The sequence below is a fragment of the Melanerpes formicivorus genome, unplaced genomic scaffold (assembly GCF_026170545.1).
Source record: "Melanerpes formicivorus ecotype bairdi unplaced genomic scaffold, bMelFor1.0.p_v2 SCAF_36, whole genome shotgun sequence".
NCBI classification, from domain to species: Eukaryota; Metazoa; Chordata; class Aves; order Piciformes; family Picidae; genus Melanerpes; species Melanerpes formicivorus.
This window is the reverse complement of record NW_027142388.1, coordinates 5,336,135-5,408,223: the sequence shown is the minus strand read 5'-3', so window position 1 is coordinate 5,408,223 and position 72,089 is coordinate 5,336,135. Positions and strand designations below refer to the sequence as shown.

Here is a 72,089-nt window from a genome sequence, read left to right as displayed (position 1 = left end):
CATCTTCAATTGTGATTTTAAAATTTACAGTCCTAGAAGGACACAGGAGATAAGCCCCCACTGCTGAGCTACAGCATGGCAATATAAGTAGATTATTATATTACAAAACAGGCAAGTGAGAAGGAGAGTGGAGATAGATATCACCTAATCAACAGCAGATGAAGGTATAAATCCAACTGACCAAATCCAAATGTGTGAGCTACAAGGAACAAATAGGGCTTTTGTGGTGGAAAAGGCCTCCAGCTATGGAGATCATAACATTTAATCACTGACCTCATCTTCCTATTTCTGTTCAGCTATTCCATGAATAACTCTTCATGGAATAACTATTCATGGAATAGCCAAGGAAATCATTCAAGTGGTTAGAGTTCTTTTTGACTCCAAGAAATTTAGTTATGCTACGCTTAAATATGACGTTCTTCCTTCTGCTGTTGAAAATCACCCAGCACTATGAAGCCACAGGGTAGGAAGAGAGGAAATTTCCTGTACACAAACAAAGTTACAAAAGTCAATGCTACAAAACTTAGATGAAAAAAAAAACTTTATACCACTTTTCTGGTTCTTTTTCACTTGAATACTGTATATGGATGTGTTCAGTTCAGCCGATAATTACTGTGTGCAATACAGGTAACTGAAAGTAGAAAAGATCTACCACTGACCCTGGGGGAGCTGCGAAGTTTAAATGTCTTAATGAAAATTCAGTTTTGTTCATATTTGTGTTAGTCTGCAGCATGCTGCGTGCCTGTTCAATAGCTCTCCTCTCTGCAGCCTGTAATAGGCTTGGTACAAATCTAGCTAAATTGAGTTACTATAAGGCAGGGAAATTAATAGCTTTAAAATTGCATTCATTTCTGCCTGTATTTTAAGATTTTGCTGCCAGGTTTTAACACACTGATTTCCTGAATGCTGAGAAGCAGAACAACTTGTATTGAATTGCAGTGTTCGCTTTCCATGTGATACCACTGACAGCTTCTTTATGTGGGATGCTAATTCATCTTTTTTTTTTCCCATGTGGTCAGCCTTAATATTATTAAACACACTTTCTGTTTTCAAGCCATTTATTTGGAAGGAATAGTGATTGGCTTGTCATCACACCAAGGTTATTTAACCTAATATAGAGTGGGATGAAAAAAAAGCCCCAACATCCAAGCACTTCTGAGAGGTCATTAACTGATGTTATTTAGAAAATATATTATTCAAGCAATTTTGGTGAGATATTAAAGAGGCATTTCATTTGCAATCCCATACCATTTGAGTTATCTAGAGGTGCTCTGCATATTTATAGTACACACACTTAGGACAACTCATTTCCTACTTGGAATCAGAATTCAGGTCCCACTTAAGTCAATGGGAATTTTGCCATCAACTTTAATGAAATCAGCATTTGGTTCTTTCTATATATAACTCAGAGAATTTCAAAGTACTCCAAAGTACTGCCATGAATTAGCACCAGCTTCTGCCCTTGTTGTAGAATTGCTAACACAATAACCAGGCTGGAGGTGTAAAAGCAGTGACAGAGACGGAATACAGTGGCGGAAGAGGGTCACGGTAGCAGCGCACCACATAAATACTGTGTCACCCATGTTATGCTGCTAATCTGCATGAGCTTCTGGATTAATCCATCTTCCTTAACTTAAATCATTTCATATGGAACCTGCAGGCAAAGAACAATATTTTGTTGCAGATAACCATGCTGCTATAATCAGCATATTTTCAGGCAATTCATACATAAGAAATGTCACTGTTACATGAATGTATAATGCAGACAAAGAAACAAAGCAAAAGCTTTTCTTTAAGATAACATAAATTTCTCTACCTCAACTGGTACTTCAAACAATGAAATATTTTCTTGATCCACTGCATAAAGCAATTATGCAAATATCTGCTAGTCCTTCGTCTCTGTAATGCTTATAATTGAGAGTTCGACATTGATCATAATTTGGCTGACTGGAAGACTGTAAAAGAGGCTCAAATAAAGCACCGTGCCAAACAAAAAATCCATAGCTAGTAAGCAATACAATGTTCAGTAATAGCTGTGTCCTCCCAAAGGACTCCCACCAGCCAGCAGAGATCTCACCCCTCCCCCCCCCCCCCCCCCCCATTTCCAAGTTGTGTATGGCTGCTGCAGACTCAAACAAACTTTCTCAGTTAATTTTGTTTCACATCAGCCTTTCAAGGGTGACTTTTTGCTGGCTAATCTCCTTCAGCTCATCCTCTTACAAGCAGGGAATACTGATCAAACAAGCATTTATCATGACTCTAACAAGCACACAAACAAAATTGGCCATTGGAATGGGCTGCCCAGGGAGGTGGTGGAGTCACCATCACTGGAGGTGTTTAGGAAGAGACTGGATGGGGCACTTGGTGCCATGGTTTAGTTGATTAGATAGTGTTGGATGATAGATTGGACTTGATGATCTCAAAGGTCTTTTCCAACCTATTGTATTCTATTCTATTCTATTCTATTCTATTCTATTCTATTCTATTCTATTCTATTCTATTCTATTCTATTCCATTCCATTCCATTCCATTCCATTCCATTCCATTCCATTCCATTCCAAATTCTATTCTATTAGAAATTGTTAGCCTAAGCAGCAAAGTACACTGCAGTCCATGTGCAGTAATTTCCACCCATAAGACATCACACCTGCAAATGGGACTGCAGTCAGTTCTCTGAAAGTTCAGTAGTGTCACTGTGCAAATTTTTCCATACAAGTGTCTAGTGAAAGCAGGACTTTGCATGGTTAAGGAGACTCTATCCCAACAGCAGTCTGGTTTTTACTGTTCAGCTGCTGATAATTCTAAATAAGCATCTGTTTCCAGTCTCTTCCAGTACTCTTGGCTTGAAGGCTTGTGTTTCATTTTCCATCCACTGTTTCCTGAGAGGGAGAGGTGATGAAGGATACAGAACTCAGTCTTCAAAAGGCTTCCTGTTTAGGGATCCAAAAATGGGAAGATACTCATTTCCACAATAACCCTTTCTGAACTTCTGTTCATGCTGCTTGCATCTCTCTCCACTTCTTAGAAAAGGGCTGCTGTTAACAGGCACAAGAATGTTGTGTCCAACACCAGCCAGTTCTGTCACAAGATAAGATAAAGATACCCTAACAAATTAAGAAAGCCATAGCAGTGGTGGGAAGGAGTGCACTTGAGGGAATGCACTAGAGGATTAAGTAACTACAAGCACTTCCAGGGAGCTAAGTTCCCTCTTCTGCTTTCCACAGACCATATGGGTCAGTGCAGCTATGGAATCTGACCAAAGAGCTTTCATGCTACAAGCAGTGCTCAACAACTTCTTCCTTCATTTTACTTCTCTTGCAACCTGCACAATCACCATCTCCAGTTAGCACAAATACTTTCAAAAATGACAAAAAAAGTGCACAATTTAAAGGTCAGTTACCTATGTCACAGAGTCATCAGCTATCAATCACACCAATAACCAGTTCTGTTCAAGCCTCTAGTTCATCTAAAAGCAAAACTTCTGAATTAACCATAAAAAACAGCCCTCCATGCAATCAGAACCCGTCTCTGCCAGAACCAGACAAGTAGCATACCCCCCAGCCTCCTCTCTAGTTCCAAAGCCTGGTTAGTGTGTTTACACCTGCAGCAGTAGGGGATTGGGAGAGAGGGAAGCAGCACACATCAGTGACAAAAAAAAATATTCTTCTGTCAGATCCCCACTGCTTTTGTACATTTGCAGCTTATAATAATGCTTGGATAATGAGGACACTAGCAGTCCTAGTGTGCTGTTATTGAAACAAAACCAACTGCACTGTGAGTTCTCTGAGTAGTTTGAACAGATGACCAACATTAAAATTATCAGCAGTCCCTCCTTTTGTCCTGTCATTCCCACCTTCTCCTGGCAGGTCTCTTCTCAGCATATAATGTCTCTGGGACAGTTTCCTTTCTTTGTTCTCTGCCACTTCACACACCTACTGGCAATTAAAGCAGTACAAGTCCAGCAAACTGATGGCTTATTTTCTACCCTCTTCTATTTAGCTGAACAGAATAGAATTCCAAACTACTACACTCATAAAGTGCACATGAGCTCAAGGTTGCTACAATATTAGAACTGAGCTGAAAGAAGAAGAAGAGAGTTAAAAAAGGATGTCACTAGTGGTATGCTGAAACTCCAAAACTATTTAGAAAACATTTCAGATACATAACTAAATGTACAGATGTAAGTGCACTGCAAAAAGCCTCTGTTGAAACCCTGCAAAGCCAGAGGTTTTCCTCAAGAGGGTCTATAAAGCCACTTCTCTATCTCCAGAAGCCACTGTGCCAAGTGGTTGTTGTAAAGCAAATCCCAGTTACCAAAAGCAAAGGTAGGTGAAGTCTTCAGGCTTCTGACCTCTAGTCCTGTGATTTAGTCACAGAGGATGCTATCCTTTTAGTTGCAATATGTAAGCATCCATGCACTACACCATAGCAGTACAGACTAATGGAAGTGGAGATGTGTGCCTGTGTTCATGGCTACAGAAATTCTGTGTTATTCTGTCCCTCAGAAAAGCCTTGTCAACTTAATCCTACAAATCACTGGGTTGAATGTGTGCTGCATTGCAAGTAAACTGACCATAAAGTCGAGCATGTCTGATGCTCACATGTATATACTGCAGGATGAAGGAGATTAAGGTGTACTTGTTTTGGGGATATCCCAAAATGAGATAATTTGAAGAGAAAATAAGTTAGTTCTCAACAGAGTTGCAATTTTCATGCCTGTTGTTAGAAGGAACATTACCTTGCCCAGCAGAGCACTCTCCTGCCCTTTGAAGATCAAGTGAGAAATTTTTCACAGGCTCTAGAGTGTCTGCTCCTCCACTGGTGCATTAACAACAAAGTGCAGAAATGAACTGATGGCTTTTCATTTCTTTCCCTAATTATGAATCACAGCAGATGCTTGCTGAAAGAATAACAAGGTTCCTTTTATTTTTTTCCTCATTTGAGCAAAATCTTGGGCTCATTTAGTGCTCATTTTTGTGCCTTTTTTTTTTCTCATGACACTACTACTTGCCGTTGTTGTTTTAGCTAAGGACAATAAGGCAATATAATATATAGGAGAGAATTGGATACATCTGTCCTGCATCATTAGTTACTGCTGACGTACCTAAGAATGGCCCTGAACCTCAGTGCCATTAGGCTGGAAGTTATACAGCATCTAGCTCTTTTGACCTGGAGACCTGCTATTCCTCAGTCTGCAGTATGCACTGTCCTAGGAAGCCTCTAAGACAGAAAATCATCCCATAAAACCTATCCCTAAGCAAAATAATGACTAGAATAATTAATAACTTCTGGGATGAGACTCAAGCAAATGCAGCAATTTGTTCCTCACAGCTAACCAACACTTACCAATTAATCCACCTCTCAGCAGATGAGCTGGGGAGACCTTCACTCACAGGTGTTCTCAGTGAGGCACGCACAAAAATCCAACACACCACTATGGTTTGAAGTAGAAATGAAAACTAAAGCCCAAGATTTACATGAGAGAGGACACCTAGGTCCAGGCCTGTGGGCAAGCTTATGACTGGCTTCTCACTGTACTAAAGAATCAGGGCAATATGACTGCAAAACACCTTGGGGTATAATTTAGCTTTGACCAGGATCCACATTTTATCACTCAGCTTCAGGTCACAGTTACATGAATACTTTCTGTGGGCTTTCTTTGGAAAACTAGGTATTTAGATACTCTTAAAGTCAAAAACTTCTTAAGGCAAAACCTTTATGTAGACTCCACTGAGGGCTAGCTTTGAAGAGTTTAAAAGTTTGGACCTGGGCTCAAAATATTGGACTAGGTCTGAAAATCTGTAGCTGGACCTCAGTTTTACTATGCTCTTTGTGCATTGTCAAACACCATCTTCTGACCAATGCAGACAACAAAAGTCTCCTCTCCTCTAGTTAGACCCTGCCACATTTCTGCAGAACATGAACTCTTCTCAGTTGGTGCACCACTGCTAGTAAGTAGATGGGAGTTATGCAACATAAAATGTTTGCCTTTTTGTGTTTTCTTGGCACAGTCAGGTCTCTCTGTACAAAGAATCAGCACATTTTTTACAAGGGCTTAATCCCCACAAGATGAGCAGTATCAGTGATGCAAATTATATGCTTCAGATACTGGAAAATTTAGGGTTTATAGAAGACTACAAGACATTTGTAAGTAGCTCCCACCATACATTACTCCTGTATGAAGAACAAACCAGCACGCAACCAAAGATGCATCTGGCCGTGCAGCAAGGCTGCTTCTATCTATCACTTAAATAGATGAGAAAAGTTGCCAGTAAGTGCTGCCAACTGCCGCTCTAATAAACAATATTTCTCTCAACAGAATGCCAGCACCATGTGCTGATTTATAGTAAATGTGCCATTCTTTCCCTGTGCTATCAGCACTGAAGACAATAACAAGTAGCTTAGAGCACAAGAATACATTTTTATAGAAACAAAACAATGGGTGTTGGCGCAGCACCTTATCTGCTAGATGTGAGCACTGGAGCATTTGAATTGCCCCGGTGAACACCCTAAGATCCTTTATTACATTGATGCTGTTGGCTTCTTGAACACAGCTTTGGGAATGAAGAACAAGAAATTGCCAGTGAACAGTGTTTAATGATGTATTTGACACATTTGGATCTTTGGACACACGAATCAAATCAAAGGCCGTGAAGACGTGGCAGAGGTTATGCCCTGTCTTGGAGGTGTGTTGCGTGGATTCTCTGAATCAGCCTGAAAGCACAACCAGTGGAAGAGGTGAGCAAACACTCTGGTTCACAGCTAAATGTGTAGAAATTCCTTATGCATCAACTGCATGCCTGCTGTCCAATTACCACCACTCGTAAAGGGAAAAGGAGTCTCTAGAACAGAGCGATCCCTCTTCATCATTAATGGCTGATGGGGAACATCCTGTTTTGGAGACTGCATTAGCTTACACAAGTGTGAAGCTTCAATGTTCCCATCTCCCATCATGTTCAAGATGTTTTCACAGTAGGTCATTAGCCTGGTAGCTGTACTAACACTGTTTCTGCATGGTGTGCAGCATGTACATTGCTCAGCTTCCCCAAAATGCTCTTCGATTAGCTGTTTCCACACACACAACACTGTCTTGGGGCCCATCACAATTTTCCATTCACATTTTACTCCAATTTACTATGAAACGTGCCCTCCATTCAGAATTGTGCCTCTGCTTAATGCCACATCTCCTTACTCGGCTCCCAGCCCCCTTGGAGGCAGTTGCAGTCCATCCCCAGCCAGCCAGACTCAGAAAGGCTAATCAACTGGCTTTATGGAAAAGTATCAGTCTGAGACCCAGTGCAATTATTTACATTTGACTAAAGCTTAGCACATATTCTGCTAAAGTTAATCTTCCAAAAAGATACTTAAGCTTAGTTCAAAGGCATTTCAGGGCAGAAGACTATGGATTTATTGCAGCAGTTGTGATGTATGTCTAATCTTTTTTAATTGGCATATGTCTGGCTTCAGTTTCCATCTGCTGATTCTTAGGAAAACACTATTAAGGAGCCACCAGGTCTTCTCCAATGAAAATACTATTTCATTGTAATTGAAATCTGTCTCAATCTCTTTAATCATTACATACACTAAAAACTGAAAAGCTCAGCCCATTTCCATTGCATTTGCTATGTTAGCTATGCACATTTCCAAACCATCCTCCTGCCCCAAATTTGGATTATACAAATGTGTTTTGTTTTGCTTTAATTTCCCCACACAACATGGTTTAAACTGTGCTGAGAAGCATTTGCTCCAACCTTCCAACAGTTACTCTGGTGATTAGTGATAAAAGGGCACTAACTGGGGTGTGTCTGATTGACCAGCTCATGCCTAGAGCCAATAGTTATCTTCACAGATTATGACAGGGCATGACTTGGCAGCAGATACCACTCTGGCAAACATTGCTGGATGTTTCAGGGAAACCTGCAATTCTTTTTGTATGCTTAAAGCTGCCTGGAGACAAAGACAGAGCAGTTTCAAAATAACTACTCATTAATCCACTTCTTCTTCATTGACAAAGACCCTGGGTGAGTTAAGAGCATGATAAATGCATTTTGAAGAGACGCACATGGAGAGAAGGGGCCGGAAGACTACAAACCACCTGGACTTGGGCAATCAGAAATAACATGGAAAGCTAGAAAGATGAAAAGGACAACAGGTTAAATGTTCTTTTTAGATGGTAGAGTTTAGTGAACAAAATTGGTTTCTGCTGTTGAGTTGAAAGTAAAGCATCTCTCTTCAATGGCCTTTTGACCAAGCCTAAAATGAAGAAATACTGACTTCTTCTGTGAATATTTTCACAGAATTACAGCAGCATTTATCTAACATAATGGTTTGAGAGGAAAATAAAATAATTGGTAACAGTTGGCAGCTACTGTACACAGCTTCCTACTTTTATTGAAATCCAGCCAAGTTTTCTTCCTCCCCATGCAGGGGATTAAAGCCATCATGCTTGAAAGCACATATTACCCAGCACTTAGGAAGAAACAAACATTCTTAGGATTTCTTTGCTAAACACAGAATGAAAACTGAGTATTTGTTTCACACAGGGCATGCAGATAATCAATATAAAAGTTTAAACTTCTTTTAGTTTAGCTGATTACAGAGCAGTTTCCCAGGGAACTTCAGAAAGGAGGAGCCATTGCATTGTGCTAAATACAGTGAGATTTCGAGAAGCATCATAAGGATGATGCCAAGAAGGCCAACGGCATCCTGGCCTGCATCAAGAATAGTGTGGCCAGCAGGAGAAGGCAAGTCATTGTGCCCCTGTACTCTGCACTGGTTAGGCTGCAACTTGAGTCCTGTGTCCAGTTCTGGGCCCCTCAGGACATCGAGACACTTGAACATGTCCAGAGAAGGGCAACAAGGCTGGTGAGAGGCCTTGAACACAAGCCCTATGAGGAGAGGCTGAGGGAGCTGGAATTGTTCAGCCTGGAGAAGAGGAGGCTCAGGGGTGACCTCATTGCTGTCTACAACTACCTGAAAGATGGTTGTAGCCAGGAAGGGGTTGGTCTCTTCTCCCAGGCAACCAGCACCAGAACAAGGGGACACAGTCTCAAGCTGTGCCAGGGGAAGTTTAGGCTTGAGGTGAGGAGAAAGTTCGTCACCAAGCGAGTCATTCGTCATTGGAATGTGCTGCCCAGGGAGGTGGTGGAGTCACCATGCCTGGAGGTGTTCAAGAGGGGATTGGACATGGCACTTGGTGCCATGGTCTAGTCATGAGGTCTGTGGTGACAGGTTGGACTCAATGATCCTCGAGGTCTCTTCCAACCTTAGCGATACTGTGATACTGTGTGATACTGTGACACTGTGTGATACTGTGATTCGAACTTCAAGACTAGTTTTCAAATTCCATGTGCTTTTTCCTCTTCCCAAATACTTGACTCCTTCTCATCTATACTCAGGAAAAAGAAGCAAAAAGTTCACAGTCCAATGTGCAATGTATCTATTAACTCAGATTGACTGCTAACAGGCCATCTGCTGAGGAAATATGAACAAAGGCTTAGGAATATTGCAGCCTGCTGACCTCCAGACCAGCAGAACCTTCTGGGTACATAAGGTGAAAATTAGCATGGAAGAACTCAATTATACTTTCATAGGAGACTATGAGGAAGGATAATCCATCTTCCATCACCTTAGAAGACAGACGCTTTTTCTTTTACATCAGTGCAGTGAACAAGAAAGCATCAAGTGTCATTGATCTTACTATTAGCTTGTGCTGTTAGCCCTGAATATTGACCAGCATCAAATTATTCTGTAAGGGATATCAGTGTGCAATGTATATGCCAACTGCAAGACTTCACGGAGCTGTTCAGTCTTGACATCACTGAGCTCCACCCAAACTTGCCTATATGTGCCTCATGCCCCTAACTAAAACATTTCTGTGGTGATAAAGAATCAGGCCAAAACTTTATGGAGAGGAAAACTTCATGCTGAGCACTTATAAACTGAAAGTGTTACAGTTTTCAAACCTGAAAAGTATTTATCTATTTTTTTCAGGAGAGTTTTTAGGCAGCCTTAGAAGAAAAGCCACAGGGACACTTTAACACTTTTTACATCATTATTATTATTATTATTATTGTTGTTATTATTATTATTATTATTATTATTATTATTATTATTATTACTACTGTATGGGAATTTGGGCCAGATCTATTCTATTCTATTCTATCTAGTTATTTCTACTCAGGTTGTACTAATGATTCGCAGCAGCATGTCAATACCATCAGACATTTTTGCCCTAAAAAAAGGAGCCAGATAAAAATGCCAGGATAATTGCTTGGGAAATATTTAAGCCCCACACTGCAGTCTCACAGTGAATAATCACCCTTTGATTGTTAAATACACTGAATCATTTGGGAGTTTTACTTGTGAATGGGCTTCGATGCACCTGAGTAAGATATGCTCTTATGGGAATAAGTGAGACGTACTGGATTTATAGTACAACAACACAAAGACCAGCAATCTTTTGTTTTGGGGGGCAGTGTCAATAAATTGTTTCTAAAGAAAGATGAGGATCAGATGCATGTGGAACTGGTGGGGGGGGGGGGGGGGAGATGAAAGGATTATAATTTTCTGTGCTTTGTGAAGTGGTCAGGTCTCAAAGAAAGAATCCATTTTTCAGACTTCCAAAAAGTGGTTAGAGCAGATTATCACACACAAGGAAGGCACAGAGCAGAGTAATTTCTAGCATTACACGTCTGACAACCTGGATTTTAAGACTTGTGTTAGAAAAGTCTTCCTTTGGGATAACAAACCCCATTATTTTGCTGAGCATAAACCTTTGAAAAACACTAATAAAATCACCAATAAAAACAACAAAGAAGTGAAGTTTGGCGAAGTTACATCAAGAACAAGTTGTTGTGGGGATAAAGGAAAGTGCTTCTTCACTAGCCTGCTGTGACTGAAGTGTCTCAGGAGAAAGTCAGCCTTAAATAATCCTGCTTAGAGTGCACATTTGGGACAGGTTTGTGCGGTCAGATCCTGTCTAATGGCAAAACTCCACGTGGTGGTTTCTTAGATAAAGTGCTTCTGCAGACAACTACCCATTTGAGAACACAATGCTATTTGCTTCTTGCATTTCTGAAACACTGTGTTACACTTTCTCAAGCTTCTTATTGTAGTAATAGTGCCCACAGAAAACAAGGTAAACAACACCGAAGTGCTCCAAGGAAGTATTTCTGACAGTCTGAGTTACTTTTAAACTAATATCTGTTTCTTTGTACAATTAAACCAGAAGTAATTAGGAATGAGAGAGTCACCTGTAGACTTTTTGCAGTTGTGAAGTCTTACACTGTAACTAAAGCTCTCCATTCCTAGAATACATTCCAAAACCACACTGACATTTTGCAAATACAAGTGGGACAATAATTAATTAAATAGCATCATCCAGAAACAAATCTTCTAGGGAGATCAGGTTGTCAGGAGTCACCCAGATAACAACCAAAAAAAGCAGGAAGTATCTGTGTCCTGCTACAGCACAAAGATGATCCCATTCCCTCTCTGTTAAAACATGAAGCTTCTCCAAGAACAGTAAATTTAGGTTGCTTCATCTTTGCTAAGTAGACACCGGGTCTGACAGCATTAAGGTCTTTTTCCAGTGTGAGTTCACTGCTGTTTCAGTTCAAAATGCAGATTTTACTCTTGGAGGAATTCTAGGATTTCTCTAATCCCAATGTTCTTTTTACACTAATCAATAGGTTTGAGACACTTCCTCTGCTGTCAAAGTTCTCCCACAATGGCTTTCAAAGCTTTCTAGTCAGTCTCTGTATTTTAAAATAAAGTATTTTCTAAGTCTTCAAGCTTAATGTTTGCATCTTGCCTAAAGTTTGCTTCTAGGTGTTTTGTGCTGTGCCTAGTTTGTGCCTCTAACCTTCAGTTCGATGATCAGGGTCATCTGATGCTCATTTAGCTCAAACTCAGGCCATTCCCTAGTCTCCACACTTGAGTAGAAGTCAAACAGTCATTAATTAATACAGTGTAACTCCTGACAGACTTCCTCTAGCACTCTTTTTCAAGGCCCTGCAAATCTGCTCACAGATTATAAGACCAGAAATTCGAGGCAGCAAGTGTTCCCCTCTGTCCTGTTGCAAGGAAGGCAGTCACACCCTCATATCTTGGCAGAGAGTACAAGTGTGATTCACAGAGCTGCATTATTGTCTTGTCTTGCTCAATGAAACATCAGTAGTCTTTTGAAGATTGTCATCTTTTCTCTTGTCTTGGCAAGAGTAATTTCCCAAGAAATGCAACAGGGAAAGTGGAAAAGATGGGAAAAAATGAAGACCCTTTCAGTGACTCCATCACCTCCCTAACTCTGGGCCTTAGGGAGGAGCTCATTACTCCACCACTGTGTTTGGATGACTGTTTTTCCTTGCTCTTATCATTAGGACAAAAATATAAAGTAGCTTCATAATATAGTGTGGTGAGTATGCAATTAACATCCTTGTTTCAATTTGCATGTTATTGTTGTCCATCCTAACTTGAGTTCCTGTCACCAAAACATTTCTGCTTGAGCCATAAATTAGATCTCTAAGATGCTAATCCTATTTTCCACAGCAGTTAGAGCTGTTGCTTAAGTTGCACAAACTTCTAAGTCCATGTGATTACATCATTTCATACACACTACCAAGGGCTCAGTAGCCTCATTTCTGCCTACAAGCTTGTTAGGCAAATTGTCCAGGTACCAATTGCTCTTGCAAGTCTGAGCAGATTCCATCAGTAATTCTGAACATAGACCTTTCAGAGGACATCTTCACATACACCCAAAGGTACAGTGACAGTGATTTCTATTTGACAACAGTCAATATGACAGCACAACCCAGTCACATTTTAAGTTAATTTTCCATTAAACCTAAGCAAAAAACCACATCCTACAATATGGACTGAATGTTCTGTTTTCCATCATGGGTCAACAAAGGCCCCAGTGACGTGAATGCCAGTTAATAGACTCAAGAAATTGCTATTTGGGAGTATTGACAGGAATTAAAAAGCAATTGTGAGGTAAACAACTAAAAAGTCAAAACTAAAAGTAAAGCACTCCAATATGTTCACAAACAATATGACAACAAAGGGGAAAATACTTCTCTTTGTGCATTTTATTTTATGCTTACACATTCCCATGTCTCTTCTTATGGGTTAAAGGAACCAATGAACTATGTTTATTGACATTCAACTACCAGCATTTAAAACAAAACAAGATCACCACTCAGCATAGCCCCCAGCATGAGAAGCTTAAGAGCTCCTCTGCTGCCTCCTATCAATGAAACTTTTTGTTATCTGGAATCATTAATCTTTGGTAAAACATTTAAGAATTAAATGTGAATAAAATGAAAATCTTCCAGAAGAAAAATACTCTGCAGAACAGAAAATCACAGAACATAAAGTAAGATAATAAACAATACAAACTGCTGCTGCTCCACCTTCTTCCTCTAGGAATGAATAGTTGTCTACCCAGCCCAAATCTTTAGTAATTATCTCCACACAGGAGTGCAGTATTGATTTCTCCCAAGAACGCAAAGGGCCAGGAGTGCTTTAGCATCATTTGAGAGAGAGGCTTCAAAAAAGCAGTGGATGCTGAAGAACAATTTGAACTTCATTTACAAAAAACCCAACAACAAAACAAACAAACAAAAAACAACCAAAAAAACCACCAAAAAACCCCCAAACAAACCATAAATTACCAGAGCCATGAAGTGTGCAAATAAGCCTTTGCCTGGCTACTGCATTCATTTCACCATATCCAATAGCAGCCATTCATAATCTGTATTTCCGTGTTGTTATTAGTAATAAACATGGCACCACAATCCATTCCTGCTAATGAATCTGTCTTGGGTTCTTCGAGCATGCTACCATTAAAAATAAATAACAGTGGCTTTAATACAGGGTTACACAAGGGTAGACATTGACCTTCTGCTATTTGTACATTCCCAATGAGGTAACGGACAAAACAAAAGAGCAGAAAGAAAATCATAAAGCAATTAATTTTTGTGTAGCAAGTGGGGGTTTCTACAAGCAGCAGATCAATGACCATCAAGGTTTAATCAGGAATGTTATCACACCACTAGACAAATAGTACCACTCATAGGTAAAATAAGTTTATTTTCTGTATGCAGTAGACCTGCTCAGCTATGACCTTCATGTCTTCTGCAGAGAGGATTCCTCGTGCTGGCTACAAGGAGATTAAATACAATTGGCCAGACTGCAAGACAGGGTGAGCTGTTCTGTTGTGTGAAGAATTTAGTGTAAAATCTCCCTGCCATGAGACAGATACACTATCAGCTTTGAAGGCTCTTCATAACCACATCAGTGCTGTCTACAAAGTAGCAGTTCATTTTGATTACTCTCTCTGCACGACAGAAGGTTACTTAAAGCCCCAAACCAATAGAAGCTACTGCCCAGTGACACTATGATTTGCAAACAAAACTACAACACATTCCTTATGGAACTCACAACGAAAGCAAATCTATGCTGAATGTAAAGAATTTGGTTAATCATAAACTGATTACACTTTGAGACTATTTCATTTTCTCTACAAATCTTCTGTACAGTAACAGAAATTGTTGCATACTAACTGAAAATGCCTCATACACAAGAACAATTTTCGGGGGAAACTGCAATAAAACAAACTACTGCTATAAAAGAACTGAAGAGCAAATCCAATGCTGATTGTTAGTGCTACTCATAAGGTTTAATTTACCCTTTTCAAGCATGCAGTAATAAAAAGCCGTATAAAATATGGCAGCAAAGATGGTTTTGAATAAAGAGGAAGCAAAGGCAAGGGAAAAGGGACAAGCTTTGTGTATTTTTTTTCCTGTTTATATTTAAGTGCATCTTTGCTTCTTACAACCACCCTCAATAAAGCAATCCTCTGCCTAAAGACAGTAACTGAAGAAACCAGCCATAAAAATTGGCAGGCTGTGAAATACATAAACACATAAACCTAAAACAAAGCCAAAAAAAAGGCCTACCAAAGGATCCATGGCATATCTGTGTAATGTACCAGAATAAGAAAGGTGGTCGATGGATAGAAACATTGTGCTAGAAAGAAGAGAGCAGGTTTTACCTTATGGGTTTTTTAAAAGAGAATGAGATAAATAGAAACTTTATACAACTCATACAAGAGGTAAGTAACTCTCTGGGTATAAAGTGAGCAAATAAGCTATGAATTACAGCAAGCTTATAATTAAAAAGAGCTGGAAATCCTTAAGCACTACTCTGCACCCAGTCATTAATGCAGCCAGTTACACACTGCAGTCATTAACATACCCATAAATTGTTTACCTAGCTACTGCTCTACAGCAGTTCTGTATTTAAAATGTGATTCCAATTCAATTGGATTGGAATTACCATGTGTTTTATATCTGGATGCTACAGTAACGGCAGAAGTAACAACAAAATCCGCTCAAAAAGTCATAATGATTTAGAGGATAGCTTCTTCAAGAGAATAATTATGTACAATTTCAGTGCTCAAGGAAATCATGCAGATACCATGCATCCTTCCCTAACAAACACAGAAGCTCTTCTGTTGCAAGATCCCGCTGAGATAAAGAAGTCTGACAGCAGTGCAGGTTCATGTTGGGTTCCACAATAAACCAAGAGAAAAACATCTTAGGCTCCAGTCTAAGATCTTGGCTAAGCAGAGCCAGGGTGGTATTTCTTCTACATAAATAACAAACCTGCTTCAATGGTTTGAGACTGCTAAAGTCAAGATTAATAGAGTGATAGGCAAGCTATTCCTAACGTAAAAAATGTTGTGCTTCTGTTGATCAATACAATCCTTTATGGTAGATCTCTCTCAAGCAGCTGTGTTGCCTGTTAGCCAACACAGAAGACTACAAGCCTGATCTCTGAATTTTCCCAATGATGATGTAAACAGCAAAAAAATGGGGGGAAGTTACCTTTTTTTACACATACTGGGGAAAAAGGAAGGGACCAATACATTTGTATTACAATGTAAATGAACGGATGATAACCAAGAGGAAAACATCTTAGGCTCCAGTCTAAGATCTTGGCTAAGCAGAGCCAGGGTGGTATTTTTTCTACATAAATAACAAACCTGCTTCAACGGTTTGAGACTGCTAAAGTCAAGATTAATAGAGTGATAGGCAAGCTATTCCTAACATAAGAAATGTTGTGCTACTGTTGATCAATACAATCCTTTATGGTAGAACTCTCACAAGCAGTTGTGCTGCCTGATAGCCAACATAGAAGACTACAAGCCTGATCTCTGAATTTTCCCAATGATGATGTAAACAGCAAAAAAATGGGGGGAAGTTACCTTTTTTACACATACTGGAGAAAAAGGAAGGGACCAATTCTTTTTTATTACAATGTAAATGAACAGATGATAACCAAGAGAAAAACATCTTAGGCTCCAGTCTAAGATCTTGGCTAAGCAGAGCCAGGGTGGTATTTCTTCTACATAAATAACAAACCTGTTTCAACGGTTTGAGAGTGCTGAAATCAAGATTACTAGAGTGATAGGCAAGCTATTCCTAACATAAAAAATGTTGTGCTTCTGTTGATCAATACAATCCTTTATGGTAGAACTCTCACATGCAGTTGTGTTGCCTGATAGCCAACATAGAAGACTACAAGCCTGTTCACTGAATTTTGCCAATGATGATGCAAAGTAGAAAACAGCCCAAAAAAAGGGGGGGGGAAGTTACTTTTGTTGCACATATTGGGGAAAAAGAAAGGGATGAATCCTTTTTTATTGCATTGCAAATTCATAATGTATACTCTGACATGCTTTCCTAAATATATTAAAGACCCCTGTCTGTAGTCTGCTCATGTTCCTAGTTGTTTCCCTCAGGTACTCAATAATCTGAAAATAATTGTTGCGCTGCAGCACAGTTCTTCCAGAAACCTTTCCTAATCTCTTTTCTGTTTACAGAAATTCTAATTACATGTGAGCAAATAGCCTAGAACATCACATGCTGCAATGCACAGCATGATGCTGCCCCAAGGCCACACATTTCACTTTGTCCTCTTTCCCCCCCCAAAATAGACACATGCTTCCTATTTGCCATTTCTTTACACTGTTTCCAAACCATGAAACAAATTAGTTTTTAAAGTCTTATCCCCTCCTGTTCTTAATAACTTATCAGCACCTGGTGCTTTATCGTTCCCGAGTGTTCTGGTGGCCTCTTGGTTCTTCTACAAATGGCTCAGCTGCCTGGGGAATTGCTGTTTATTTGCCTTTATCCACTTCACCATTAAAGCAATCATTAAAACACACTCTCAATTTTCCTGTAATTGCATTCTTTGTAAGATTTTTACCTTTGTCCTTTATCTGACTCATGCAGAGTTCACGTCCTTGTCTCAGATGCTGATGCCTCAGTAAAACGGTCTGAGGTTATCGTATTACTCCGTACTTCAATGGTACAAAGCTATTTTTGTGCCATGCTACCACTTTGCTGAACCATTTGCATTACCAGAAAACTTACAGAAGTCACAAAATCCTCACCCACTTACTGCTTTCTTCCATACTCCATCACAAACTCCTTAATAAGCTTCCCCTCCCCAGGAGTCATTTCTCTATTTTTTCTCCTGTTTTCTTACCCCAAATGTTTCTCAACTGGTATAAAATTGTTGCATGATGTTCAAGCATGTTCCCATCTTTCTCCATGGTGTTTATGTATTTTGTTTCTCAAAGGCAAGTATTACACTTAGAACTTCCCTCTTCATTAAAAGAATTCAGTCATTATTTATATAAAAGAGAAAGGTTAGTCTGAAGCATCTACCTTTAGCAGTTTTGTTCACTAGTAGCTTTCAGGCATCAGATCATTACTGTTAACTTCCAGGTAGTCATTGCAAAAGGTACAGATGTTTAGTAGACTTTTAATCATATTTTCAAGGACACAGAATGGCAGGTGGAACTGCAGATACATCACAAGTACATAGTATCATAGTATCAGTCAGGGTTGGAAGGGACCACAAGGATCATCCAGTTCCAAGCCCCCTGCCAGGGGCAGGGACACCTCACACTAGATCAGGCTGGCCAGAGCCTCATCCAGCCTGCTCTTAAACACCGCCAGGGACGGGGCCTCGACCACCTCCCTGGACAACCCATTCCAGGGCTTCCCCACTCTCATGGTGAAGAACCTCCTCCTCTCATCCAGCCTCAATCTCCCCACCTCCAGCTTCATTCCATTCCCCCTAGTCCTATCACTACCTGAGATCCTGAGAAGTCCCTCCCCAGCCTTCCTGTAGGCCCCCTTCAGATACTGGACACAGATTTTGTAGTTGACTTTGAAAGACAGCATGGAAACTCCATGGATTACTGTTTTCAGTACCGTAACTCCAGATGAATAGTGTCCAAGGAAGTGCCTACACTTCTCCTTCAGTAAATTTACATGGTAGCAGGTATTTCTGAATGCTGACACAAGCTATCCCTCTCCTTTCTAGTACTTCTGCACTGCTTTTCTTTCACTCATTCCTCTGTGTACAATGACTTCAGTAAGCTGTTCACACAGGAAAACTCCACCAGCTCTGCCTGTGTTTGTGGGCATCTGGAACTTCTGGTAACAAAGGACACGGATTAACTCCTATTGGCAACTGCAAAACACAGTGCCTTTTCCTGTTATTATAAAGTACACATTGTCATGTCCATCTTCACAGTTCTTGGAAAAGTGATGAAAACAACAAACCCAAGGCAAACAAGCTTGAAAAATTTCAGCATCACAGCCTTTCCCCTTCCTGCTCTGCCTCCCAGGCCCAGCCTCAGACTTTCCCCAGCGCAGCCTGAGCTGAATCCCCGCTTTCTGCTACAGCTTCCCACAGACATTCCTGCCGAGACTCACACCCCCAGTCCTTCCTCTTCTTTTGGCTCTATCGCTGCCCATCTCGCCTATGACCGCCTATCGTCAGACCCCTGCGGGGCTGCTCAGCACGGTGACAACACCAGGCGACACAGCTTCCTGCCCGTACAAAGCCGCCTCCTCGTCTTTTTAAACTCCATCGACACATCTCACCCCCCGCAGTACCACGAAAGCACCCAACCCCACCCCCAACGTCGCGACAGGACCCGCGCAGCCCCTCCCCGGCGCGGCGGCCGCCGCTCCTCCCCGCCCCTGCTTCTGCACTTTCGTCACGCCGGTGGCGTCACGGAGGCCGTCTGGCCGCTCGCTATTGTTGCCGCACGCTGCTGGCCCGCCGAAAGAGCGGAGCTCGACTCGCTGCGCCGCATTTCCCTTCGATTGCACAGTCGGGCTGGCCAAAGCGACGGCGAATCTGCCTGCTCCGGGAAGCCGGCCTAAGCGCCGCTCCGCTGGCGGAAGCGGAAGAGTCGCCATTTTGTTTCGGGTGATGGCGACTGTGGTGCTCTGGAGCTGGGCAGTTTAGCGCGGGCCCGGCCTTTTGGGGGACTCGCTTCTCGGACAGTCGTTGTTACTGCGAGTTTCCTCCTCCTCGCTGCATCCGCTGGTGATGTACGGAGGGGTCGGAGGTTCTCGACGGACTGCAGAAGAAGCAGGCCCGCCGCCCTTAATGTTGTTGTCAGGCGGGGGAGCGGTCCCCGGGCCCCCCGGAGGAGGTGGAGGAGGAGGAGGAGGAGGAGGTGGGAATAGCCGTGTGGAGCTGCTGGTGTTCGGCTATGCCTGCAAGCTGTTTCGAGATGATGAGAAGGCTCAGTACCAGGAGCAGGGGCGACACCTTATTCCTTGGATGGGAGACCCCAAGATCATGATCGATAGGTCGGTGTAACACAACCCCCAGACTCTGCTGCGAGATCTCCTGTTATAGCCTCTTTCTGTTCCCCCCCTTATGCTGTGGGCAAGTGAGGGCGGGGGATGAACAAAGGGCTCACTCTGGCAGACGTGTGGGGCTTCGCTGGCAGAGATGGAGGGCAACTCCTGGTAGAGTGCTTCGAGTGCTGCTTTTGTAACACTGCAGTGCCGCCCCCCCGGCAGCGGGAACTCGGGGTTCCCCACTCTGGCAGTTTTGGGAGGTTCCCTTCTTTCTGACAGCGTGCGCTGGGTCTTTCTGCACCAATTCTTAGGGTAGGGGTTTCAGAGTGGAGCGGAGAATTGGATGGATCTGTTCCTTTTCAGTGCAAACCACAAACATGATCTTTTCTCAATTGGAAACCAAGGGAGCCTTATTGCAAGGGAGTATTTGCTAGGTACTTCATCTGTTCTCTAAGCAAGGATGCCCTGTGGAGAGTGGAAATGTATTTATCCACCTTAGGCTGTTCTTGTTTCTCCTGTGTAATCGAGCTGCAGGCTGTGGGTGAAATACCCCAAAAGCAATCCTTGGCCTAATTTCTTGTTCCTGGTGCCATGATTCACTCTGTTAGGCAGAATGGCTTTGATTTTGAGTGCTTGCTTTTCAGATTGTATGTCAGAGGTGGATTTTTTTTGGTTGGTTGGTTGGCAGTAGGTGCAGGTTCATGGCCAGAGAGTAATAGAATCTGCTTTGATGTTTCTTCAGGTTTTCCCAGTTGTTTCAGCAGTGTAGCGTGGAATTTAGAAAGAATTCAGAATGGATTTCTTAATTTCTTGGAGAAAGAGAAATAGGAGGTCAGGTTGGGTGTATTTGGAGCACTGAAAGTAAAACTTGCAGAGTTGTGGCTGACCTGAAAACCTCAGTTGGCAAGATGGAAGGATTTTGGTTTGAAAAGAGTCACATGACATACTGTAGATATTTGTTCCCTCGATTTCATTGCTTTGGTGCTGCGCATTATTTTTCGTTATTTGATCAAACAGCTGTATTTGGCTTGGAAAAAAAGAATACCAGTAAGGGAAGATCTTTTCACTTGTTTCCATAAAATGGGAGAAAAATGCCCATGCAAAACCAGCCGTAAACATATGTAACTATGTTTAATTTCTTACGTGAGAACAGAAGTGTTGTTATGCACACTTCTAGTCCAGATCGCTGTTGTGACAGTAGGTGAAGGCCTTTTTTGTGGTCCTGTGCAGCAGTAACCCAGTTTACAGGTGTTAGAGAAATTGCTGGGAGCAAAAACTGAGTATGTGCATGTGCAATACTGAAAAAATTAAAACCCATACGTTTGTAAGCCAGGGGAGCTTGCAACTACTAATCTTATAAACTCCTTTGGAAGCTTAGGATCCTTTTTGTCTCCAGCAGCAGAAAGTCTTCATTTTCACCATTTTGAAAAAAGCATAATGCTGTCAGAAGACATGGGTTGAAGGTTGCCTGTGGACAGAGCTTGATTAACCAGACCTATGCATTTCATTAACTTTTCGCTATAAGCATATTCACTTTCTTTATTTTTGGTCTAGCAAGTTGGCAGAAGTGAAGAGTTGTGTGTGGGAAGACACCTCAGCGGAGTCCAGTTTACTGTCACTTTCCGATCAGTTTCTCTTACTGATGCCTAAACATTATCCCAACACAGTGCTTTTCCTGCAGATCAAATTTGAGTTCTGCTTAGTAGAAAGGAACTATACGTCATAGACCTTGGCCGTTTTTACGGTGAACCTCCTTAAATTGCATGTATATGTTACTGTTCCTATGTATGTGTGTCTCTCTATCACATAACCCAGAACTTATTTCCTCAGCCAAATGGCTAGGGGCCGAGCCTAGCCATGATTTTACCTCCAATGGACGCAAGTTTCTATGGTGAAGATATCTCCTGAGAGTTCGGGACTAGCAGAAAGAAGCGAGGAAATTTCGACCGTTTGGTTCTTACGGATAGGTATTTATGTATTCGGGTTTGTGTGAATGTAAGCTATTTGACTTTCCAGACAAAAAAAAAACTTATTTTTGCAAGTGACATTGATTGGTTGGTTGAAGCACGTACGGTAAGAGCTGTTAAGGAAATGGATCCCACTTTAAAACTATTAAAGGATACTTTTGCCTTTAATTGTAATAATTCATTAGTTTTCGTGGAGAGGAATTTAGCCTGTTAAATTACCAATAGTTGGTGACAAATGATTAGCAAAATTAAAAGTAATTTCTAAAAGGAAATATGTTGTAACGTATAAGTATTTTTGATTATTATTTTTTGTTTTCTTTTTTAATGGGTAAGTATTTTAAGTAGTGGCATAAACCCAAGCCCTAAGTTTCTTGCATTGACCAGCTGTTTCGTCTTGCAGGTATGATGGGCGTGGTCACCTCCATGACCTTTCTGAATACGATGCTGAGTATTCCACGTGGAACAGAGATTACCAATTGTCTGAAGAGGAGGCTAGAATAGAAGCCCTCTGTGATGAAGAGAGGTATTTAGCCTTGCATACGGACTTGCTTGAGGAGGAGGCGAGGCAAGGTATTGCTCAAGGAAACTTCCTGAGTTTAGCACATGTTTAAATAAATAATTGTGAAATTAAATTTACTCCTAATTTTTTTACTCTCTTTCTGATGTTATCTTGACAGTACCCAGTGGATTCGAAAAACGGGAGTCTTTGCGTATGTGAGAGGACCTCAGGATAGCTTAAATATAGATCCACACAGAAATTGCCCAGATTCTGGGGGCAGACTGGGATTTCAGACCCAACCCCCCCCCACACACACCCCCAATAAACATATTCTGCTTCATTTTTTCAGTGTTGTATAATGAAATGCTGTGCTCTTGTATGCATTATTACATTAGAATGCTTTAACCCACAGCCTTTATCTCTTCAGGAAGAAAATAAATGGTCAGCATATGCACATGCTGTGTTTTTTCTGTTCAGTTTTTAATTAAAACTAAAATGATTAGTTGAAAACTTCTCATTTAAAAAATAAAGTAAGATTTTTTTTATTTTTTTCAATCTTTTCTTAAAATTAGCTTTTAAATATATTCTAATGATTGGTAATTGCATTTTTATTCAAGAGGAGGAATATAAAAGGCTGAGCGAAGCTTTGGCAGAGGATGGTACCTATAATGCAGTGGGATTCAGTTATGGCAGTGATTATTACGACCCTTCAGAACCCACTGAAGAAGAGGAGCATCAGCCTGCAAAACAGAGAGGTAAGGGGAATGTAGCAAGGGTGAATTGAGAGGAAGAGCACAGCACCTCCGTCTCTCTCGCAATTGAAGACTGAAAATATGTTTCATTAAAAGCCAAGGATGGATTCTTAAGGCATTTCAGTACAGCCTTTCTGAAACTGTGTTACTGAGTTTTTGCAAATTTCACTCTTGCTGTGCTTAAACGTTTTTCTGCCATGGCACAGTCAATACTACAGTAGTCAGGACAGGAAATTAAGTTCTGCTGTCTTGCAGATCTTACTCAGAAAAAAAAAGTAATTCGTCATGGCTGTCTTGTTAACACTGTTTCTTGGCCAAGAAGGAAAAGGTCATTACAAACATAGAATAGTAATTCATGAGTATACATTTTTTTATTTGTTTAGATTTTGACACTGTTATAAGTGCCTTCAACGTAGTATGCCCTTCTCTGTGGTCTTCACCATTTAGGTTCTCCTCTTCCCATCTTGAATTACAATAACTCCAGAGTTTTAACATGAAGCCTTAAGGAAGTTTTCAAGTGTTTTTGAACTACATCTTAAGTAAAATTAGATGTATTTAACAATTGGGTTACTGTGGTAGGAGATGTGCTTTTCTTCCCAAGGTGTGTGCTACAATGCAGGATCATTTTATGTGCTCAAACTAGTGGGTTTTGCCGCTTTGTGTGAGAGGTTGGGTCAGGGCAGCGTCAGTGTGGCTTGCATTTTGCCAAGGGTTTCCTCTCTGCTCTTTAGTACTGGTGCAGATTTATGTTGTCTTTTCTGGGGTTTATTTATTTTTTTTTTTAATTCCTTTTTGTCTCTAAGATTCCATAATCAAATAGTTTCTAAGATCTCTTTATGTAGAATTTTTGAGTGTTTCTTGTCATGGGGGTGTTTTTCATATTGTGTGGACGTGTGTAAGCAGGAATAAACCTACGGATAAAATGGAGTTGATAGAGAGCAACATGTTTGTAGTTTGGCTCCCCCATCTCTACAGCCCACCACACGCATAGAGGTTAGAAAGATGAATGCCTGTCACTGAGAGGAATCTGCTGAACTTTATGGGGTGTCTGTATTGTAGGAGGCCTTTGCAAAACTGCATGGAAATGTGCAATAATGTTGCAGAGTCTGATCACGTGTATAACAAAAAACCCCCAATCATTCAAGTTTAATTTGGTAAGAGAGCTGTCATGATTTCAAGTTGTCTCTGGATTGCTCCACATTACTCTTCTTTCCTAGCATGATGAGTTGTCTGGAATAATGTATTTCAGCCTTAATGAAGTCAGATTTTCAGGAATAATGCTAAAATGCAGTGACTTAGTGATTGGCAAAGAGACAGAACTACCCAGTCTTCCAGCAAGTTCATATTTAGTGAATTAATATTTGATGCATCATGGAAGTGTCATGATGAGCTATTACAAAATCTTGTGGTGTAATGTGAGAATTCCCAGTGCTGCTGACAAGTAGAAAGTCTCATAGCACATCATTGGGACATTGTCTCCATTGTCAGCTTTCTTAACCAGACTGCCTTATCTTCTAGAAATTTTTTTGTGATGATGGATGACAAAGGGTCGTTTTTCTAGTAACACTTGATAGTACTTGGGGCAAAAGTGAGATAGAAACACTGATGCTATATTTTGCTGTAGTTAAACTGTACAGACTTAACAGATGGCTATATGGTAACTACTTCCAGTAACATAGGACTACAAATTCGTAGCATTTGTCTTCTATAAATCATAGCTGTGGAAATTCCAGTATTGGAAGATGCAGATAACAGTAATGTGACTTACAGGCTGTAGTTCTGTCAACGCTTCACGTGTTAGCTGGATCTTGTGTACTGCTTCTTCCTCCTTTCCTTGATGCTAAGCATTCTGTGTGCCTGCGTGGAGTTAAGCTACTTTGCATTCATTTAAATAACAATACCACAAACCAAACTGCCAGACAGCAACAAAAAAAGTTAACTCTGTTGCATGGGTAAGAGCTTGTATGCAGGAATTGCTATGACATCTTGTGCATGATTAGGCTGTCTGCGGTCTTTGCTCATAGTTCCCATAGTCAGGTTTTCATGCACTTTATGCCTTCTAATTTATTAGGATAGAACTGGAATACATTTTCTCTTATAGCTAGTAGAACAGATAATACTAAAAGTTAAACTTTTCCACTTCAATTATTACAAAAATTGGTAAAGCAGAATATTTTCAGAGGGCTGTTTCTGGTACGCCAAATAAGCTAATGTAATGCAAATTGACCTTGATAAAAGAGTTAACTCTTTTGGCTGAGTATTTCATGTGATAAATCTGTTCAATATTTGGATACATTAAACAGTAGAAAAGGAGTCATAGCAGTTTTAGGCTGAACTCACAGATGAATGGTAACATTTATTTCAGTTATTAGGCAGCTACTGATTTATCTCTGTGGGTGATGAAACTGAATTTCAGCCTCCCTATTGCATTCCCATACAAGTTTCATTAGGGTAAAGAAGCTGATGAAAGTACTTAGGTTTGTTTGCCTAGGCTGAAATGATTGAATAACAGGACACTGAATTCAGATAGCCCAGATGTATGAGTCTTAACAGCTGTGGAGATATTGGATATCTCTAATATTTTAATTATTGTTAGGAAAAGGTTCACCCAGTGCATTGAAAATGGTTCCACTTAATTTTGTATGGGTTTTCTTGTAAAAGTAAAAAGTAATATTAATGACAATGAATGTTTTCCTATTTGAGTTGACACCTGTTTGTCTTCAGCACTGTAGTCAGGGCTAAAGTTTATAGGGCTTTATTGTTCCTAATACTTCTGTTAAAACATCATTTATGCAATCTTAAACTGCACATAACATCAGGGAGAGGAGCTATATTGAAACAGCTTCAGAGCAAATGCTGCTTACCATTTCATTTGAGAAATTCCTTGATGCCACATGCTTTTAGATATACTTTAATAATTATTTTTGTTAACATTTGGGTACTTTGACATGTCTAGTCCTATAGTATTTTATTTTGTCACTTCTTCTAGAAACAGCTCAGACAGAAAATGTAGAAGAAAATGAAGAACCTTTCGTTGCCCCTCCGGGACTGAACGTACCTTCTGATGTGGAACTGGTATGTGTGTGCATATAACTTAACCTACATCTCTGTCAATTTTCAAGGCGTTTATAAGGCTTTACTGAGATTTTTGTTTTCCATTAGCTTTAGTGTAGTTCATTTAAAACAATTCTAGAATAGTAGCTTAATTCAGATGTTCATTCCTGACTTCTTGAATTCTATCAACTATTCTGAATCTTCTTTTTCATGCTGGAATTATTGCAGCGCTTACACTAAGTGCATTTAGTATCACTTGTAATACTGTCTTAGTGCAGAAAAAAGGCAGTTACTGTGGAATGGGTACTTAGAGAGATGCCAAGGTTTACATTCCAAATCTAAAGGATCATTAAACCAAAAGATTGCTTCTGTTCAAGACTTTTTCTGGATTCCTTTTTGAGCTGAAAGGTGTGATGAAATCTAAAGGCTTTGTTTAAGACTAGCCTGTTCAAGGAGAAAAGCAATTCTGTATTGAAGATACTGAGAAGTCAGATAACGTTTTTTTTCTTGTACTGGGGTTGTGAAAGTGTTGATTTGTATTTGGGCTACTTTCTCAACTTGATAACTGTAGCCAGGAAAATTCAAAACACTGTTTGGGGAGCTAATCCTGAACACAGGACGTTTGTGTAAAAGTATTTTTTTGCTTCATTGGCTTTTAATTGAAATTTTTTATCCTGTTCTGTTTTTTTTTTTTCATATATGAAATAAGAGCTATTTAACAAATCTAATGTGGAGCACTACATGTTCTAATTTTACTTCCTCTACTCTTCTTTCAATCTTATACATTTCATTAGTGAAGTGCAAGTACAAATCTACTTCTGAGTTCGGGGAAGAATTTTTATACATTGTTGCCTTTAAATTATGAGTTATACTTCAATCTTTGAGAAAGAACATCGAGTTCTCACAGTGAGAAGCTGCTTATTTAGCATTTGCATGCTGTTTCCAAAAAGTAACTGCTGGTGAAAGTGCTTGCTGGTTTAGATAGCTGCTTTGCCTGCATTTTGTTCTGAAACTTAAGATGTATTTTACATGTAAACTGCAGGTTGCATTGTGGGGCTTACTGCAGTAATTCTGTCGTTCTGGAGCTCAAAATACAACAGCTGCGTCAAGGCTGCAGGAGGTCATCTACTGCTTAATACTGTTGATGTCAGAGTTATGGGCAAAGATGACTGTCCTTCGTTGCACTTTAAGAAGTATGCAGATGCTTATGGAAGTGTCTCCAAGAAGAAATTATCAGTTAAACTTAGGAGGAGAGATTGAAAATTTCTTTGTTTTCTCCAGATGAGAATATTGAGAGGCTGAGAATGCCTAAGACTTAAAATTATTTTCTAGGGTAACTGTATGTTGAGGGACAGTCGCTAAACTTGAAGTAAGGGAGATCCACTCATGAAAAGCTCTTAATTACAATACTGATTAAAGATTGGAACAAAATATCTGACTAGATGATAGCACTTACAGTGTTGGAGTAGTTTTCAGAAGGGTTTTTTGCTCTGGCAAGTACTCTTACTTTCGGAAGTTTTAACAGTTCTTCTGAGTTTAAATGTTTGGTGTTTTTATTAAGTGTGTGAACTAGAATATGTCTGATACCTGCATCTCTGATTGCCATTTAATGTTTTTCACTTTCTAAAGTTTCTGAAGTTTTGTAGGCCAGTGAAGTGGGGAGTCTTACAAGTCAATTAAAAGCATATTAATATTCATAGTGCCTGTTTTCCAGGACTTATACTGGTGTCAGTTTCAAATTCAAGCCCAGACAGTCATTTCAGTTACAATCTTTTTTGAGCTTCCTTGCTGATTTGCAGCTTTGTTTAGGAATCTCTTGACTGTATGAAGCACAGAACTTGGGGAAACTTGATGAATGATTAAATAATGAGACTGGCAATGCATAAAATGTTATCAGTTTGTTGAGAATTTCATTGCCTCTAATTAAAATAACCTTTGGTAGTGTTTTAGAGGGACAAGTAAAATCTGAAACAACAAATTACTTTCTGGATTGAACACACTGTTCTAGTAAAGCATCCAATTGACTGGAAATAATTTATAAAAATGTACTCTTTGACCACACTCACACTTCCCCTTCCCCCTAAATAGAACACCAGTATCTTGTGCTTCTAGTCTTCTGGAAAAGATATTCTGAGGCTTGCAAAATACTTGTGTGTCTAGACCAATATAAATGCAGAGCTAAAATGAATTGTTAATGTGACACTTCAATCTTTATAGGCACACCAAGTATCTGCTTCTGTAGTTTATTGGGCACAAGACAAAACAGAGCTATCTGAGTATGAAATTAAAGACAGCGAATGGTGAAGTTCATTCTTTCACCGTATTCATGTTCTTTTCACTTCTTGGGTTTGATGTGGCAGTGTTCTTTAGATGGAATTTCAGGAGTGGAAATGCATGGATGCTGCTTAACTTCATTAATTTACTTCTGTCTTTTACTGTGAAGCTGCTCAGTGATTCTTTATGGGAATGTGACAGCACGTAGGGATGACAGCTCTTATATTGGCCTTAAGATGCAACATGTTCTTCCTAAGCAAATGGGAACAATGTTTGCATATTCAGTGATAACAGAATAAAGGGCAGCTGTTGAGAAGACTAGATATGTCAAGTATTCACATCATCTTGTGGTATTTTAAGGTAGGGACACTTTATGTTGGCACTGCTGTCAAGAAGCACTTCTGTCTTGTGCCAGCAGGAGCATCTATATGGCTTTAAAGAATGTTTTACTGCATTGGACTCAACCAGGATCAGGATCTGTTTCTCTCTTCAGTTTGGCATAATTATTTTTGCCATTGCACACCAACAGGAGGAGAGTATGTATCAAAAGGAAATGAAGGAGCAGCTAGGAAAGATGGGGATTATTTTTTTTAGTGCTGATATGCTTTGACTAGTTGAAACTGGTTATGGGTCCAGAGGAGTGCCACGAAAATGATCGGGCACTGGTACACCTCTCTTAGGAGGACAGGCTGAGGGAACTGGGATTGTTCAAAATGAAGGCTCTGGGGAGACTACATAGCAGCCTTTCAGTACCTGATGGGGACCTACAAGAAGGCTGGAGGGTGACTGTTTACAAGGGCCTGTAGTGATAGAAGAAGGGATAGCAGTTTGGGTTTACAGAAGAGTAGATTTAGATTGGATGCTAGGAACAAATTCTTTACTATGAGGGTGGTGGAACACTGGAAGAGTTTGCCCAGAGAGGTAGTTGAGGCCCCATCCCTGGAGATATTTAAGGTCAGGTTTGTCAAGGCTCTGAGCAACCTGATCTAGTGGGTAATGTCCCTGCTGACTGCAGGGGGGTTGGACTGGACAACCTTTGGAGGTTCCTTCTAACCCAAACCATTCTATGATTCTGAAACTGAATTGCTAGTGAAAGCTGAGAAGGAGGTCAAGGAACCACAGCTGTTTTTTTTTAATTCTCTCTGGAGTTCTAAAACACTTTACAAGCTGCTGCTGAAAGTACAAATGCATGTTATTTTACTCCCACAGCCACCAACAGCAAAAATGCATGCGATTATAGAACGAACGGCAAACTTTGTCTGCAAGCAGGGAGCACAGTTTGAGATAATGCTGAAAGCCAAACAAGCACGCAACTCCCAGTTTGACTTCTTGCGGTTTGATCACTACCTCAATCCCTACTACAAATTCATTCAGAAGGCCATGAAGGAGGGACGATACGCTGCTCCTTCCGAAAACAAAGCCGACGAGAAAAAACGTAAGTTGCCACTTGTCAGATGAGGGCAGCTCCAGTTCTGGGCCCCTCAGTTCAGGAAGGATGTTCACTTGCTGGAATGTGTCCAGAGAAGGGCAACAAAGTTGGTGAGGGGTTTGGAGCACAAGCCCTATGAGGAGAGACTGAGACAGCTGGGATTGCTTAACCTGGAGAAGAGAAGACTCAGGGGAGACATTATTGCTCTCTAAAACTACCAGAAGGGAGGTTGTACACAGCTGGGAGCTGGTCTCTTCTCCCAGGCAACCTGTGACAGAACAAGAGGACACAGTCTCAAGCTGCAACAGGGGAGGTTCAGACTGGATGTTAGGAGGAAATTCTACACAGAGAGAGTGATTGCCCATTGGAATGTGCTGCCCGGGGAAGTGGTGGAGTCACCATCATTGGAGGTGTTTAGGAGGAGACTGGTTGGGGTGCTTGGTTGCATGGGTTAGTTGATTAGGTGGTGTTGGATGATAGGTTGGACGCAATGATCTTGCAGATCTCTTCCAACCTGGTTTATTCTATTCTATATGAGTCATCCAAACGTCCAGTGGGGTCGGTCTTTTTTTGGTGAAGTGGCTACATCTTGTTGGTGTGTTGCCATGGCAATGCTGGTAGCCTGTAGCTGACATTGAGCTGATGATTCTAAATTTCACTTCAATCGGAAGAGATTTTTCTTAAAAGAAAAGATTGGTTTGGTAGCCTTTCAGATGTGAGCTGCTTTGGTGTTGGAGCTTTTTAGAAACTCTAGCATAGCTGTAGTGCAGCAGAAAGGTGGTCTGTGCACTAAGGTTTTAGTTTCATTGATGGCTAGCAATATCTTCTTGTATCTTTGTTTTAGTGAATAAACAGGTGAAAACAATAGGGGTTTTTAGAACATGTGCTTGTCCTGTACCGTCTTTCTCTCCTTGCAATGCACATCAATAGGAATCCCAGCTAAAATTCAGACATTGTTTTTGTTTAGACTCAAGAGTCAAATCTGAGGAAGAAGATGATGATGACGACGACGATGATGGAAATTACCTGCATCCAAGTCTCTTTGCATCTAAAAAATGCAGTCGGCTTGAAGAGCTCATGAAGGTACAGTCAAAATAACTTTCTCCCTTGTAAAACATCTGATTCATGGGCACAGATATTCTGATGTGCAGGCATTAAGATCTTCAGTTAACAAAGATTTATGTGTTCTTTCCTGACTGTGTATCTGTGTCTCTTTTGGTGTAAATTTTCAAGTTACCTTTTCTCTAGTACATAAATTGTCATTTTTTCATTTCTAAGTGTGGTGGGTTGAAGTTTCCCCCCAGCATTAACTTTTAGCCAGACCAACTCACTTAGAAGCAAATGAAGCTGTATTTACAAGCAAAAACTACACTTTACAATGGAATGCAATGAATATGTACAAAAAGTATTTACAATATTATAGAGATATTTACAATTAGCAAACAGCATGAAAACCCCCCTGGTCAAGAAGACCAGAGAAGCTGTTCCACTGCCCCCCCCACCCCCTGTCCCATAGGAGAGAGGGGCAGAGAGAGAAGCAGTGGGTTAGACTTATCCAAGGCCAGCCAGAAGCATGTTTTCTCTCCTGAGCAAAGCAAAGCAGCCAGAGATCAGAAGAGAGGAGGAAAGTGGAAAGAACTGCTATGGTACAGCTCCTCTTATTCCAGATACTTACCCAATGAATGTGTTTAGAATAATCTTTCATTTTCCTTTTCACACCCAATAGTGATTTTTTTTATACTTTTCTGCTCGAAATCTGCAGCTAAATTTTAAAGGCATAGCCTTTCTATTTTTGATGCCCTTTGGTATTGAGGGCATCACTTAAGGACTTATCCACAGAACCTGTATTGTAGCTGAAGAGATTAAGATATTTAATACCTTCTGTATATAGAAGCTGAGAGAGAATGTTTTCTGTATAGATTTTAGTAGATAAAATATTGACATGAAGTAATAGTTTCAACAAATAATATTTTGGCAGAACATACTACTCATTAAATGTAAGTTTTGCTGGATGTGTTAGTTATTTTTGTTTCCTGAGCTGAGCAGTGATGGAATAATGGCAATGACAGATGGTTGTGCGCATTTGAGGCTTTCAGAGAAATGGCATTGGTGCTGTGTGATATTTAGACAAGTCAGGTTCTGTGCTTATCCCAGCCTTGGCAGTAAAGAAGAAACGCCCACTTTTTTTAATGTCATGGATTTCTCTTCACAGTGAAGTGTGAGTTTCGTTTTGTCTTCCACCAGTTTTCCAAACAGAAGTTGATTCTGTGTGCGAGAGCTACAAAAAAACCCCAGTAACTTCAGCGTGTGAACAATGTTACTGATAACTGTTAGCATAGATAAATTTGTTTTCCAAGTTAAGCTGATGCTTTAAATATGTACTTCAAATTTTAATCTGTTTTTCTGTTTCCAACATGTTTGCAGCCTTTGAAGGTGGTAGACCCTGATCATCCACTTGCAGCGCTGGTGCGCAAAGCACAATCAGATAATAACTCATCCACGCCACAATCAACAGATGGGGCAGCTGTACAGACATCACAGGCAGAATACTCTTCTGATTGTAAGTGTGTTGTGATTAGGCAGCTGATGGTGTGTCTTGATGAACGGTGTGTGGGTACTGCTGGGAAGAAAATACGTTAGCTTTGTTCTTGATCGTTCGTAACTGATGTTTATCCTTTTTCAATCTCCTGCCTCTCTGAAGGTGCATTCTCCCGCTGAGTAGCTGTCATGTTATCTACTTAGGGAAAACAGAAATGTGGTGGAGGGGGTGGCAGGCAGGAGGCCAAATCTCCAGTCTGTGAATGTAGTTAGCACAATACCCTTAATGATTTTTGATAACGTCTGTCAATTGCCGTTAACGAAGCCTAATGAATGCCTTCACTGTTGAATATAAAACTGTCCTAAAAAGTAACTCATGAGATTCCCTTTCATAAAACCTATTATATTAAGCAAAATCCAGTTGGTAAATTCATGCTGAACAATTTTCTTGGAATATCTAACACTAAGAAAAATCTGCAAAAGTAAAACCAGGTAAATGGAAGGATCCCACCAAAGTGACAAAACCAGGTTTTAGTAGAATATTCTTTACTAAAGTTGGAGGTAGTTCTACAGTAAATAAATCATTTATTAGACAGTGAATTCCTATCATTATTGATTATTTTTCCTTTTATCCTGTGCACTGGTGCAATGTTCTAAGTAGAAAATAAAGTTCAGGAATATGCAAGATTCAGAATTGAAAAGTGACCATTGAAATTATATTTCTCATTACAATATCTGAGAGGGAGTGCAGGCTTTTAAGTTCTATAGCTACAGAAGGCATTCCTTAACAAAAGAGTAGATAGTAAATTTGGGGTTTTTTTCTCAACAGGAGCAACAAAAGCAATGATGTATTTAAATTATAAGTGAGCAGTGTGGAAAGTTGTGTTGCAGCTCCTCTCCTTGCCTTTAAAATCTAACAGATCTTTATTCTGCTCTTCTTACATATAACTCATTCTTTGAAGAAAGTAAACAGGAATGTTTATGAAACTTTTAAGAGGGTAATTCATTATAATTTAAAGCATTGATTAAACTTTACCTCCAGAAATGTAAACTCTTCCTGTAAATACTTTGAAATATTTTACCCGACTTCTTTTTGTTTATCCATCTTCCTGCAGAAAATCTTTAGATGTGCAAGAAGTAACTGCCACTTAAAAGCATTAAGCTAATTAAAGCATTGTAAAATATTGTTTTTTAAGAAAGCAAGCTATAAGTCTTTGCACTCTCAGGAAATATTTCCAATCAGAGAAGCCTCTAGCATGGAAAACTTTCTCCTATCGATTGGTCATTGTATTGCTGTTAAACCACAAAACCTGTCTTATTTTTTGAGGTTTCTGTAAATAAGCCTGTGTCTATGTATAGCAGTAGAGTGGTTTAAGATGTGTGTGTGTACATTTTTAGATGTGCATTCTGAATGTATGTGCATTTCTTTCTTAATGCATCTTCGTTTTAACTGAGTTAAACTGCCAGCGGTGAATTAGATTAGGAAGAATGGGGGTTTTTTATTAGGCCTTTTCTGGTTCACTTCTCTATTCATACCTATTTGGCTTCCAGCTGTCCTTCAGTACATTCTGATTCTGTCCCTTAATGTACATTCATCCTGAGTGCATTAATATGAACATTTTTCTTTTCTTCCTTTGCTTTTTTGTTTCACACAAGAAATTAGATACCATTTCTTACTGTGTTTGGTGAATCTGGAGTCTATGTGTTTGTAGTGATACCTTTTTTAAGTGTTTTTCTTCCAATTAAAACATTGTCCTTAAATATGTTTTTTTTTGTAGCAACTGTGGCACCCATGTATTATAGTTACTATATGCTACCTGATGGAACCTATTGCCTCGCACCTCCACCTCCAGGAATAGATGTTGCCACCTATTACAATGCGTTGCCTGCAGGGGTAACTGTATCAAGCACTACAGGGGTAGCAACAGTACCTCCACCTCCTGGTACTACACCTCCACCTCCCCCAGACACAACAGACAGCAGCAGTGGGTTGACTTCTACCACAACAACTACAAGGTACCACATAGAAATTTACTTGTTTGATGGAAGGATATCTTTCCTGCACTTCTATATAAAGTATATAGGAAGGGTTCTATTACTGGTGGTTCCTCAATAGTATTGCTCAGTTATACAACTTTGATTGATTCCACTTTGGTCTTTGATATTGTATGTGGTTGTCACTCCCTCAAGAAGGCTACCACTGGCATCCTGGCCTGTATCAGGAATAGTATGGCCAGCATGAGTAGGGAAGTCATTCTGCCCCTATACTCAGCACTGATTAGGCCACACCTTGAGTACTGTGTCCAGTTCTGGGCCCCTCAGCTTAGGAAAGATGTTGACTTGCTGGAACGTTTCCAGAGAAGGGCAACAAAGCTGGGGAGGTGTTTGGAGCACAAGCCCTGTGAAGAGAGGCTGAGGGAGCTGGGGTTGCTTAGCCTGGAGAAGAGGAGACTCAGGGGAGGCTTTGTTGCCATCTGCAACTACCTGAAGAGTGGTTGTAGTTAGGTGGTGGTTGGTCTCTTCTCCCAGGCACCCTGTGACAGAACAAGAGCACACAGTCCCAAGCTGCACCAGCGGAGGCTGGGTGTTACGAAGAAGTTCTTGACAAAAGGAGTGATTGCCCATTGGAATGTGCTGCCCGGGGAGGTGGTGGAGTCACCATCACTGGAGGTGTTTAGGAATAGACTGGATGGGGTGCCTCGTGCCATGGTTTAGTTGATTAGATAGTGTTGGGTGATAAGTTGGACTCAATGATCTAAAGGTCTTTTCCAACCTGCTTAATTTTATTCTGTTCTGTCCTACTATGAAGGTTTTGCTTAATGAAAAATCGAGTTATTTAAACTGCATAATGAACCCAGAGAACAAACCTCCGTGTAATGGGTTTTCTGCTAAAGCAACAGTCTGAAAGATATTTCTGTTATATTTATTAATATCATGTACTTTTGATGTTTTCAGCACAATTACTCCAGTGGTTGCCATTATACCTCCACCCCCAGATATCCAACCTGTTATTGATAAGCTGGCTGAGTACGTTGCTAGGAATGGGATAAAATTTGAAACCAGTGTTCGTGCCAAGAATGATCTCAGGTGAGGGAAAATGTTATTTTGACTTCTTTTTAACAGTTGAGGATTGCATTTTTATATACAGTACCAGGACATGCAGGTCTCTAGAAGAAAAGTACTGTATTTCTTCTAACTGAAATTCAGGGACCTACTTAATGGTAATGCCAAAGTATTGCTGCCCAACTCCTCCAAACAACCAATCAACCTAACAAAAACGTCTCCGGAAAGCATGCTCTGAATGTGTATCCTCCGGAAGTTTGGACATAAGTTACAATGCTTCCAAACATCAAGTCGTGTTCCATTTGCTAGAGAAAATTACATGGCAAAGGATTGTTGTGTTCATGTGCATTTTCACATACTCAATTCCCTTTTAACAGATTTGAGTTCCTGCAACCGTGGCACCAGTATAATGCTTATTATGAATTTAAAAAGCAGTTTTTCCTTCAAAAGGAGAGCAGCGACAACTGTCAGGTACGTGTGTTTGTATATACATATATTACAAATGCAATGTAAGAAAGAAAAGGACTTGTTTATCTGTTGTGCTATCATGACACATTTTAAAAAGAAGCCCTGAATTATGGAGAAAGTGTTCAGCAGAGGACGTGAATGTTTTTTTCTTGCTGCTTTTTAGTTTTGTACAGCATTTAAATAAGGATATGTCAAGTGGGGTGGTGCTTAGTTTTTGCTTTTTAGTAGAAGCAGCTGCTCAGTGTGGTGGTAATGTAAAATGGCAACCTGAAAATCTTCAGTTTTTCTATATGAGAGAAGATCTGCTCTGGGGAGATTTAGAACTTGGTAGGATTGGGCTAAGTGTTCTATCGTCAGAAAGGTTAGGTATAGCTTTTTTATAACCCTGCCTTCTTGTAAGCCTCATAATTCTTTGTAGCACAGCAGCTGGGCCAGTTTTCATTGTTCTCATGTTAGCTAATCTCATTAGATTGTTCCCTTACTGAAAAGAAAATTACACATAGTATCAGAAATACATTATCTGGATGATAACTTTTCATGGGAAAGAGCTATCTTTTTTTTTTTTTGTGCCCTGTGTCGTTTGTCATCTCAATTAAATTAAATTAGGGAGCCTTAAACTGAGGAAGGTAAGCCTGTGGGTAAACTCCTCAATATCACTTCATGGAAAGTGAAGACATTCAATACCAGTTGCTGTTAGAAATGCTTGTGTCTAATATTTGGTTTAATCATGAATAATGTTTTGAAAACATCGGTTTTAAAGATAAGCTGTGGTAAATACGATCTTGTTCAGTTGATAAATGACATGCAAAATTGCCCTGGACCACAGTGGTGACTGTTGTTGTAGAATTTCTAATGTACAAACCAGTGGGCTGAATTCCTACTACTTACATAATTAATAAGGACTTGTTAACGTGTATTTTGGGGGGGAAATTGTGGAGTCATTGAAGCGTAACAAGACAGGATTCATTTTAAGTGTGCAATGAGTACAGCTAAGAAGCAAGTAGAAACTGGTTGAAGTCCCTTGAGGTCATATGTAGCAATGCCTATTTTTCCTGCTGCGTGGTTTTTGTAGATTATGCCATTCTCTTTAATTTTTTAGAATAATGATTTCAATATTATCTTTATGTTTTAGTAATGTGCGTATAGGCAACTAATGCAATTGATTGTTCTCCTTTCGGCCATTAAAGTTAATAGGGAATTGTACTGCTGCCTTCCGTAAATACAGGCTCAAGTCCTTTTTTTCCCCTTATGTTCTTCCCCTCTGAGGATTTTCAGAAATTAGTTCTGTTCGTTAGGAAATGGCTGCAGGGACCAATGAAAGTATCTCTTCAATACCTGGTATTTCAACATCAAGTATACTTAACAGCAGCCAGTGGGAAGCAACCCTTCTGTTGGAGAGAGGCTCATTTGAGTGTTATATTACATAATGTCGTTGCCTGACTCACCATGTAAATATTTATAATGTTCTACAATACCCATCCTGAAATTTTTATATTGTGAATGTAGAGATCATCTTGAATGATTCCGTCGTGTTAAGAGTAGAACCAGTAGTTCCTTACTTTGGAAAGTCTCAACACAAGTAACAACAAGTCAGTAAAGGGAGAAAAACCCAGACATGTCTATACCAGCACCAGAACAAGAGGACACAGTCTCAAGCTGTGCCATGGGAGGTTTAGGCTGGATGTCAGGAAGAAATTCTTCACAGAAAGAGAGATTGGCCATTGGAATGTGCTGCCCAGGGAGGTGGTGGAGTCACCACTGGAGGTGTTTAGGAAGAGACTGGATGAGGCACTTGATGCCATGGTTTAGTTGATTAGATGGTCTTGGATGATAGGTTGGACTCAATGATCTCAAAGGTCTTTTCCAACCTGGTTTATTCTATTCTATATAAAACACATCTGTACTGGAGGTGTTCAAGAGAGGATTGGACATGGCACTTGGTGCCATGGTTTAGTCATGAGGTCTGTGGTGACGGGTTGGACTTGATGATCCTCGAGGTCTCTTCCAGCCTTGGTGATTCTGTGTGCATGTGGTTCTGTCTGTGTATCCATGCCACAGAAAACAGTGAGAGGCCCAGTTTTCTTCAGCAAAATGTTGAAACAAATCAAACACATCAACCTGTGCTCATCCCTGTAAAGGTATCATGCAGTTGTACATTAGCAAAAACTGTCTCAGGTTTTCATTCTGTAGCTATGAATTAACTTCAGTGAGTTTTGTCCTGGACTCTGGAGTTCAAGACCTAAAAGGATATACTTGGTGCAGGGAAAAGTAAATAATTTAAACCCCATAATTATTAAAACTGCTGTGGCAAAAGCATACCATCTGAAAAATAATTTCTTCACTCTTGCTGCAAGTCTGTTGTTTTTGCAGCCTGTGGGTTTGCATGAGGCAATGTATTATTTATAAGGAGCAGACTTTTGGTCCTGAGTGCTTATTGATGTAAAATCTGCTATTATGTGATTAGGTGATAATGTGATTTTTTGCAAGTGGCTGACAAAATTACAGCTCTACGTACAATGCATTAATTGTTTCATTAACTAACCAGTTAGTAAACTTGCACATCTCTTTTGAAAAAGGGAGTATCCTCATCTGAAGATGTTCCAGCAGATACTGCTGGTGATACACCGAGTGAGACTCAATTTGCAGATGAACATGCACCGGAAGATGCATCTGAGCCAAGTGCTAAGGGAGTTCCAGGAACTAAAAAGGATGTTCCTCCTAAAACTGTCAGTGATGGCAAATTGGTGAAAGGTATGTTAGTGTGATTTGTTGGGTGTGAAAATGTTTGTTACCATATATTTAAGGGGGAAAAAAATGCAGAGGCAAGGTAGGGAAAATAATTTCATCATGTGGTTAGTATTTTCACTGGAAGCATGAAAAAAAGGACTGAAATAAGTAATTTGATTGCTCTCATTTCTTTCTTATCAGACTACCAGGTATTTATGGTCTGACAGAATAAATTGTTTTATTTAAGTTTGTGCTAAGTTGAAGGCTTTTATTATTGACCTCAGTATAATCCTATTTTTGTCATCTTAAACTTGACAGTTGCAAGCTTTGTGCAGGAAAGAAGTTATTCCTTGTGAATAAAAGCAGTAGTCTGATTTACAGCCATGCCTATGGAGGAAGTACACTAGGCCTATTACTCAGTTCTGAGTCTTCCTGTGCTGAATATTGCTCATGCAGGAAAAAGACCCTTTTCTTGTCAAAGTGGAATATTTTTCCTCTTGCAGCCATAGCAGCAGTGGGACAAAATGCAAGGATCTCTTGGGAGTCAATCCAAGTCAGCTGACACATTAGTAGTATTAACAATTGCTTATACCTGGGAACTGACTTCCTGGTCTATCAGGAGAAGATATATTAAATTTCCTTCTTTTCATTAAAAGCTGGAAACTGAAATCTTATAACTAGAACTGAAAGCCACTAAAAAAAAAAAAGAGAAATGGAAAAATCACTCTTCACCTGTGTTCCAGTGGATGGGTGCTGCCTTCCTGCCACTTCAGTGGCTTTCTCAATTGCTGATAAATTTATCTACTCCCCATGGGCCCCTGGAATTCTCTCTTCCTGCTCCCCACTGCAATTTTTCTTTCTTTCCATGGACTGCAAGCTCCAGGCCTTGCTGTCATTGTCTGGCTGTTTCTTTGGGCAGGTTGAGGCCCTTCCTTAAGGAAGGAGCAGTCTTAAAAGGTGCCTATCAAGGGAATGTCATGTACAGCAGAAAAGGATATTGTTTCTTCCTGTTGTATTGTTATAAATGGCAAACTGGAACCTGTGCTATAATAATAATAATAATAATCCACTGAAGTTTAGATGATGGAATGTAACCAGTGAGTCATTTCATGACAGTCCTATTCCTATAAACCTATTTTCATTTCCTTTAGTATGGTACAAATCCTACCTTTTTATAACCTAAATACAGTGCTTGGCTGCAAAACAGACAACATCTGCACTAGATTTTTCTTCTGCATCTGAGGGAGTAAAGCCCCATTTTAGGATTTGTTTTATGAAAAAGTGGGAAAATCACTACTTTAATATCTCCTTTCTTGAGATTCTTGAGTTCTTTATTTCGGAGCCTGTTTCCTTAGCCCAGGAATAATAAGATGCAAAGACTATGTTTTATACATCATGGTATGTAATTTAATTATTGTATTACAAGTTCCCTAATGGAAATTATATAGGATATATATGCAGAAGGCATCCTGAGAAAGATAAGTATTGCAGCAGACCATAGGATAGTGTATTGCTTTGCTTTATTCTTAAAAGTTGCACTTTGGATAAGTGATTCGGAGATAAATTCTGTGTGGTTTACTTTTCTTCAAAAACATGTTTTTTAAAGTTGCAAGGAGAATTCTGTGAGGTCAAAGGATTACTTCAGACTTAAATTTAGTTGTGTATTAGCTGTGCTTTAATATTCTTTGAAGATCCAATAATACAACCTAGCTTGAAGTGATCCACAATTTCTTTTTTATGGTGGTATTCAAGTTGTTCTACAGACATTCTTTTTCCTTTGACTTTGCTGACATGAGTTTGTTGTGCTGTCCTTTTATGTTGGAGTAATCGTAGCCACTTAAAAGGAATAGTTGACCACCAATCTTGCTACAGCAAGACCAGCCAAGATGTTTGGGGAAAACTACTTAGCCTTTGTATTTATATCTCCAGTAATGAAATGTTGTTAGCTCCCCCAAGTAATTAATTTTCATATGGATGGAAATAAGTCTTTAAATACTGTTCTCTGAGCCTGCCAAATGCTATTGTTGTGCACACCGTTGATTTAGGAAACATAAGGGACCGTATCATACTGTAGTGTGCCAGATAGGAGCCTGAGCACAGACTGTTTTCCTCTTAAGCCTGGAAGAGGAGAGTGTTCATTTGGGAAAAGAAAAACTAGAATTTATTTGGGACAGAATATGAGATTATGTATCTCATCTCAGCAAATGTAATTCCTGTGATGGTTTAGAGTACCTTTGTTTTCCCCTGCTGCTACTGAATTATTAGGAAAATACTTTGAGATAGATTTTTAGAAGGCAAGCGGAGTTTCTAACATTTCTGGTTTTGTTTAAAGAAAAGTTGTCCTTTTCCCCAAAATAATTACCATAGCCTAAGGATGATACAGATTTCTTTTTTTGTTGTATAGCCTGCATGAGTAATGGATAAAGTCAAGAAATTCAACCTACTTTCTACTGTAGCCTAACGATGTGTAAAATCTTACCCATTCATTCACAGCATCATTTGCTCCAATAAGCTTTGCAATCAAAGCCAAAGAAAACGACCTTCTTCCTTTGGAGAAAAATCGTGTTAAATTGGATGATGACAGTGATGAGGAGGAAGAAGAAGGCAAGGAAGGCCAAGAGAATGCTAATAGTGCTTCAAATCATACTCCATCTGTTGCCACTCCTTGTACTACTACTGAAGAGAAAAAACCTCAACTTACACAGGAGGAGTTGGAAGCTAAGCAAGGTATCCCATGTCACAGTGAAATTAAAAGAAGGGGCTGAGTGCTTCAGGGAAACTACCAAACTCTCATGTCCATAAGTATGGCATTTTGGGCATTCTGAAACTTTACTGTGTCATGTTAACCCTGTGGTAGTTTTAGGCTATGCCTTTAAAATTTAGCTGCAGATTTGAGCAGAAAAGTAGAAAAATATAAATAAATCACTATTGGTGTAAAAAGGAAAACAAAAGATTATTCTAAACAAATTCATTGGATAAATGTCTGGGATAATAGAAGCTGTATCATAGCAATTCTTCACATTTCACTTCCATTCCCATTCCTTTTCTTTTCTCTTCTGATCTTGGCTGTTATTGCTTCACTCAGGAGATAATTTGCTGCTTCTGGCTGGCCTTCAGATAAGCCTAACACTGCTTTTCTCTCAACTCCTCTTTGTCTCTTGGTACAGGGAGGTTTGGGGGTGGGGGGACAACAGTGGAGCTGCTTCCTTGGTCTTTTTTACCATGGGGGTTTCCATGTTCTTTGCTAATTGTAAATATCTGTATAATATTGTAAATACTGTGTATTTTGTACATATTCATTGCATTCCATTGTAGAGTGTAGTTTTTCCTTGTAAATACAGCTTCATTTGCTTCTAACTGAGTTGATCTGGCTTAAAAGTTAATACTGGGGGGAAACTTCAACCCACCACAAACAGGAATCAGAGTTCTTTTCTTTTTCTACAGTTTCCTATTTAGCATTAAGAATGAAACCTTCATAGTTTGCTCAGCTAAAATCAACCTCTTAACACACTGGAATGCTTTGCCCTAATGCATGATCTTTCTGAATTTTATTTTGCTTTTCCATTATAACCTCCAAGTAAAGCACTGAACTTCTAGTGTCCAGATTGCATTAAGAAAGCCCAGAAAAAAGCATGTCCTTTTCTCATTTCTGCAGAGAACAATGAAATGCTTCAAGCTACGTTTTAGTTACATAGCACTTCCACACAGATCAATATCACCTTGTTGGTATTTTATTACTCTTATGCAATGCCATTAAGTTGTTGTGTGGGTTTTTCCCCTTACTGTGTCTGTATGTGTAAGGGCAGAAGGGTATGCTGTATGAATTTGAATTAAATTATTTTTTTAAAGGGGTCAAATTTCCCCCATTCCTCCCCAAGGCCGTTTCACAGCAGAGAGTGTTCAATAAAGTGGAGATGCTGTCAGCGTTTACCAGCTTAAAAACTTAATACTTCTACTACAACTATGTGTATGCCACAGGAATTGAGGTGGTTTTTGGTTTTGTTTTTCAAAATTACTTTTTTTGTTGTTGCTTCTGGGTAGCAGTTCCTTTGTGAACTTCAGTAGCACAAAGTGTGCTGTGTTGCTAAGTATGTAAAGCAAATCTGAATTATTTTTGTATGACAACAAAAATGAAGTGTGAAACATGTTTGGAAAAAGTTGTGTGTTGGAAAAACTGTGCAATTGAATAAAAAAATCCAATCATCTTGTATGTGCAGAGACCACAAAAGTGGGTATTTTGTCCATCCTTCGTCCTTCACTTCCATTAGGTGCACAGTGAGATTGGCTTATTCTCTTTCTGTAATCACATAACAATGGTAAAGGAGTTTCTGAACATTTCTGCAGCAGCCCTTTTGTGTAAATATTATAACATGCATGTAGATAGGGCTGAGGTAAGGTAAAGATCAAATCTGTAGAAGGAGCAAGACAGATGGTTTGCATTGCTTTAAGAAGTACAGGAAGAAACTCCTGAGTTTGCAGTGCTTTTGTAAAGTAGGAAAGGGCAGGTGTCCTGAAATTTCCAGGTTTGCCTTTTCATGCCATTTTCATTAAGCTTAAAATCTTCATTTCATCTGGATTACTTTTAATCAAGCAAATGCTACATTTATGGATTAAGATACCTGGGATTTCGTAGTTTCTAACTTGTATGTACCTGTTATGTCTTTGGATGTATTGGAAAGGTTTGAGAATGGTTGGAAGGGCTGTTTCATTTTTGTGTCGGACTGTGTTTGTTTCAAAGAAATCTGAGTTCCCCAAGTGACTCACTCTAAACTGATGTTTAATTATCTTTCTTAGCAAAACAGAAGCTAGAGGATAGATTAGCAGCTGCAGCAAGAGAGAAGCTTGCACAGGCCTCCAAAGAATCAAAAGAAAAGCAACTACAAGCAGAGCGCAAAAGGAAAGCTGCACTGTTCCTGCAGACCCTGAAAAACCCTCTGGCAGAGGCAGAAGCTGAGAAAATTGAAGAGAATTCCTTTAATAATGAGGTAAGCAGGAAATAAATTTCTCTTGACCATAAAGCTAGCAGAAAACTTAGCTGCAGCGTGTTGAGTCTGACACTGTGTTACGGAGTTGAGTGAAGTGATGGAAGCTCTTTAAAATGCAGAGAAATTTGAATTTGAAATAGTTAATATTTCCAATCATCTTATATATGTCTCCCATCTGCCATTAAAGAAATGATAGGGAAATGTGATGCATAACACAGAGATCAGTTAGCCAGTTTCAGAAAGGAAATTGAGCTTACAGGTGGTCCCTACTGTAGTGGTCTGTAGATCATAGAAAGCTTTAGGTTAGAAGGGACCTCTCGTCATCAAACCAGTCCATGAATTAGAATGCTTTACCTTTCCAGAGTATTTGGATATCTGTAGTGAAATGTAACTATTTAATATGTGTTTTGTTCCAAAGGAAATTGAAAGCTGATTTCTCATAGCCATACATTGCATTACCAGAATTCATCAGAAAGAGGATTTCTCCTGCAGAAGTAGCTGCTAACCAGTTACTTGGCATTGTTGTTGCAGCCAGCAGAACCGTTAGTAGTTGGTCTCTTCATGAGTAGTTACGATTAAAATAACTTCTTGGGTAGAGCCCCTAGAAACCAATTCTAGAAGACTAAGAATTTTTGAGTTGACAAAGTTAAAGAGGAATCCTGGGCCAAAACAGTTGAAACTTCAGTAATGAAATGTAAATCCAAAGTCTGAAAGCCTATGTTGATTAAAGACATGCATTGCCTTTATTTTTTTGCCTAATAACAAACAGAAAGTGCTGTTTAAAACAGCTGAGAAGTAACATGTTTCACATAAACCCTTTCTGATTTCAATAAAGTAGCTACAATTTTTAAAGCCTAAATGAGGGATTTGAATTTATTACATAGAAAAATCCTTCAAGTATTGATTTGTTCATGCATGATGGCACTGTCCTGAAGCTTTTCTGTCCATCTGCAGGTTTTGGCAGCAACACTGTGTTCATTATTGAAGAGTCACTTTCCCATTTGCACTGTATATTGAAGTTACTAATTGCCTAGCTTCATCCACAGAGGAAAACAGGCTATTTTTCTGCTTGGTTTCTATTCTTTCTTTTTCCTTCTCCACTTGTTCCAGATTTTTCACAGAGCTGTTTTCTCCTTCTGCCAGTATTGTTCTTAAGAAGTGATTGGTTTACTTCCAGGAGTGTCCCTTGCTTTTATCCATCCTAAGCATCATTTTTTTCATAAGCACATCCTATTCCAGTGTGATCTGATGTATGCTTGCTAGAAGATGGGGAGTCTGTGTCCAGCACCTGTATGGACATCTCTAACAAGTCCAGACAATCTCTTGTCTTAATAGAAGAAAAACTGCCAAAATGCATTTTCAGTGAAGTCACCTTAGTCATATGTCTTCACTGTAGTATCTGTAAACAGATGTAGAGAAAAAGTAGGAATGAGATTTGGTGTAGACTCTGTAGTTCCCTGAAATTTATCCTCAGTAGGACCAGGAATTTCTGGAGATTGGGGCATTGTTGCAGAGTCCTTCACAAGCTAGATTGGCTGCAGCATATACAAACACAGGAATTTCAGACCTTCCATGCAGATAGTAAGTACAAATATTTTGGAAATTAAAACCACAGTTTTTTTGATTCTCAAACTGTAATGCTTCCCTAAAGCCAGTAAGTCACTGTTGTACTAATCAAGCAAAGCTTCATATCTTGGTACTGAGAACATTTCAGATACTGCTTGTGACAGACTGGTTACAAGGCTTGGCTTTCCACTGTTCCCTTTCCCAAAGAAAGAGCTCTGGTACCTACAAGTAATTCATTGCCCATTTGTTGAGTTTTTCCAAATAAATCATGTACCTCACAACACTTTCAAGAGAACAGACTGTTTGGGTTATCTATACCAGCATAGAGTAGCAGAAAATTAGGTGCAGTCACAGCCCAAAAGAGATCTTGTTTGGGATTCTCATTGGTACTGCTGCTAAAGAGTCCCTGACTGGTACAAGAGTTTGGTACTTTTTATCAGTTATATATTGAAGAGAGACAATGACAATGCAGAACTCCCCAGCCATGCAGTTCAGCTCCCCTTCCCAAGGGGATTTGTCAAAGACATAGATATTTCTAACCAGAGTTCTTTTGATGTTTTTTAAGAGAATACCCAAAATAACCAGTAACTCCTCAGGAACAGCTGACTCTTTTTCAGAAGAGCAGATGAGTCTCTCACTCACATCTGAACTTATTGAAGTTCTAAGCTGAACTTACTTAAAAGCAAGGGAATTTTTCAACAAAAAACACACCCTAATCCCACTTCTCAGTGAACTGGTTTGCTGAAAGTTTCTTTTTCCTTTTCCCACATACATACAGTTTAAGACAAGGAACATCTTTTTCTCACAATAGAGATTGTATGGAGATGCATTCTTTATAAAAGGACTTATTTACAGTTTCAGATGTATATATTGAAGTGTTGCTGGTGTGACCTCACTTTTTGAGATGAAGTTGAATCTTATGCTTAGAGTGCTAGTACTGTGTTAATGAACAGTCTAAAATGCCATTGTGTCTTTGGAAGTAATAATCCTCCAAAGTGTGGTTTCCTTATTGGCATGCTCATATATGTTGATACAGATACATATATGGGTTTATGTATATATTTGTCTGTAAAAGTTTATTTTGAAAGGTGAAAGTTTTTCAAGCTCTTGTCTTTTCCATTTGCCTTATTTGAGAAAGCTTCCTTCTACATTCATTTAAATTCATGAGCTGCCCTTTGCTCTCCTTGCCTGGTTTGCCTGTCAGTAACAGCCCATTTGACTGAAGAACTTACACTAGAAAAAGATAAGTGAAATCATATTGTGGATTTGTTAACCTCTGGTTTATATACACTGAGAATCCTGTAAGCTGCATCCTGATGTCTAAATCAGTGTATAAATAAACATGTAGCACAGGGAGTTGTAAAACCTTTTCAGTCATGTTTTGAAACAGAAAGATGATTTTGAAAACACTGAGGGCAGAGAGTGACCAGAAGTAACTGCAGTGGCTGTATTTTAAAGAAATACATATATAGAAAAAGGGAGAGAGAGTGATGTAAAATTAGTTTTGTAGTTTGGTCAGTGGAACTAACTGGGGAGGTTTCAGAAAATTAAATATACTAAATATTTAAGACCACCAAAAACATCACTTAACCTGTTTCATTTCCCATTTTGAGGGTAGAAGCATCTAATAAGGACTCCAGGAAGCACAGATTGATATGCAGTGGTTGTTGAGTTAAGGCAGCGGAATGATTTTTGTAGCTTAAAATGTGTCTCAAAAGATGGAGTCATGATTGAGGTGTGTAATGACTGAGCATGAAGAGGAGTTCAAAATGTCTATAGGAGGTGCATAATTTCCATAAGACTGCCCCTGCTTAATAACTGTATAAAAGCTAGAAGTGCTATTTATGTGTATGCACAGTGTACATTTGTGCTGAAAACCTGCTTATCACACTGTGTAGAAATGCATTAAATGAGCAAAGCTTTTTTGACCTCTGTCAGATTTTCCTGATACCCAGTATTTCTTGAAAGAAATGCTGGTACTGAATATACCTTAAGCTTTGAACAAAATTGATTCTACTAACTGCTCAAAGAGTACAGTCAATACCACAGGATATAGCACTACCAAGCTTTTTTATTTTGGCTTCAGCTGAATCTTAAAAATAGTCAGATCTAGTTTTCCCATAGCCGAATGATTTGTTATAGGTGGTTTTCCTGGTTTTCCTTAAAGTGCAATCAAGCAAGAGGAGCAAAAGGCTGGGAAATGAGCTTGAGCAATGAAGCAGCAGAGCTTTTCACAAATTGCTCCTCACTGTTCTTGCATGCTTTACAGTGCTACAGTTGTGGTGGTGTTTCCTCAAACCACTGCTTGGAAAAGATGTAACTTAGCTCAGTTTCCAAAAACTGATCAGCTTGAAGTAGCAGTGATGTAGCAAGTGAAGTCTCTGCCCTTTGGCAGGACATGGGTGAACAGTAACTGGGTGGCAACTCATTTCTTGTGTTTATGTATATAATTCACATGGACATTTTTTTAACAAGAGGATCACACCAGCTCATCCATCAGATAGTGTCAGTGGAGAAGTTGCATTCCGGAGTGAACATGCAGCCTTTGTCCTACAGCAGCACATGACCTGTAGTTTTAACAGCTGCTGTTCTTCTAGACATGCAGGGCATATAAAGTGCTGCATTAAAGTGTTTTCCTCATTTTTAAACATATGAAGCAAGGTACTTCATAATCTGAAATTCAGACTTCATTCCAGAATGATTAGAATATATTTTAAGTTTTTTAATTAAGTAGGTATTTTTATATAAAGTAGAATGAAGGCTAGTTCTTCACATTCCTGTATTTGTTTACTAAAACCTGAATTAAGTAGATTAGACATTGGGAGAGCTCATTTTAAGATGGTAGGTTTGAATTATTTCTTTTTTTCTTCCTTCCCTCCCCCCCCCCAGTTAATAAAGCAAATGTGCTGGCTCTTGGCATGGGTTGAATTCTGAATACATTACCTTTGGGAGTAGGCTGTGGTACAGTACACTTAGTATATAAAGCCTGTTCCATTTTTGCCACCTTTTCCAGGGGTTAAAAATACTGCTTGTCTCCAAGTGTGCCACATAAAAACTTTTGATTATCCATCTGAGCAGCATTGTTGTTAGGTGCATCTGGGAGCAAAAGGTTGACAAAGAGAAAATAGTGTCTTTTGGAGCCATGGTTCTCCATATGTATGCAGCCAAGCCTCAACAGAAGAAAATTAGCATGGCTCAGTGGCCAACAGTTGCACAGTGTATTTAACTTACTCAGAGAACTTACTTGATGTGGTGACAGGTGTTCTGCAAGTGTCATACCATCCAATTTTTGTCTACAAGGCATAATAGTGTATCCGATGGATTTCTAATGCGGATTATTCTGCTAATCTCATATTTTATCCTGTGTCAGAAATGCTTCAGGGGTGATACTACTGTGATAAGCATGTGAAAGACAGCTGGGTACAGCCAAACAGTTACCTGTATAAACCTTAGTATCCAATTTAAACAAGGAGAGGAATACACAATCATAATGCTGCAGAACCAGACAAGCACATGATTTGAAAGTAACTCTATTTTCGAAAGGAACTCTATTTTAATGGCTTGTCCCAAATGTCATCTTCTGTTGTGCCTTAGAATATAAAGATTCTATAGCACAAAGCAAAACTTCTTTTGTCTCTTTCATCTTCCCTGTTTTGAAGTCCTGTTTTATCATTTGTTTCTTTAGATGGCTTGTCCTTACTTTTGTCCTGTATGTAGCAATTATTTTTATTCCTGTGAAAAGAGTCTGTTTACGGGTGAAATAGAAGCATGCACTGCTTAAAAAGATGATGCTATTCAAGTTTTGCCAAGCATAACAGGGTTATCAACAGCTGTGGATAATGGACATCTTTTATACTTGCTGCTAGAGTTGATCCTACTCATTTCACCAGTAGGCTGTGGATATTGCTGCATGCCTCTTTGAGGTAATGATGTATAGCATAGTTTTCTGTTGGCATATTTTCTTAATGTTCATTTGTGAACAAAATGTAGTTGTCTGATGAAGACTATCCAAGAAGTATTTAAAGAAAAAAATGCTTTGGAATAATTCAGGGCCCTTCATGGTTTACTTTCTTCTTTTTTCAAAATGCAGGTATCTAGATCTCATGTTTAGCATGAGAGGGAAGGAGTTTGTAAATTTCCCTTATCTTGCCTTTTCAAAAGGACAGATAACAACATAAACCAAAATGTCACATACTAATGTGGCATTTGGGGGCTGGATAGCTTGCTGGCATTTGGAACGCTCTTTATTGCAAGAACCCTACTGTCAAAAACTACATGAGCTGTAATTCCTCGTACCATAAATACTTTTCAATTACTATTTAGCAGGAGGAGGAAATAAGTAAGCATCAGTAACTGCCATATTATTTAAGATAGGTGAGGGAGCTAAGAATGTTCCTTGATTTTAGTCTTCAAAGTACTCAAGATAGAAAGGTTTGTTGATCCATACAACAAGCAGACTGAGAATGCAGAATTCTGACTCTGAAGAACCTTTCACGGTCAGTGTCCTGTTCACATTTTAGTGCAGCAGCTAAACTCTGATCAAGCTGTGGAGTCTGAGTAGTAAATATTTATTAATTCTATAGGGACCTATTCTAAAGGAAATGTTTATCATGTTGGGCCAGTTTATTGAGGCAAGGGCTGAAGACTGTTCTAGAAGCAGTAACTGCTCACTTTGTTGCACAGCAATCATACACTTCTGTTGCTACTGAAGAGTTGTGTATTCATTCTCAGTCAGGAAATATTTCACTGTAAGCTTTAGGGAACTTTCAGTGGGAGAAAAGAATCTGGAGTCTTTTGAGATTTTGATGAAGTAAAAGAATTGTTGATTAACTCTTCACAGTTCTGGCATTCTTCACTCTTTCCAATTTTGATCTAACATAGGATTTAAATTGCTGCCAAATTCAGCTGTTCAGAGTAGAAGAAATATTAGTCAGTTGTAGAAGTGTATTTATAATGTTCTTTACCGGTTCTTTTGTTTGTACCATGAACAGTGCTAGAGTTTTTTCTGTTGCAATAAGAACCTTTTGGTTCATTTCTAGCGTTGGCTTTGTGTGTTGATTAAGTAGTGTAACCCCAGAAGAACAAATATGTGTTCTGGTCTTAGGAATACTGCAAATATGCAAATGTCTTGCAATCTACTGAAGTGTTTGGTTTGTTCTCATAGAGCTATCAATTCTTCCTGATACAGAGCTCTTTCCTAACCTATTCCTGCTAAACAAGTTTTTGAATCATCTGTTCTCCAGAAAGGTGTCTCTGAAACACATTTATTATTTTTTTTTTGCAGCAAGTGTTTACTGTAGGAAGTGTTATTTTAGTCACATTTTCTTCAGTCATGCAAATAAAATGCTGAAGAGCAGCTACCAGTGGTATTGTCTGACACCATAGTGTTTAGTAAGGACCCAAAAAAATGTGCTATTATCCAAAATGGATGAAGTGAGATTCAGTGAATGCTGTCTGAATCTTTGCAGGGTAACTTCTAAGAAGAGTTCTCAAAAATACAGATCTCCCATCCCTTAAGATGCATAATAAAATTCATCAGATAACCAGTTTGTTGCCCCTGTTCTCCAAAGCAGTTTTCTGGTAGAGCATGGTCAGTAAGAGTGTTTCTGCCTTTTGGGAGTGTTTCTTAATCTCCCACTGTTGGTTCTAGCTTAGATACTTGTTCTTGGCTTATGCCGCCAATTTTAGTTTCTATTACCTTAGTTTGCCTGGATCACTTTTCACTAGTGCAGACACAAACTCTTTTCCACCCACTGAGGCAGTTTGTGAATATTTTTAATCAATAGCATTATTTCTACACCTAGTAATTTTCCTTGTGGCCTGGCAAATTGGTGATGTGAATTAAGCTCTGTCACTGAGCTCTGTGTTCTGCTCTGATGATGAATCAAGTCATTTTGCTGGTGACTTTTATCTTGGAGGCAACCAGATTTGCCACTGAGGAAACTGGGACATTTATCCACAGCTGATGATTTCACTGCAACCTGAAAACTGTCACTTGAGTGCCTGGTCCCAGTGGTGTGTTATGTAGGTTTGGATAGGTAGGTGACCTCTCCCTGTTGTCTTGAACTTCAGAACATGTATGTTCATCTGGGGGTAGCTACAGTTAACCTCTGTGTGGCCTTCTGAACATTGTAATTCATCAGTAACCTGAATCAGTGGTATGTGAATCTACAGCCAGCCAGCCTTCATCTGTGCTTCTCCCAGAGGTGTTTGGACAGCGCTCTGTAGTAAACTCTGTAGTTTAAGCATCCTGAAAGTCAAGGAGAGCTCATGGTTTCAGCATCTTGTGCTCTTGGTAGATACACAGAGGGGCTTATCACTGTGGGTTTGTTAGTTCTGATTGCTGAGAGAATCACTGCAAGTGAGCTAAAAGTAAATGTCACATTTATTCATTAATTTCTTTTTTGGCAGTGGTGTGATAGCTTGTGTTTTGTGTGGCTAAATGAACTCGGGCACTGAAAACCCTTGGTTTTTTTCTTTGCTCTCTGTTTTCCTCTACTCTATTTTGCCTACAGCTATTTCTTTTCAAGCTATCAGAGGTGTCTATTTCAAGGAGAACTGGTCTATTACATATTCAATAGTGCAATGTTCAAAGTGGAGACTAAGATGCTGTGCAAAGAGATGAATATTATTGTCAAGCAACAAAAGTTGACTGTGGTGGTCTCTTAGGAAATTGAAGTTTGGAAATAAGGTGTCTGCAATTACACACAGATTGTGAAGTTAGTGGTAAACCCATGGAATGATCATGCTGTAAAATGTTTGCAGTCATTGAAGCAGACTGTTTTAGGCCTGCTTTATTGCCATTTTTGCAAATGTTGTGATAGCAATTATCAGTTAAAGCTCAGAAAAGTGTTGTGAGGCTCTAACTTGAAGCTGAGCTGGATTTCCAATTATTCAAATGTGGTCAGCTATTGCCTTGCCATCGACAGTAGGAGAAAGGTAAAAAGGCAGGAAAAGATCCACCTGTTTCTAATTTGGTTATTTCAGATTTTAACGTGTTACTTTTTATTCTGATCACGGTGAGCATCCTTGTATCAAACGGTGAAAGTGTCAGACCAGGTGGAGCAGAAATTATGGCAGAGGGAAAGTTGATTTCTCCAGTTGCCTTGAAATGGCAGCTGGGGGAATGACAGGCTTTGAAAGGAGGATCGTATCTATAGTGCCTGACTTGAATTGTTCTAAACAGGATATTGAGCAGAATTCTCTCAGGTACGAGCTGATAATTTGAAAATTTTGTGGAGTATGGTATGTTTTGCTTAACTGACTGCAGCAAGCACTACTCACTGAGCATGAATTCTGCATGGACCTGTTCTCTGAGATTAACAATTTTTGTGATTTTTTAGACTTTTTTTTCAAACCCTTTACGTGCCAAACATTTATTTCTGCAAAGTGAATAAATAATTTGTATCAACACCAAGGTGTTTTCCTTGAGGCTGTAATCGAAACGCAACAGTTCAGGGATGAGAGTGACACTAAAACTTAAGTTGGAATGTCAGTAGTTCCTAATTGTATTTTCAGGTTTATCCTTTTTTAAGTAAAAGGGGATAAATAGATGAAAATATATCTGATGGTACCCATTTTTTTTTTAAGAACACATCTCTTCTAACAACTAAAGATGAGAACTTCAGAACGATGCCCTAGTTAAGCTGGCAGTCTTGGCATGCATATCCTGACTTGCATATATACCTTTGGGGAGCTGTATGGTCCAGTTCTGGAGCCCCTATTACAAGAGGGATGTGGAGGTGCTGGAACGTGTCCAGGGAAGGGCCAGAAGGATGATCAGAGGGCTGGAGCACCTCTCCTATGAGGACAGACTGAAGGAGTTGGGGCTGTTCAGTCTGCAGAAGAGAAGGCTCCAAGGTGACCTAATTGTTGCCTTCCAGTATCTGAAGGGGGCCTACAGGAAGGCTGGGGAAGGACTTTTCAGGATCTCAGGTAGTGATAGGACTAGGGGGAATGGAATGAAGCTGGAGGTGGGGAGATTCAGGCTAGATATGAGGAGGAGGTTCTTCACCATGAGAGTGGTGAAGCCCTGGAATGGGTTGTCCAGGGAGGTGGTCGAGGCCCCGTCCCTGGAGGTGTTTAAGAGCAGGCTGGATGAGGCTCTGGCCAGCCTGATGTAGTGTGGGGTGTCCCTGCCCATGGCAGGGGGGTTGGAACTAGATGATCCTTGTGGTCCCTTCCAACCCTGAATGAAACTATGATATTATGATACTTCTAGATGCTTGTTTTTGAAGATGTCAGCCTGACTTAAGCACAATTTGCATAATACTGATGCAGCACTGTGAGGTGTTTTTTAAAGCATTCACAGGAGGTTAGATTATTATTGATCTAACAATGACTTTCTTAAGACGGATGTATTTCTCACACACTTTCATGAGTCAAAAAGTGTAAGGTAGTTGTTAGTTACTATTTTCCTTACTGTTGTACCAGCTTTTCTGCAACGTCTGTATTATATGTTGGCAAGGCTACCAAGCAGGATACCTTCTTTGGCAGAATGTGCATGTATGTGGCCTACACAAGAGCAGATGTAGCCCTCTGTTCAGTGTGAAGGACTTGAGGTGCTTATGTGTTGTCCGTGCTGACATTACTTTCTCAAATTAAAAATGTGCATGCAACTTTAAAAAACTGAACGCTGTTCTTTACCTTTTGATTTCAGACTGTCAATAGTATACCTTGTCCTGTGACTGCTGTCAGGAATTTACCCAGCTTAGAAGTTAAACAAGCAGAAAGGCCTTCAAGCAAAAGCAGAGACCCTCCTAGGGATGAAGAAAAAGAAAAGAAAAGGAAAAAACACAAGAAAAGATCTCGGACAAGATCTCGATCACCATTCAAGTATCATTCATCATCAAAGACCAGATCTAGATCACATTCAAAAGCAAAGCACTCACTTCCCACTGCTTATAGAACTGTCAGGCATTCAAGGTGGGTTTGGAAACCAAACATATTCTTTAAGAGTTCTGTGTGGACTAACACTTAAAACATTTTTGCACTTTTTCCATTACAGAAGCATCTTCATAGCCATTACAAAGAGTATAGTCGCCTTGAAGACAGTAAATACCATTGAATGTGGAAGGTCTTTGAAAATAGTTTTAATGAAATAATGAATCATTAATTTCTACTTACATAGTGCAGAATGTGTACCAGTAAGTGCTTTTTTCCACTCTGGTCTGTGAAAGACCTGGTGATAGTATGTGGGAACACAATTATAGCAGGAAGAGAATTTGCTAGTAAGTCCTTGTCTGCGGTGGAGCAAAGTTAACAAACAAGATAAGGAATAAAAGCAGAGAATAGTAAAGCTCAGAAGGAAAGGAAGCATCTGGGTGGCATTTGAAAAACAATATGATGGATGAATGACAGGAGAGATATAACAGGAATCCAAGAAGGGTGCAAACATAGTTGATGAGGAAGAGAAACCATAGGAGCATGTAGCCCAGTGCAGTTAACTCTATATTTAATCATTAAAGAGATTAAATTTGCTATTAGCTATCCCATTATAAGTTAATATATTTTGTATTATATAGATACTGTTAATTACATTTGAGACATTTTGATCTAGGCATGAAAATTTGTCTCATGCAAATCCCCTGTCACAGAGCAGCTGCTGTGGACAGTAGGAAGGACCTGTTGTTGAGGTTACATTCCCTGGATCCCGCTACAGAACAGTGTTTCAGTAGCTTGTAGTTCAAACAAATGGTGCATATCAATACTACCACAGCTATTTGTGTGTGCTGCATGCAAAATCATGCATTCCTTTGTTTTTGTGGCCATGTCTATGACACATGCTTCTTCCTGAGCAAACAGCCTCCAGCCCTCTATGGTGTGACAAAACTTCTCATCTTACATTTCTTTGTGCATTTTTTTTTGTTTGTTTAACAAAGTGTCTAACTACACTAATATGATGAAGTGTTAACACATTACAACTTTTGATTTTATACTACATGTTTAAGGTTAAACTTTGCTGAAGACATCTCTACTATTCAGGGATGCACGATACTGCACCTAACTCAGGCTAAAAGGATCAGTTGGAAATGTTGCTTACCTGCCTGCTTTTGACAATAGATGGTCATGAGAATCTGTGTATAAGGCACGTTCCAAAATAATGTGTGCCATTCCTTTTCTGTGCTTACCAGCATGTAAAGAGAATGATTCTGGGTGAAGCTTTCCTTCTTAAAGAAGAGAATGCAAGTTGCCTCAGAGTTAGGGGTATCTTGGGGAAAGGCCTCCTCAGGTGAATCACTCATCTTTTCATCTCCCTTTCAAGCCTTACTTCACCTGAGCCTCCCATGTCACTTCATCCAAGCTACATTGCATATATTTATCCATGATATTAATGATATATGGTAAACCCAAGGAGAAACATGATAGTAATACTAAAACAAATTTAAATCATCCTCTGTGGTACCTTGAAAAGGACAAGGAGACATCCAAAAAGGTCCTTACCAGTACTTGGATGTGCTGCTCAGTAGGATAAAGATAATCCTGCATGTTGCATGAGTTTGCATCAGGCAGTAACCACATTAATGGGAACTTACAGTTCAGTTTGATAAATGCTAGGATAGGTCTTTGGTGACTTCAGTGAGATAGCTGAGCAAACTTTATTAGAGGCTTGAATGCTCCCACAAACTGGTCTACATTTGATTCCGCCTGTGAAAAGACAGCAGCGTACTGAAGTCTACCACATACACAGTGGGTAGTCTTACTAGGGTTGGGTTGGGGTTTTTTGGTGACCATAGTTCAGCTGGTGGAGAAATTACACAAAAAACACTATGAATGTTTAATGTACTGGAACTAATCCATGTGTGTCATCTTGAGCTTGCCTCTGGGCACAAACCAAGTAACAGAGACAAAAAAGCCTTAATACGATGAATCAGTACAACACCTGATTAAATCTGGGTGGATATTTCTTAGGTTATCTGTTGAATTCTACAGCCGGAGAAGGCCAAAAGTTTTTCAGAACAACTGTATCTCATCTTGCACTGAAAACATTTTGCATATTATAAAAGGTGACAGAACTTAGAGCTGAAGAGGAAAGGGCTTTCCATTCAGCATGTGGTTTTGTTTTGTGAGTACCGGTTGAAGCAAAGGGCTCAGTACGGCTTCTCTCCCACTCAGAAATCAGCTGTTTCTGGGAACTGAGTGCAGTATCGTCAGTGCTGGGTGGGTGCCCATTCCCTCTGAGCTCTTTGCAGGCTGTGTGAAATGCTTTTTGTGGCAATTATATCAGGTGGGAGACCTGTTAGAAATCTGAATGTACCTTCCTGTCTTTAGCATTTCACAAGAACGTGGCTAAGTCTTAAAATCTGCCCAAGGACCTCTTCTAATTTGACTGTACTGAATACATTTCTCCTGCATCTGATGCTTAATATAGTGACTGTATTGATTTACTTTAATGTAATCAGTAAAGACAACCAAGCCTTATGCAGGATGCATCAAGTTGTCTCCTCATCTGGAAGATGCTGTTCTGTTTGGCGTCAGCTAGAGTACTGTTTCCAGTTTTGTGCATCTTGTAGCATGAATTAGACCAGCTGGAGGAAGTTTAGATGGAATCATCAAAAACTGTTAGAAGTGAAAAAGAAGAGTTGGAATGACTGGGAAGATTAAAGGAAGACAAAATGAGTCTTCATGTACTTCATAAAAGAGGGAAGGACTTCTTCAGTCCTCGGAATTTGGACAATAAGTAATGGATTCAAATTGATAACAGAGAGACTAGAAACTTTTTCACGGTGTCTCAGTGGGAAAGGTAGTTAATACAGTTAATTATGAACACTGCTCTGTGGGAAGTTTCTGTATCAAGAATTATAGTTTGGAGAATATTGAGTAATCTTACTTCTTGAAGTCTTTTCTAGCTGAACCTTTTAAATTAGGGTCCATCATGCAAGAAATGGTGGTGACTGAAGGTTTGTTTTATTGGAAGCGTTTCCTATGTCGTAACATGCTCTCTGTATTTCCCAAATTAAAGCTCTTGCTCCTGAAAACAGACAATTTGCAGGGTAATCAAGAGTAGTAGGCTGATTCATAACCCAGTCAGATACTGATGTGTTTTGTCTTTCAGCTGTTTAGAGAAAAATAATGTTTTAGTAATTGCAGAAAGAAGGCACATGTTGCCTAGCTAGAAGCTATGACTGGTTTTCTTTCTTTTAAAAGTGTGTTTATACATGTACTGTTGATTCTGAGAGAGTTATGTCCATACATTGTCTCATCCAAAACGTGGCACCTCTCACATCTCTTTGCCTTGCAGCTTTGCCACTGCTTCACCCAGGACAACTTTGTTTTTTCCTAGATTCCCCAATTGTTGGATATTACAGCTTACTGTAATGAGTAGATATGTGAAGATGAAGTGTGAAAAGTTTGTAGAGGTTCACCTTGTGTCAAGTGGATGGCACTTAGGGATAGCTTTTCTCATGTGGATATCAGGGCTAAGTTATCCTGGAACATCTCAACTTTGAGTGGTTTTTTAAATTTCAGTATCTCAGTCTAATGTATGTTGGAGGTTTTGCTGCCTTGTTTTGTTCTGTTCACAATGCACATTCTAACCTACAAATTTCAATATAAAGTCAGGGAGTTTTAATACTTTATTATTTCTGTATGATCTTGGGAGTCTTTCCCAGCTGAAACCATTCTGATTCTCTGATTTTTACCTTGAGTGGACTGAAAGCAGCTGGAATTTTCTTTTTCTTCACTTCCTGTTAAATAATTTAGCATAGGAAAAAAGATCTTTTCTTAATAAACAAACCTTCATCACTTTTTTTTTTTTTTAGAGAGTAGCTTATTTGGTTTGAAGTATCTGCACAAAGAAAATTAAGCATTTTGGATTGGAAGTTATTTTAGTATTTAAATGAAGTGTGACAGCAAAGGAGGAGCAATGCTTATTTCATAATTCTTTTGTTAGACTGTATTGCATTTAGAAGATAATGATTTGTAATCTCTGAAGTTTAATAATGGCCTCCGAATGCATGCCCTGTCTTTGGGAAGCAGTCTTACAGGCTTAGAATTTGTAAGGATTCCATATAGACACTGCTTGAGCTTCTGCTTAAAAACACTTTGAGTAGCTACTAAATGGCACAAAGTTGTTTGAAAGAGTAAGATTAAAAAATAACCTTTACTGTATGAGTTACTATGACAAGTTAATAAGGAATGAGACATGACAAGAGAAGTTAAACAGATGTTTGCAGTAACCTTCTTTGCTCTGTATTCAAGTGATGATCAGCATGCTTTTCAAGCTCTTTCTTTATGGTTTCTCTATTTTAAACAATTCTTTTTTCCAAAATGCATATTGTGCTTACAAATCCTGCAGGTGAACTTTGCAATACGCTTCTCTGTACTGGTTTGTGTCACTTGCTTATCATTTATTTTTGCATTATCAGAGGTCTGGAGACTCTGCATATTTAAAACTCGTCTTTGGATGTTCATTTTTCTGAGTAGCACAACCAAATCCTCTTTTATAGAAGCCACTTAACAAAAGTTGTAGCTATGTAAGGAGCCCGTATATCTCGGCTTAACTGTGCTGTGGTGTGCTAACAGCAGTTCTCCACATAAATGCATGTTACGTTCTGGAACAAAACTTCTGTACCAGCATTAGCCCCACAGAGCTCCTGGTGGTGTACAGTTTTAATTCTAGACCAGCATGATGATTTAAAGCTAAGCAAGAGTCATGGAAACAGTAAACCGTGTCCAAAAGTGCTGTAAGGTATTGCAGCATGGATTGCTTTGGAGTTGTTAGTCTCAAACAGACAAATAGTCGTATGTAATAAACAGTCGCTGTCAAGACGGGGCACGTTTGTTAAATCTGTCTTGGAAAACAAACAGCCTTTGGTACCTTTTGGTCATCTGTAGTAAATGTTTCATCAGTGTCTTTGTTTTCATCTTCTTCAAGGCACCATCACAAAGTATGGTGTGAAATGTCCCTGGCAGTGGTGCTTTTAAAGAAGTGCAGGTTGTCAGTCACTGGGGGTTTTCAACATCCTTGTTCTAGCTGAGAAGTTAGGTTTCACAGCTGGTTGGCAGTAAGTGTAAATAATGACAATGTGCATCTAAATCTATGGTTTCTAACAATAGATTTCCATAGTACATGATCTAAGCTAATGATGTATTGGCACGTGAGTGTGGTTTTTGTGTGTGTGTGAGAAGAGAGGAAAGGAAACAGAGGTACTCATTACGTACCAGGTGATGTAGTGATTTGGTTAGATGGAATTTGAATGTTCATTTTGATCTAGAGATGGAAAGTCTAAACTTCTCTTTGGTACTGATTTTTTTATTGTTGTTAATATTGTTGAGTAATAGAGCAGTAATAAGCCACATCATTACCAAGGTGTAAATAGTAGTGCGTACTTCGTTAACAGGTTACTTTGGATAGAGTACACCTGTGTGTATGTATGTGTGAGACTTTTTGCCTCAATGCTAAGAGACTTAGAAGCAGATGTTCTTCATAAAAAAAAGCTTGCTTTTCTCCTTCTGAACTGATTTTCTTATTGTTGAGGCAATGTCTGTTCACATATTTTAATTCCTATCTTCTGATGAAACATGCCAAACTTGGTAACCCTTTGAACTTTGGGGGCCCTACTAAATACAAATGATACTGACTCTGAAGGAATAGAGTGGCTTTTGAAATGACAGTCTAGTGGAATAATTGATGTGTTGCAGTAAAAGTGTTGAGCTGGTTTTAATTGTTGGAATCTAATGGCCAAAGTTCTTAACACTTGGTGATTGAAAGAATGTTGTAGAACCACTAAAGTAAATTCATGAAAATTAAGCTAATGCCTTTTCTTTCTGATTGTTTGGACTTTTTTTAGGCTGGTCCATATAGGCATGTTTTACTAAAGTTCAGCTTTTGGTTAAGGGACTGAGCCTTTTCAAGATTCTAGTTAATACCAAAACTAGGAGATGTTATTCTGAATGTGAAGTGTGTGCCTCCGTATCACAGACTCACAGCATCCACAGGGACACTGAGCATGGAGCCGAGTCTGAGCAACTCATCAATGGCAGCAGCAACAGAGCGGGAAAATTATCAGGCAACTTCGACCACGAAAAGATTTGACTGCTGGAGCTCTTTAGAGGGAAATCCTGGTAAAATGTCAAGGTGTCTGACTGACCCCAAACTTTATAATCTGTTGGTTTTTTTTTCCTTTTTTTAATCTTTCTGAATGGCCTGGTAAAGATCAGATTTCTAAGTGACAAGGCAGTTAATTTGCAGCACTTTACTGCCAGTGCATTACTTTTTTTTTCCTTTTTTTTTTTTCCTTGTTGTTTTTTTTTTGCATTTTCAATTGCTATTTCTTGTTGTAGGTGTAAGAGAAATGACTCAGGAGAGTGTGTGTGTGTGTATTATATACATATATATAGCGTGTGTGCGTGAATCTGGAGAGGATCAGTGTTATCACAAATGGCTTGCCTTTTAGTCACAGAATATTAGGTGTTTTCAAAGCATGAGTGTTTGGTGTATATGGAATGACTAAATAAAAGAAAGGCAGACTTTAAATAAGCAAATAGAAGTAAAATTAATAGAACTATATCTTTTAGCGAGAACAATACTAACTTACTATCAGGAATTTTGGGTGGATTTGGGGTTTGTGTTTTTTCTTTCCTTTTTTCCAAGCTGGATCCCTGAATTGCCCTTTTCTCCATCTTCCCCCCTCTTCCTTCCTTCTCTTAGAACTTTTCTCATTCCAGTTATTTTGTTACTAAGAAATACTCAGGTTTTACTTGTACATCCACTTAATTCCAAATCATAGAGAAAAATAATTAAGTTCTGGAGTTTTTCTCTGATCTTAACTGGGCATGCTTTCTTTTTTCCCTCTTGATCTCTTTCTCCCTTCTCTAGGGACAATACCTCAAGTTGAAGTGCTAGTGCCAAACAACACCGATCATGGGTTGTTGGTCACTCGCACAGGTGAAAATATTGTCTCTGCTAGGATTATTCTGCAACATCAGGGACAAAATTTCCTGGACTTGTCAGTGTTGGAAGGCTGAAAACAAAAAACTTGTATTTATCCCTGTGACACAGAAGTTCTAAAAACGTACCACTAATTTGAGAAGTCAAGGTTGGGCCTGACAATCCCAGGCATGAAGCCAAATTGGACTTCTGCATACCAATGTTAGTAAACTCTATTGCCAAAAAGGTGACTGGACTTTTCTGCTTACTAATACAGAAGTTGACATTAGCACACAATACCAAAAAATAATGGCTTTCCCACCCTCCCCAGTTGGGAGTGAAAAGCAATGGATGATGACATCCTAAATGTCTTGGATAGGTAAGAAATTTTTATGTAGCTGACAAGTCTTGGAGACTGGATAGCCCATGTGGGTATGAAATAGGCATGTGAAAGGTGTTATATTTGCGTTTGGTGACAGCACAATTCCACTGAAATAAAAAAGAATGGAATAAATGACAAAAAAGCAAACTTTTGGATTTTTTTTCCTGCTCAGGTCACGATCAAGGTCACCTCGAAGAAGGGCTCACACACCAGAAAGGCGGAGAGATGAGAGAAGTGTTCCAACAGCTTACCGCATTAGTAATAGTCCTGGAAATAGCAGGAAACGCCCACGTTCCAAGTAAGTGTGCCTGGTCTTGCAGCAGGATGTGTCATGGCGTTGGAAGAGACCTGAAACATTGCCTGATGTGTTGTGTACTCCCTAGGTGGGCACTTACCAAGAGTTTTATGTTCTGAAGGTTTATTTTAATAGATAAATATTTCTGTGGAGAAAAACAAAACAAAACAAAACCCCAAACAAAACAGAAGTGCTTGTTCTTCCCTCGGTCCTGTATATGTTTGAACACTACATTTGCAGTTGAATCAGTGAACTTTAATATGATATTATCTCCTAGCTGCAAGAGTTCAGGTTTTATTTGGACTTTAAATATTTCCTTCTTGTTGGGTCATTTTCTCATGCTCTGCTTGTGCAAGCTATGGCCACTACACAAAGATCATAAAGAGGTATTACGTTATTCCTACTGGTATACTCCAGTTCAGCAATGAGTATGCTTTGTACTTAGCTGTTTTTTACTGGCAGAGTGGAATGTGAAATACAAATCAGGAGGTGCCTTTTTTGAGAGCACTTTGTTTGTAGTTGCTCTGAACATATAATCAAAGTACGATACTAACCATTATTTCAGCTTGCCAAAAGCAGAAAAAAAGACATCTGCAAAGTGTGTGCCCAGAAGGCTTTGAAATGTTTTCTCTCTCACAGAGCATTCTCTGTGGCATGTTGTGCCTTGGACATGCATGAAGGTGAACGGTTTTTCATGCTTCTATGTATAAATACACCTAAATTATACACAAAATCCAAAACATTTAAGTTGCTGAACTGAGCCCATAGAATTTTTTTCTCACCAGATCGGTGAAGATTTAGTCTTTAACCTGCTTCTCCATATCTCTTGTGGAATAAAAAGCAAAGAGATCACTTCCAACTTTATTAAAAACGTCTCTTGTTTCTTGAGATAACTTCCCATCTCTTGACAGCCTCTAATTAGTCGATGTGTGGCGTGTATAATTGAGAACTTCGTCAGTATACTTTAACTGATTCCGTTTTTCACATTCATCAACTCGAGATAATAGAGGCTTCTGTGGAGTTGAGCATGCAGATTTGGTTAAGCAGAAAAGATCTGGAAGCTTAAAATGGTTTTCTTCCTATAAAAACACAATAGGATTTTTCTCACAGATCTGGGCTGTTTTTAATATAGTCTTGGTGGATCTGCTGTTTGACCATTCAGCATTTTAAGCTGTAAATTATTTTGGGGGCTATGTCATGCCAAGTGGTAAATTATGATGGCAGTTGTGAAACTAACTAAATTCTTCTTTAAACAGTGTTATTTATGTAGGTAGAAACTGTAAACTTTTCGTAGGTCTCAAACAGGAAAATGGAGCACTACATATTGAGATACAGCTGTAAGTGCAAAAAGTGTAAAACCCTGAAGGCTGAGGAAGGAATGTGGTAGTTAAACAAGGATTAGGATGTTTTGAGGCTCTAATTGTAGAATGCCTCCTGGTTTAGCCCTGTTAGGACTGACATGTTATATTTTCAAGTAAATATGTGAATGCTGTGGTGGACCAGTTTTTGTCCTCAGTTATGGAGTAGATTGTTCACAGTGGCATAAGGAAGCAAGGTATTTGGTTCAAGGTCTGTTAAAAGTTGACTTGGGCTTTCTGTGGGTGAACAATGTATTTTGCCTGAGAGCAGGTTACAATCTTGCATGGCAGCAGTCAGCTGTGCAGTTTTTATTAACCACAGTCTCAAGCTGCGCCAGGGGAAGTTTAGGCTCAAGGTGAGGAGAAAGTTCTTCACTGAGAGAGTTGTTAGCCATTTGGAATGTGCTGCCCAGGGAGGTGGTGGAGTCACCGTCCCTGGAGGTGTTCAAGAGGGGATTGGACGTGGCACTTGGTGTCATGGTTTAATCATGAGGTCTGTGGTGACCGGTTGGACTTGCTGATCTTTGAGGTCTCTTCCAACCTTGGTGATTGTGTGATTCTGTAAGAAGCAGGCAAGCTCAAGAATCCAGTAGTGCCATTAGGGTTGAAAATTAAAATAATTTTTAGATGCTGTAATGTTTTAAACTTGCTCAGGGCATTAATCTGATACCAGTCATGCTGCTGAGTAACTGGCATTGCTGGTAAATATTTAGATGTATTTCCAGAAGAAAATAATGTAAGAACTCAGAAGCTGCGCTTTTCCTTTGTCTTGTTTGGAAAGCTCACTGCTTGTAGAACAAGGTGCACTTTAGAATAAATACAATTGTTTTTGCTTCTGCCTATTCTCAGGTGCCATCATAGTCACTTTAAAAAAGAAGTTTCATGCAAATTAGTGTTTTAATCTAGTTGCATTGAATTACTTTCCACTGAGAATATGCATAGTTCTTTTATGCTAGCTTTTGTACCTAGAAAAATACTTAAAAACAAGCCTAGTTTTAGCAAATGGACTGTTCTAAAAATAGCAAACTGATAGACACTTTTCTTCAGCTGCTGTGATGTTTCTTCATTATAATCTGAGATGAAAAACATTGAGAAGGCTTACTGTAAAATACTCCTCTTGCATGATGAATCTTTTCTGAGATTTTAGGGAGTTAGATGTGAAATGCATTTACAGCTTGATTACATTATGATGTTTTAGGAAACTGAGCAATTACAGTACATAATTAGCTAGTCAAGGAATAACTTTGTAGCTGATGTTTTTTTCTGTAGTCGTGGAATGGTAGAGGCCAGTAGGGCTCTGAGGTTTTTCTCCTGCCGCTTAATGATTAATTATGGAAGAAAAATGTAAGGGATTTGGCAATTTTAGATCTAGAACATTAAATTCTGTATAAAAATTAGATATTTGTGTAATGAATTCTAAGCATCAGATGTGCACAATATCTATAAGGGAGTTTAATGTATTATAGCATAGCTGCTTTTAAAGTAGTAAATTCCTAAGAAATAAAGGAACCAGAAGTCCTATGGAGAGCTATAAGGATGATGAAGGGACTGGAAAGGCTGAGTGACCTGACGCTGTTTAGTCTGGATGAGACTGAGAGGGAATTTTCTTAACATATACAGTGGTGCCATGTGATAGGATGAGAGGCAGAGGGCACAGTCTGGAACACAGAAGTTCCACCTCAACATGAAATAAAACTTCTTTACTGTGAGGGTGACGAAGCACTGGAACAGGCTGCCCAGAGAGGTTGCGGAGTCTCTTCATCTGGAGGCTTTCAAAACCCACTTAAATGTGTTCCTGTGTGACCTGCCCTAGGTGATCCTGCTTTGTCAGGGGGGTTGGACTCTGATTTCCAGAGGTGCCTTCCAACCCCTCCCATTCTATGATTCTGTGAATATAGGGACACTTGAAAGATGGCTCACATGTTTTACAATGTTTTAAGATGTTACAGAAGCTTCAACAACATTGTTATGGACAGACTTCTATCAGTGCATGCTAGAGAGAAATGCCTTCAATGAGGTGTTGCCTATCTCTAATTAAGGCATTACTCTAGTAATTCTAATTACAGTAATATCAATGTTAGTGTGTAAATCCTACAGATACAAATTCCTGACTATATACAAAGATTTTGTTAGTTCCATCTCCAGTCTATTACTAACTGAATTCTCTTTGAGCTTAGTATTACATAGAAGGAGGCTACCACTGTTTTCCCCTCAGTCAATAATGAGTGCATAGCTACCTGCAAGCCCTTTATTCCAGCTCTTAGAGTGACAAACGTTTGTGTTTCTAATTTCCAAGTCATAAATGGTTTGCACTTAAAACATGTTGCTAGGTTTGGGTTTGTTGGAGTGGTATACAAGAGCTTGTTTAGAATTTTGAGCCTGCAGTTTGTTGCCTTGTAAATTGGATCACAAGGAAAGGGGTAATTTACTTTAAAAAGCAAACAAAGGAAGCATGGATTTGCCTTGTAGATCTTTTGCATAGTTGATTCAATAGTTTGTTTATGAGCTAGGAAATTGTAAGGGATATAGACTCTTACATTTCTTATTATATTCCAAATGTCTGATGTTGTTTGGAAAGGAACTTGCCTCTGGCAAAGTTATTCTGCAAATCACCAATGACTTTTCATTGCCATCCTTCAGACTATCAAATGCTGGTCAGTAATTCCTGGGTACCCATGAAGCAGCATTCCTAGTGATAACCTTGGGTACTAGTAGTTCTCTAATGTAACATATGTTAAAAAGAGCTACTGAGAAAGTATTTTGCACAACCTTAGAAGGGCAGTATTGGGTTAAGTATTGGGTTAAGACTCTAATGTTGCTGAATGTATGAGAAGTATCCTGTGGAAGAGGGCTACATAGTCTTAGGAATGTGAAAAGTAACTTCAGCTGAGCTAGTGTAATCTTGCTCTAAATATCCTTCGTTAAAATATTTTCTTATCACAGAAGTCCCCATGAAAAGAAGAAGAAGAGGCGGTCTAGATCACGTACCAAGTCCAAAGCTAGGTCTCCTTCACCATCCATGTCCCCAGGCAAACCATCCACATACAAAAACTCTGTACATTCAGCTAGTGTCTCTCCTGTGGAGAGCAGGGAATCCAGTCAGGAACGCTCCAGGTAATCTATGCTTTTACTATAACACTGCAGTGCTGCTGCTTCTTTACTGTGTGTCTTTTGACCTAACTTGTGTGGTGAGGAGCTCTTTGTTGTACATGTGCATATTAAAGAGAGAAGACACTGGGAGGATGCCACGACATGCATCAGTCTAATGAAGACATTGGGTCTCTGTTGCCTGCTGGAGTAAACCCAAGGCTAACCTAGGAGCTCTCACTAAATGGCATAACACTTAGAAGTAGACTTTTGAGCTTCATAATGAAATAATTTCTACAGAATCTAGAGCATTCCTGTTAAAAATTCCTGGGCTGTTGTTCAGGTTCTCTGTATCAGTTGTAGAAGTGACCCTTCTAACTTGTGACTCATCATGGTCTCTCATTGAATGAGAGAACTGTTGATTAACATATGAGAGACTTGGACAGTAAACCCCAGAATTGTGATTGTGAATGAAATGCATTTTTAAAACATTCACTATGAATTTCTTAATTCTAATTTTACCTTTTTAGGGGAGTTTCTCAGGAAAAAGATGGCCAAATCTCTTCAGCAATCGTGTCTTCAGTGCAGAGTAAAATCACTCAGGTATGAATAAGCCAGTTCAGAGTATTTTGCCTAATTGTGTCCATCATACTGTTTTCTTCTGTTACTACTGTGTACAATTCTGAGCTTTGTATCTGATCTAGAGACTTGTTTGTTGTCATTCTTAACCTGCTTCCAAATGATGTCATGCTGTGAAATGGAGGTTCTGTTCTTGGGAGTTGTTCTTTAAACTAGAGCCAATACATTCGATAGCCTCACACGCATTTGCTGCTGAATAATGCTGCTCTGGCAGTCACGGGTGCCTTGTGCTTGGCCACCCAGCAAGACTGAACGTAACAGAGCAGGCATTTGCTGCTATTGCTTGGCATAATTCATGCCACCATCATTGCAGTTCTTGGTGACTGTTGGCTGTGCAAGCTCCCCAGCTCTCTTGAGTTAGGCTTCCTTCAACAACTTCTGTGAAAGTTCTACATGTGGCCTTTTGGATAAATAAAACCAAGGTAGAGCTGGATAGCTCGTCCCTATATACTAGTTTCTGCCTCTTCAGGATTGTTCACATTGTCTTCTGCATAGCTTGCCCCTGGGATTGTTTAGCCTGGAGAAGAGGAGGCTCAGGGGTGACCTCATTGCCCTCTACAACTACCTGAAAGGTGGTTGTAGCTGGGAAGAGGTTGGTCTCTTCTCCCAGACAACCAGCACCAGAACAAGGGGACACAGTCTCAGGCTGCACCAGGGGAGGTTTAGACTTGAGGTGAGGAGAAAGTTCTTCACCGAGCGAGTCATTCGGCATTGGAATGTGCTGCCCAGGGGGGTGGTGGAGTCACCATCCCTGGAGGTGTTCAAGAGGAGATTGGACGTGGCACTTGGTGCCATGGTCTAGTTATGAGGTCTGTGTTGATAGGTTGGACTCGATGATCCTCGGTCTCTTCCAACCTTAGTTATACTGTGATACTGCTTATGAGAAAAACAATTTTGGTGCTTCTTTAGCTACTGCCCTTTCAAGTGTAATCAAGCCTCTAAAGACTAAGCTAAATTCATTATGCTGCAGTATCTCCACTGCTAAGATGTGAGAGTCCACTTTATGCTACAGTCACCCAGTTAGTGACAGTAGGTGTTACAGAGAGCCCATCTTACCATGTAGTGCTCTTAAGTTTCCTGGAAGAAAGAAGGAAAGAGAAATGCCTTGGCAAAGGCTAAGATTGTAGTGTTGGCAGAAGAGGAAAGATACATCCTCATGCAAACTGGAGTTAAGTGTTTGCCTTGCATTAAGCAGCATCTTCAGCTCACTTAATCTTTGCCTTGGTGCTGTTTATGTCTCTGAACTGTTGTTATGATTTTGTTGATACATTGAAGTCTGCTGTGAATCATGGCAGATGGGGTATGTGCTTCCACATGCTGTGCAATAATCAAAATGGGTTCAGCTTCTCTTAACACAATTTTAAGATACCCAACCTTTGTCAAAGTAATTCCATTCCTTTTTTAAAAGCCACTGCATCATATCATTAAAATTTTTTATTCCACTCATCCTCTTAGAGCCTGTGTGCAGGTTTAACTTTCTCTCTATTGAATATGCCTAGTTTAAAAGAGGAAAGCTCTTCATTATGCTTTTGAACATTTCAAATATAAAATCACAGTTGTTTCTATGTTCTCTTTTCTTTTTTTCCCCCCAATGGAGAGATTATTCTTTCTCTAAATTAATTTTGTTCAAAGATTTACTTCCACTAGGGAAATAGTCAAGGTTGGGAAGTAATACTAGTACCTTGCATACCACATTTGATCCATTTTTGATACCTAAACCAAAGAATATTCAGGAAAATGGAAAATAGGAAGAAAATTAACTACTAATGTCATAGCACTTCTTGGGCTACCAGGTAAATACATGGAAGCTCATGTTATGAAAACCAAGACATGAATTACACCATCATCTTCAAAGTAAAGTAAACATCCCTCTCTGAAAGCACAACACCTTTCAGACAGAGGCTGTTGGCTCATGCACTTCTTGGGTTAAATATTGCTTATGGCATAGCATTTGCTAGTTTAATACTAGTCTGCTTGCTTGAAGTGCAGCTGTAGGAGGAGGAAAGATTGCCATATTAAAATACACTTCTTAGGTACTATTTGGAAAAAGCAGAGCAATGAAACTTCTGTGAATCTAATCTGCAAGATACTTCCCAGTGTAGATTGGTTTAGCATCATTTTATCCTTAAGGACCCAAAGAACTTTTAATTTACCTAATCATGAGTAAGATTATTTGACTGTCAATATGCTGGCTTACTCTCACCAATTCAGTATGTTTTCTCATTCAAATCCTTCTGTCTGTAAAGTGGAACAATGATACTGAATTTCCCTATGAAGTGTTGGGAGAGCTTCAGGTGAAAAATGCTTTCAAAGGAACTCAGGATTTTAAGTCATTTTTATTACATTTGTAAAGAAATGTTTTAAGTAACTTCAATTCATTTCTTGATAGCTACTTTCTATTTTGTGATTTTTATTTCTTTTTTCAACCCAATTGGTTGATGCCACTTACCTGAAATTTCATTTCCTTTTGTAATGTTGTTTCCACTGGTTACTCAGACAAGACTGAGAGTTGCTGTTTGGTTTCACAGCAATGTGGCTTAGCCACAGTTTGAGTCACTCTGTGAAAATACCAGTGCTAGGTAAATTTTCAGTTCAGGTTTACAAAGCAAACAAAAGAAGTATTAATTGTTAGAACTCTATTCCCAGCTATTGCCTTTTTTTTCTTTTCTCTTTTAAAACCTCAGTGGTTAGTAGTTGTGTGTCCATTACAGTTTTGGTGAAGGTACAGTCATAGTTTCTTTCCATTTCAGTTGACTGATTCCTGTGTTCTGTTGTGTAGAAACCACTCTGTCAATGTTTATGCAGAAGGCTATGTAGCATTGTAGTAAAAGCAGAATCATAGAATAGAATCAGTAAGGTTGGAAAAGACCTCAGAGATCATCAAGTCCAACCTGTCACCCAGCACCTCATGACTACTAAATCATGGCATCAAGTGCCACATCCAATCCCCTCTTGAACACCTCCAGGGACGGTGACTCCACCGCTTCTTACTAGATAAAATTTGTTTACAACTTTGAGCTTGTTCCTTTGCATAAGTTGTTTATTCTCAACAGGGACTCTAACTCCTTGCTCAAATAACCAACATGATCTCTGTGTTCCCTTTGCTTTGGTTCTTGCTCTGCATTAAGAAAAACCTAAACAGTCTCTTTTTCTACAGCTGAAGGGATGCTCTGCCCACAGGCAAACTTCTTTCCAGATTTGTTTTCCCCTTCTCTTAGCTTTCTCTCAGAATATCCAATGCTGATTAGCATGCCTGTATCCTAATCCTTTGGGGTTTGTCTCTATCACCAGCAGGAAACCATTGCAGACAATCTTGCTGTCGTAGGAACTTTGTCCAGGTTATGTCACTAATTTAGCCTAGGGACAGTTAATATCTGTTGATCTATGTGAATCTAAGTATTCCATGTTGCTGGAGCATAAGCCAACCCTTTCATGCAAGTTTTTGCAATCACATGCTTTAGCTCCCTTCAAAGCCCAGACATGTCTGATCAGTTTCCTTTTGCTTTCTATAGGATCTAATGGCCAAAGTGAGAGCAATGCTTGCGGCTTCCAAAAACATACACACGAGTGCCTCCTGAGACCTGTTGAACTGACCATCAAGCAACTGTTATGAGAAGAACAATAAAAAAAACTGCCTCATCTCAAATGTACAGCTGAGCTTGGCTCACTCGTTTCACAGCGTGTCTAATACTCCCAGAACTCGAGGAGCTAAAACCTGACTTTGTGTACAGAAGCATCTCCTTGAAGTTTCATTAAACTTTTACAGCCAGAGTATCTTTGGAAAGTTTTTGGGTTTTGTAAATTGATTTTTTTGACTAATTCTTCAGTAACATTTTATGATCAGCGGTCTATATGTGTATATTTGTAAATACCATGTTTCTGTGAAAGTATTACACAATAATAAAGAAGGAGACATCTTTCATTAGGCAGAGTTTTTATGGAGTCCTTCATTGTTTGGGGTTGACTTTTGGAGTAGATGGGGTGGGTTTGGTTTCATTTTTCACTTTCTGCTTGTTAAAAACCCCTCTGTCTAGCCTGCCTGACCACCTTAAGCTGAGAAACACTTTTTTATCTTACTTCATGCACAGAACAATCTAAGATTGCTTGTTTGCAGTGAACCGTTCTGGGACAAGGGACACGGTTTTCTCTCTATCATTTAGAAAGGTCTCTGAACCTCCATTTGAGGAGCTAATGCTTTGAAGCCAGTAACTAAAGATCAGTGGCCCCTTTGTCTTAATGTGCCTTTTGCTCTACTTAGCTACAGAGAAGAGAGTGTATTTTTGTGATCATAGAACAGAAACCCAGCATTCTTCTGATTTCACATATTTAATACACTTGAGAGAGGTGCTTAGTGACTTTTGTTTTACTGACATGCAGCAGATAACACTGTCCAGAAAGCTGGCGGCCTCAGTATAATGCCCACCTATTTATTACGCTTGCTTTGTTGTTGCTTAAAGGCAACAAGGCTGGTAAGAGGCATTGAGCACAAGCCCTGCGAGGAGAGGCTGAGGGAGCTGGAATTTTTTAGCCTGGAGAAGAGGAGGCTCAGGGGAGACCTTATTGCTGTCTACAACTACCCAAAGAAAGGTTGTAGCCAGGAGGGGGTTGGTCTCTTCTCCCAGGCAACCAGCAACAGAACAAGAGGACACAGTCTCAAGCTGTGCCAGGGGAGTTTAGGCTTGAGGTGAGGAGGAAGTTCTTCACAGAGAGAGTTGTTAGCCATTGGAATGGGCTGCCCAGGGAGATGGTGGAGTCACCATCCCCAAAGGTGTTCAAGAGGGGAATGGACATGGCACTTGGTGCCATGGTTAAGTCGTGAGGTCTGTGGTGACAGGTTGGACTTGCTGATCTTTGAGGTCTCTTCCAACCTTGGCGGTTCTGTGATACACTGAGGCTGTTTAAGTTTTAACTGAAATATTCTTAATACAAAAGGTGTGTGTGAATTCTTCCTCAAGCCTGCTTTTAGCGAGGAGGTTTGGTAGTAATTTGTGTATTCAAAAGGTGTCCTTATTGCCAGTTGCCTGATTTCATAGTGTGGACTCAGGGCTTTTATTGACTCATGAAAAAAAATCTGTGGTCTATGATCACAAAGGTAATGGTTCTAGCGACTCATGTCCTCCTACTTCTCAAATTCTGCAGAGAGTAGGTGCAGGTTGGACATGGATTAGAGAAATCAGTGAGTTAAAGTTACACTTTCTCACAGACTACTTGGTAAGTTAATTACATAGAGCTGCAGAGATTAATAACTCCAATTTTATTTTTGTTCAAAGCAGGGGGAAGAGAAAAAATGTCTTGATACAAGCTGGCCTTTGAGTAACACAAATGGTGGTTGGTTGCCACTGGCTGGTGCTCATTTGGAATGCAGGAACAATATTTAAACCCTTGGGAAGAGTAATCTGGCTTCTCTTCAGTTTTTGGCCCCTAATAATTAGCAGAATTTATACTCCTGCAGA

At 39.5% G+C, this 72,089-nt stretch overlaps 1 protein-coding gene across 6 annotated transcripts; it reads left to right on the top strand.

Annotated features, from left to right (window-relative positions):
* Window positions 1-19,275: 19,275 nt before the first annotated feature.
* Window positions 19,276-70,581, top strand: SFSWAP (splicing factor SWAP). 6 transcript variants are annotated; one of them, XM_068157394.1, is made up of 19 exons: window positions 19,284-19,688; window positions 22,050-22,219; window positions 22,766-22,903; window positions 25,890-25,975; window positions 29,438-29,663; window positions 30,625-30,740; window positions 32,082-32,217; window positions 33,974-34,211; window positions 35,151-35,282; window positions 35,636-35,729; window positions 38,303-38,477; window positions 40,947-41,180; window positions 43,248-43,438; window positions 53,664-53,929; window positions 59,928-60,070; window positions 61,430-61,555; window positions 65,854-66,024; window positions 66,528-66,600; window positions 70,149-70,581. In XM_068157394.1, exons 1-19 carry the CDS (start codon window positions 19,423-19,425, stop codon window positions 70,153-70,155), a joined length of 2,988 nt encoding a protein of 995 aa, XP_068013495.1. In that variant the 5' UTR covers window positions 19,284-19,422; the 3' UTR covers window positions 70,156-70,581. The 6 variants fall into 6 exon arrangements, with proteins under 6 accessions (XP_068013499.1, XP_068013495.1, XP_068013496.1 ...); XM_068157393.1 differs by having other exon boundaries at window positions 19,286-19,688; window positions 59,928-60,083; XM_068157397.1 differs by lacking the exon at window positions 19,284-19,688 and adding an exon at window positions 19,718-21,649 and having other exon boundaries at window positions 22,050-22,172; window positions 59,928-60,083.
* The last annotated feature ends 1,508 nt before the right edge of the window (window positions 70,582-72,089 follow it).

What these genes read in the sequence shown, in the direction of transcription:
- SFSWAP (XM_068157393.1), top strand. Translation starts at nt 19,423, where the DNA reads ATGTACGGAGGGGTCGGAGGTTCTCGACGGACTGCAGAAGAAGCAGGC. An exon ending in CCCAAGATCATGATCGATAG is followed by an intron (nt 19,689 to 22,049) that starts GTCGGTGTAACA and finishes TTCGTCTTGCAG; the next exon opens with GTATGATGGGCGTGGTCACC. An exon ending in TCAGCCTGCAAAACAGAGAG is followed by an intron (nt 22,904 to 25,889) that starts GTAAGGGGAATG and finishes CACTTCTTCTAG; the next exon opens with AAACAGCTCAGACAGAAAAT.